The sequence below is a fragment of the Martes martes genome, assembly GCF_963455335.1.
Source record: "Martes martes genome assembly, chromosome: 1".
Classification (NCBI taxonomy): domain Eukaryota; kingdom Metazoa; phylum Chordata; class Mammalia; order Carnivora; family Mustelidae; genus Martes; species Martes martes.
The window spans coordinates 84439147-84511235 of NC_137888.1; the positions used below are offsets into that span (position 1 = coordinate 84439147).

The following is a 72089-nucleotide window of genomic DNA, read 5'->3' on the forward strand; positions in this document are numbered from 1 at the left end:
CCAAAGACAGTGTCACCTGAACAGATCCAGTGGGTTAGAATATTAGTATGTCTACACTGAAAGTACAGAATTGAAGAAATTTCTTGTTATGTTGGGTCTAGGTCAAACGCTTAAGGAAAATCTAAAATAAGCCATTGATTTACACTCTAGCTTTATGTTTATATTTATATATGTTAAAATCCAAATAGCACACACACACACCCCATGTAAAACATCGCTTTAAGTTTTAATGTTTATTTCCCCAAGACAGCCTAGCCTGCATTCTACTTGGATAAATTTTACAAGCTAGTTTTCTGCTGCTTCTAGTTTTAAACTTTAACCATGTTTCTGATGACAAGGAATGCTGCAAAAATACTCTAGTTCAACAAAGAGTTATGATCACAAAATAATTTTTATCCATTCTACAGTGTTTCAGAATTACCAGTTGATTTTAAACACAAAGTAGATATAGATGCTAATGGTGGCTAATCTGGTATGTTTCTTATAGCAAACTGTTGTTCATGCAACACTTGTGCTCAAAGGGGAAGGCACAGGATTTCCTACAATGAGCCACCTTATAAAGAGTTCTTTTTGTACAAATTAATTTATGTCACATTTAATTTAGTGTGCATAACCTCAAAACTGAGGTATTATTCCAATTTATAAAAACCACTTGCATAACTTTTATGCAAGTTTTAAAAATACAAAGTTTTCTCCCTAAAGTGGCTCAAAATAGATTGTTCATGGCTGCCTACATCTAAGATAAAAAGATTCTAAAACAATTGAACAGATTAGGCATATTATTAAAGGTGTTCAAACCATTACTTGATTTGTACATCTACTCAAACCTCTTCATCGGTCTTTATTCAGCAGTACATATGCACCAAATTCCATTTTAGAAGTTTCCATATCATTTTCATAGAAAACAAAGTTTGAAAACAAGTAACATTTAAACACAGCACGGTATTCTACCACAACTGAAACTTTTTTCTTCTTCTTCTTTACAGGACTCAACAAAATCTAAAAATGAACTATGCTGTAGATTTACCTCATGCAAAGATCTTTATGTTATCTCTGAAAATGAAAAGGATGGCTTTTTAAAGCACATTTTACTGTTTTATACTATTATGGCAACTTGTGTACTGCAACACAGTCTATTTTGAGGGAAATTTATGATTTTTTTCATGCAAAAATCTACACAAATTAGTTTTGATGATATGGAAAGCTTTTCATAGCATCAAACATTCATCTGGTGCAAATGCACAGGGAAACCTTCCTGAAAAGTTTTCTGACTTGAAAAGCAACTAAAAAGCCATACTAGGTAAAGTAAATAAAAACTAAAAAGAAAAAAAAAGGAGGGGGGTGGGTAAAGGGAAGAGGGGGAGTAGAAAACACAGGCTGCAGAGTAAACCAATGTCTGCTGCTAAACCGGTCTTTGTTTTCATGTCCAGTGTACATTAACACTTATGATCTCACTTTGATGATTTACTAGGTTTGTTATCAGCCCCCTGAAGGCGAATCAAGCTTGCATGCGTTCACATACAGCACCACAACCATACTCTCGTACACAGTCACTCCAGGACTAGGAGTCTGCTTCATGAGTGAAGAGCCCTAGATTTGAAAGATGAACCTGACTCCCTATCACTGAGCCAGACATTCATTCAACATTGTCCACTCACACACTGCTTCATAGCAAGGCCTGGGCTCGGTTTCCTTTGACTTATATGGGCATCGTATCCTCTTTTATGCTTACAAGGCTTGAAGATGACAGTACTGCACTTTCCCCTCAATTGATACAGAGTAAGTCAATGTTCCTTCTCAGGCACTGAAGATCTGTGACCTGTAGCCCTTTTTACTTTGAACAACCTAAATAAGCATTCATGTAAAGTTTTCGTTACATTTTGCCACTCATTCTCACTCGCACCCACTCGCCATCTTGACCTCATTTGGGCATTTTCTGTGATTCCAAATGAAATCTTCACATTTTCTTTCCCGATTTAATGCAGCAGCAGATCCCATGAGCCAAGCTTGATGGATCAAACCTTTTTATATATATGTATATATATATATATATCTCAGTGCTGCATTGTACCTAACTTCCACAACATCTTTCTAAAACTGGAACCCTTCTGTTGGTACGTTGGCAGATGAATTGAAACCAAATGTTCCACCTTGTATTGCCTCTGGAACAAGGCTAGGATCTTCATCAATCTAAAGGAAAAAAAGAAAAAGTAAGTGATAATTAGTTTTAAAGGTTACATAAATAACATTATAGAAATATTCTCATTTCCATAAAAAACTATGAGAGAGATGATGAGAGCCAACATTGTCTTACCACCTCTTTAGAAACACTTAGTGAAGGCTTTTTCTTGGAGGACACCAAAATGAGAGGAAACTTAAGAGAATATACAAGACAGGTATCTTCCAAAAGAGTGAAATATAAGTAATAAACTGGAGATGGTCCTACACCTCAAATTGAGAGGATACTCTAACATCCCTTTTACCTGGGCAAATAGATAAAAGTTGATGATATTAAAAAACTTAATGCTGTCACTTTTGGAGAGTAAATGTAATCTGTAGTTAATTTTTTACTAGCAACTGGAGACAAATGACATCTGGGCTTAAGACAGTAAAATAATAGCTGCTCTATAATGAGTATAATATATCTATAGGTTCTTTTTTGAAATACCACAAAAATCACTGACATAGTATAGTTCTTATAAATATGCTCATTGTCTGAATTATTCTTTTCACAGTGTTAAGAGATTAACAGAGAACTTCATGTTAAGGTATTAGAAATTGTAATGTCTTGTGTATACCTAACTGCAGATTAGGATTTCCAAAAATCCAACTTTAGAACATGTGATAAAAGCTTCCCTTAATAGAGTATGTTTTTCTGAATTTTATTTCTGATTAATTTAACTAGCATTATATTCTAAATAGGACTTAGGTTGATCATCTATAAGGAAACAGTTCACAGATTTTCTTTTCTAGTATTGTCTCTATGCCAACTTAATGTTTAAATCATATACACTTAAGAAAATATTTAGTAACATTCCACTCTTTTTTGATAATGTGGAAAAGTTTGAGGTATATGAATTATTTTTTGAAAACATGAGAATTATCAAAAATCCACTGGTGGCTATATCTAATCACAATTTTCTAAGGAACAGCTGCTTTTAGATTTATTTTTCCAAAGAAGCAACATTAAAAATAAGCTAATACTTAAATTTCAACTACTATATACTGACAATATGAAGATACTCTTGCATACTACACCTTACATTATATGGTAACTTATCTTTCTTGATGATTTACTGTTTCCATTTTATATACCTCCAAATTTATTTTTGATCATCTAACAAAAATAACAGTGACAGTATCTTCAAATATAGATGAACTATTGTCATTAAGGATTTATTACAGAATATACCAGTATCACTGTTTTGCTTATAAATACGTTATGCTATTAACAATATACAATTTGAGAACTATAAAGACATCAAGTGAAAATAGAGCCTGATTTGCCAAGTGTCGAAAAATTCTTATCATAACTCAACAGCAAAAAACACCACCCAATTAAAAAATGGGCAAAAGACTTGAAGAGACATTTCTCCAAAAGACATACAAAAGGTGAGTAGGTACATGAAAAGATGCTCAATATCACTAGTAATTAGGGCAATGCCAATTAAAACCACAATGAGGTATTACCTGTGAAAACGGCCATCATTAAAAAGACAAGAGTTAACAAATGCTGGTATGGATATAGAGAAAAGGGAAATCTTGTGCATTGTTAGTGGGACTGTAAATTAGTACAGCCACTATGGAAAACAGTATGAAGGATCCACCAAAAAATTAAAAATAGAACTAGCATATGATTATTCAGCAATTCCACTTCTAACAATATATTCAAAGGAAATGAAAACACTAACTTAAAAAGACATCTCTAACCCTATGTTCACGGTGGCATTATTTACAATAGCCAAGGCATGGAAATAACCTAAATGTGCACCAACAGATGAATGGATAAAGCAAATGTGATATGTATACACAGTAGAATATTACAGACTAAAAGGAAACCCTGCCATTTGCAACAACATGTATAAACACTGAGAGCATTTAATGCTAAGTTAAATAAGTCAGACAGAAAGACAAATACTGTATGACCTAACTTATATGTGGAATCCTAAAAAAAAAAAGCTCATAGGAAAGATCAAACTTGTGGTTACCATGGGTAAAGGGTACGAGCAGAGAAAAGTGGAGGAAGGTGGTCAAAAATTATGAACTTCCAATAGTTAAAAAAAAAAAGCTATTTTACAAGCAAACCTTCACCATTCCTGTAAAATAAAAAATCCTCATTCTATTTTTAACTACTGGCAATTTTTAATTTATAATTTTAATTCTATTTTTAACTAATGGCAATAAATCCGTAAAAAGGAAAAAAAAAATCCCTAATCCTTTTTTTGCCCTTAGAACCAGTACTTTTTAATGCCCTGAGGGACTTTAAAATATTATTTCTGAAAGTGACATTATTTTAATTACATTCCAAAAAAGTCTATGTCCTAGCTTATATTATTTCTAGACTTATGTTTGTACATAAAACTATTAAAACCATAAAATTATTAAATACATCATCTGAAGAGAAGAACTGATCAATGATCTCATAGGCCAATTTGTAGATGTCTTCATTTTCATGATTTTGAAGTTGTTCAATTTTCTCCAGTCCTGCAAGAAATTTTATGAAGTGAAACAATGGTAATATTTAAAACTTAAGAACAAAAAATTTATAATAATCTTGGGACCACATAATCCCAATTTTTGGACAGTAAATCTGTGATTTTGGGGACTCTATTCTAAAGGTGAATCTTAAAAATAAAAAGGCTTTATGCACAAAGATATAGCATATTTATCTTAAAAAGTTAACCACCTGAGTGTTTAAATTCGTATGTTTAAGCAAGCAACAGACACCTCTCTATTCAGATTACTATATAACCAATGTTTATAAGGAATAATAATATGGATTACTTTTGTTTGTTACAAGTTAAAAGCAGATTCTTTTTACTTTCTAGCCTCTGCCAAGTTTTTCTAACGATACATGTATAAAAATAATGAAAAAACTGGTGATTAATAAATATGAATCTTAAGACATCTGTTAAGTATTATGGAAAATGATCAAGATCAACCACAGTACTTCAGGGGGAAGGGGAATTTTCCCTATAAACATTAATGAGCTTATTAAATCATAGGCAGAAATATTAAAAAGAATATATAAACTTAACTGATAAGCAAAATACATCTTATTTTGCTTTATAGGAGTAATAATTTTAAGGTTTCCGAAATAAAGTGAAAATTGCCCTTTCATGAGTGTCCTTCTTTATCTATTCCTTACATGGGAGAAGTTGTTTTGGGCTCATTTTTCACTCTACACATTCTTTTCTTTTTTCTTTTTTCACTCTACACATTCTATGTAGTGAGCCTGCCTTAAGTAAAGAATTTAGCTAGGGACGTCTGGCTGGCTTGGTCAGTGGAGTATGCAACTCTTGATCTCGGGGCTGTTTGAGCCCCATGCTGGGTATAGGGTTTGCTTAAAAAGAAAATCTTAAAAAAAAAAAAAAGAAAAAAAAAAAAGAATTTAGCCACTATGACAGGGTGAGGACTTGTTCTTTTCTGGGCTTCAGAAGCAGAAAATTAAAATGCCTGCATGATAATTCCACCAGATGTTTCATGTGTACTTAAAACTCAAAATGTCCAAACACAATTTATTACTTGCCTTTCCTCAATTAAACTATTTGTTCTACTATATCCTTACTTCATGATAATTAATAACTTGAAATTGGAGACAAAGCCTAATAAGCTCCCCTTCCCCTCAATACTCTATCATCAAATATCAAAAACCTCAAAGTCTATCTCTTGAATCCTGGCATCATTTATTGTGGCCCAGACTGCTATATACCTTCCTAACTGGTTTCCTGCCTCTTGTCTCCAAAATTCTCATTTCCCTGATATCCATGCTCCATTTAAAGATACCTATTCCTTAGGTAAAATCTTTCAGTGGCTTGTAATACCCTGGGGCAGAATTCATTGGGGAAGCTTGTATGATATAGATATAGATTCCTGGCCTTACCGCCAGTGATAAGGGCAAGGCTCAGATCTGGATTTTAATTTTAATTTATAAAAATAAAATTTTTAGTAATTAAAATGTTTACATGGGGAATAAATACTAGTAAAAAATTTTAAACTATACTTGTTTTTAATTTTTCTGGTACTCAACTTCCCAATTAGGTTCCCTAACACTATTCTCCACCTCCTGTTCCTAACTTGATAGTTATGTGTTTTCTGTTGCTCTCTATGTCACTTTAGTAACTTTAAAAATACTTCTTTCTTTCAAGCCTCTGAACTCCCTTCACTAAGCAAATTGAGAATATGGTTCTCCTACTCTTATAGTTACTTCTCCTTTCATTTACTTCTCCACATCTGTCAAAAATAACCTTCCTTTTGTGCTTATCTGGGTTGGTCACATTTATATTTTGGTCCACAGCTACAACTGAGTCTTCCACGTTCTATCTACACGGTAATTCTAGGCGCTGAAAGCTAAGCTGTGCTGTTTACCTTCCAGGTGGCTCTGGCACAGAATCAAATTTGGGAACTACTGCCCTACAGAATAAAGAATCTGCTGTGCTACCAAACTTGTAAGACTGCAGGGGCCTGGTTGGTGGCAATATCTCCAGCCTCATCTGTAGGCAGTTTCTACCCCATACTTTGTGATTCAGCAACACTGAACTACTTATAATTTGCTGAATGCTAGGTCTCACCTCAGACTTTGCTCATGGTGTTATCTCTGCCTGGAACACCTCTCATCCCTTTTTACTTTATTAATCCTTATTCATCTCTCAAAATCCAGCTCAGGTGTCACTTCCTGCTTCTTCCAGGTATTTCATTTTGTTGTACATTTCTATTAGGGTAATTAGCACATTAAATCAGTTCATATTTATCTCCATGACTGAGCTACATGCCTTGAGGGCAAGGACTGTGTCTCGTTTACCACTGTTTCCCCAGTACCCTTAGCACAGTGCCTGTTCAATACATGGCAGCAATTCAGTTACCTAAGCATATGCAAGAAGCTGAGCAGGACTGTAAATATAGCATATAGTATTTACTTTATTCTGTTACTTGATAATCTAAGACAGAAAAACACAGAAATGCTACATTAGTCAGAAAATAAATGTAGCTACAAAAAGAACATTCAAGTGTGAAATAACAGCTTATAATAAACTTACCTCCACATTCTTCTATAAGATTGGCTATGGTTTCTGCCTCATCTTCAGCCATTTTTAATATATTACTTAGTCCATCAAGTACTACTTGCACAACTTGTGCATCTTTTACAGTCAGCAAGTTGCAAAAGGGTGGAATAACATTTTGTTGAATTAGATAGGCCACCTGAAGAAAAACACCATGATAAAATAAACATAGGTGAATTTTGTTTGTGTACCATATGATCTCACTGAAATAATTCTGACTTTAAAATTTTGAGTATGGAAACATGTCTCACGTGTTATGTTAGACCATATTAGATTATTTTATTATTTTACTATGAGATTCCTTCTCCTTTTAATGTAGTGCTTTTCTTGAACTTAGGAAAACAATGAAAATGAAGGAATCATTCAACGTCATATGAAACATTTGCCTTAAGGAGTACTTTTTTCAAAGGCCCCTTTCTCCCCTTTAAGTTAAAAAATTATGAAATCTGTACAGAGGCTGGATGATATTTTTTAAAAGCTATAGCTGTTCAATGTTATTGTATCCAATGTGAGAGTGCTGTAACATATATAACACTCAAATACCTGGCCACCCTCAATTCATTGTTTAATTGGTTCTGTAATATTTTTGTAATATTTTCTATCATTTTTATATTTTGTTATATTGTCATTTCCATGTACTATATGTATATTCTGCTCTGTATTCAGATTTAAGTGGATTCATTACTCACCACCAGTCTATAGCTTATCTGTCACAATTCTCAGTTTATTGTTGACCAGCTTTAAGTTCATTCTTTTTACCTATCTGTGAAATTTATCTGGAACCTTTGAAACTCATTTTTTTTTTTGCCGGTTGGCACAATGTTAAGCTTTGTCACCCACACAACTCCAGAATGCGTGCCTCTTTAAACTTTACACCCTAGGCTCCTTATATTCCTTTTCCTTAATTCTCAGACCTAGCTTTCTGGTTTACATTAGTTACTTGCTTTGTTTGCTACTGGTAAATTTTTGTTGCTGTTTGTGTTCTCTTTGGTTATCTTCAATTGTTATGAGAACCTGTGATGTTGTTTCAGTCTGCCCTATTAAGCTAAAAAGTCCTGTTTTTTCCTATTGCTAAACCCAAATAAACCCCGACTACATAGGTTTTGATCTTACCATGACCTACAAAAATTTTGTAGGCCAAGGCGGTATAACACTTCTCATCTATAAAATATAATTAAAGGAAGTCAAGGTGACCCTTTTATATGGGGGGGAAAAGAAATCACAGAATGCCTGTTATCTTGCTACTATTTTATATTATGATTTAATTGAACTCTAAATCTTAGAATTATCTGTACTGTTATTTTACCAGTTTTGAGAAATAAGTAAGAGCTGAACTTACTTGATCTTTTCTCCCACTAATTGTTAAGTTACTTATGGCCCAAGCAGCTTCTTTCTGAGTGCCAAAATCCCCCTGTAAAAGCCAAGGATACAAATTGCAACATAGTTTAAACTGATGAAAAATGTTGTCTGAAATTATATTCAACTGCTTACTTCTCCAGGTTTTTTCTAGCCTTTCTATATGCATACATAATTTTTACGTAAGAGAAGATTTTGAACTCAATTTACCCTAAACCAAACCAAACCAAACCAAACAACACATTTACCCTAAACAAATGCAGACTCCCTTTTGCAAACTCTCCTGGCAACAAACTGACTTGGTATTACTGTTCAATTAAGTCAGATTAAATGAAGTGAGTGATAAAATAAGAAGTCAAAAAAAAAAAAAAAAAAGGAAAACGTACATTTCACTTTAATCAAAGAAATGTCAAGTAATTCTTTTAAACACAAAACAAAGTTTTAAAAATGATGATTTCCACCATTAATGAGACTATGATATAAAAATATTACCCTTCTACATTACCTTTCAAGCACAAATTGAAAAAATATACTTAAAAATCATTTAAAAAGTCATTTTATGATTCAGTAATACATTTAGTAATACATCTAATGACTATCTATATGAGGTTCTCAGAGGTGAGAATCTCTGAGAACTTACCAAGAAATAATTTAAAGCAAAGGAGTATTATGTATCCTTCTAGATATTATTTTAGTAGCACATTAACTAGTCAAAAAGTAAAAGCAACCAGAATTCTCAACAACAGTGGAATAAACAACTACAATAAATCTGCTCAATAGAATAACGACCTGTTGTTAAATATAAAGAAGACTAGCAACCTGGAAAAACGCTTACAATTAAGAAAAAACTTACATAAATATGAGTAACAAAAATTAATTCTGTAGTGGGATATCTATTTTATAGATAGCTAGAAAGAAAGAAAGAAAAAGAAAGAAAGAAAGAAAAAAGATAAAAGATAAAATGCAAATATCTACCAGTGAGGCTGGTAGGATTGTAAAATGGTACAATACTTACAAAAAGGAAATAATATTATACAACAAAATTTACATATATGCCTTTATATATCCAAAAAACCCCAAACAAACAAAAATACTAAAGTAATATCCCTAAATAAGAAACAAACAGAGGGGCGTCTGGGTGGCTCAGTTAAAGCCTCTGCCTTTGGCTCAGGTCATGATCCCAGGGTCCTGGGAGCGAGCCCCACATCGGGCTCTCTGCTCAGCGGGGAGCCTGCTTTCCTTCCTCTCTCTCTGCCTGCCTCTCTGCCTACTTGTGATCTCTGTCTGTCAAATAAATAAATAAAATCTTAAAAAAAAAAAGGAAACAGAAATAAATAATGTAACTGTATACCAAGTTGGTGACTTAATCACATATACAAAAATTATTTCAAGTGACACACCATTTTAAGTATATCACTGATGAATACATCCTAAAAACAAAACCCCTCACGGAAATCTTAACAGTGAAGTAGTCATGTTGTTAGTGGCAATATGATCTTATTTTGATAAATTTTATGTATCTCAATATATATTGTAATATTTTAGAAGGATTTCCAGCATAAGAGATAAAACTACAAATCAAAGAATAAAAAGCTTATCCTAAATACCCAGTGATATCTGAGTTTCTTTTATTCATGATTTGTTTCTTATGAATTCTCATGTTCACAAAATTACTATATATTTTCTACTTGTCTCTTTTTTTTAAAAGTAGGCTTCATGCCCAATGTGGAGCTTGAATCATGACCCTGAAAATCAAGAGTCATATGCTCTACTGACTGACTGAGCCAGACAGGCATCCCTATTTTCTATTTTCTAAAAACAAAAACAAAACCAAACATATTATCACCCATTTTGTTCACTCAGGCCTAGAAACAATGACAACCTTGTAGCAATTATCATCCTTAGGACCTGAACTATGACACTTATATACTACCTGCTACCTAAAAGGACACCCTGGAGAGTCTAGGTCAGAAAATACATAAAAGAAGCTTGAGAACTATGCCATATTCCAAAGGTAGGAAGCTCTCAAAAACTACTAAGGTGATGTAAAAAAGACTCAGGTGCTAAATTTAAGAGGTTCCCATTGGTTAGGGACAATCTTAGTGTTAGAAAAAATAACTACAATGGACAAAAACTTATAAAATGCAGATTAAAAATTCCTAATTTCCTAATAACACTAAGAACTACTCCCTAGTATCCTTTTGAGGTTGTTCAAGAACCATGTTATTCTAAAAACTAAGTGAATAATAGGATGCCTGGGTGGCTCATTCTGTTAGGCATATGATTTTTCATCTCAGCTCAGGTCTTGATCTCAGGGTTGAATGTCCAAGCCCTGCATGGAGCCTACTTATACACACACACCCCCAAAACAACAAAACAAAAACTAAGTGATGAGAATTTATCTTGCTTTTCTTATATGAAACATATTTCAGAGTAAACCAATAGCTGATAAAGAGAAAAGCTTTCTATTGAGAAATCACAGCTAATACATAAAGAATGACAGAATTAGAAAGTCACCATTTTGTGGTTCCTAGTAAAATAAGGGATCCACACACTCATCATTAATCACTACCTGAAAACCACTAGGCAAAGACCAATAGACAGGTTTATAACAATTAGTTGGAGCAGGCTCATGTGCACCTGAGCTTACTCATCAACCTGAAGAGGACAGATGCAGGACATCTGGAGATAAGGTTAAAACAGTATAGGTCTTCTGATGTGAATTATTAGGAAATACAAAGTAATACATTAAGCCTTGCCTAAAAAACTGAACCAGATCTACCAGTTTATAGGAAACTAAGCCTTTACTACCAGTTTGTAGAACACATGGAGGAAAAGAAGATAGAGTTATCTTCTAATTACAGATCAATGTTCAGAAAAAACCCTCATGATGTGACTGTGACATTTTAAATTGTCTCTTTCCCAAACATTAATGTAAGCATGAGAGATGATACAGCATATGATTAAATAGCACACTTACTTACTGTTTGATTTTGGACAATTTGTCTATATCATAGTTTCTTCATCTGTCAAAAAGGGATAATTCTTAAGCTCATGGAGTTGCAGTATTACATGAAGTAATAGATGTGGAGTGATGAGAATAGTATGTAAACATTTACAATCAGCAGTAATAATTATAATTTTGAATATTATCATCAGTAATAATGAGTTTTTTAAAAATAATAATGTATTTTTAATAAATCCCAGAGTAATGGTAATTTTTGGTAAAGGAATGATACAGAAGAAGGGTTTAGGGGTTCCTAAAAAGAAATGTGTTTTTTATATATAAAAACTGCTAGGTTCAAAGTTTTCATGTTACTACTACTTTACTGTAGTATTCATGCCATTGTATAGGTTCTAATTAAACAAACAGAGGCATATATTCACATAATTTGTTAAATTTAAATCCTTTTCCTCTTACTCAGATTATAATACAAAATGATTTTCTTACCTTATCCAAAAGGTGTATTATCATCGGTACAAGATTGGCATCAATTACTGCCTGAACCTGCTGTTGATTTCCTGCGGTGATGTTAGAGAGGAACCACACTGCTTCCTGCAGAACAAGGACCCCTTGAATATTTCTCATTAAAAATTAAAATCTACATCTGAACTAAACTCACTACATTTGTTACAATGTTCAAATGATTTTATTATGGAACAAGTCCTATAATAAAAATTTCAGGAATCTTAACTCCTCTATCCCCCCACCTTCTGTATTTTCTCTGAACAAATTGTTAATGGCCCTATATCAAGTCATAATGAACCAAACCTTCTGAAAATTCTTCAAAGCAATGTTCCCAAACATAAGACTCAAAAGAAGCTTGTCTGAACAAATACTAAGGAATCCATGAGCTGTAATATAGATACAAATCCCAAAATTACTGTACATGAGATTTAGCATCCCCCTCACATAATGTGCTTTATTCTCTATTTTATTGTGATCAAGAATGCTAGTCAAAGTCGGTAAATCTCAATTATCCGTGATAATGGAGACAAGAACATTGAAATAGTGGGATATTTTAGTATACTTATTTGTAAGTCATTCACTGCACCATTTCTCTCAAGAGCTAAAGTGGAACCAGATGTTTGATTGCTTCAATGGTCTACCTTAATGATCTTTTTATGCTACCCTTTACACTTTAGTAGTGCTTACTGCTTTTGACAAGATGATGGCAGTCAAGTGGTTCACAAGTTTCACAGACAACAAATGCACACTAAGACCAGTTAGCATGAAATAAGACAAAATATCAACCTCATATCCTATGTAGGATATTACTGTCATTTACCAGACATAAAATAAATTTATTACATTACTCAACGTAAAAGGAAACATTTTCTCTATTTAAAAAAAATTAGTAAACACATTTTATTCCCTAAAGTGTTAGTATTAGCTAATGTCAAGCAGGCTCTTTGGATCAGATCACAGGACCATGTTTAATGAACCTGTTAGAGATGTTAGGGTGCTAGGCTACTTAGGTGAGCTGTTCTTGGGTTATAATCATCGGCAATGTTGTAATCAACAGCCCGTGTATTTCTACAACAGCCTCAGATGCACTCCAATATCAGCATCACCAATCAGTGCCCCCTTTCAATAGCCTCCATGATCACACACACACACACACACAATTAAGTATCTATAAAATATTAAGCTTAATTACATGACTCACACATTAAAATTTTCCAATCACACAACATTCAACACCCAATTATCTCTATTTCATCATTTCCAAGAGAGCCAAATTTGCATTGTTTACAACTGGTTTTATATACAAAAAAATCACAGATATCCATGTTAGAAAGAATAAAATATTCTAACTTCTCTTGATGTCTAAATGACGGTTTACATTAATAATCATTATAGATACTTCTGAATCCCTAATTTTACAAATGAAAACTGCTGATACTTCATGTGTTATTAGGTAGTATTTAAAAATACTTACTTTATTAATTTTCTCTTTGGGATGTGTCAGAAGTGCTGGGAAGTGTGAAAGAGCATCACAGTTCAAAACTACTTGTGTTTGCTCATCAGTTCCAGTAACAATGTTGCCCACAGCTCGAAGTGCTGCAGTCTGAAACCAAAAGATGTAATGACATGTTCTATTATGAAAGATACGCTCTTTCATTCATGCCAACCTACTGTTTTTGAGCAACTGTCTGATACCAATTTAGGAACAAAGCAGTGAACAGGACAGGGTTATGGAGTTTACATTATTGTGGAAGACAGTCAATAAACAAATAAGGATAATTTTGAGTAGTAATTAGGACAATAAAGACAATAAGTACTTTGGATTTTTGATTGTTTCAATAAATTACAAACAAAAACACAGGGCTCTTCTGAAGGAGGGCAGGAACCTGTATGAGATTTCACTATCATATGAATTTGAATTATCGATTTTTTTTACAGTTGTATTAGGTCATTTTCTCTCAAGTTAGAGCTTTTTGGGGGGGCTAATTTTAACATTTATAAGACAAATGACTCAGTTACCCTCCCAAATTGAAATATAATTTATATAACACGAAATTCACCCTTTCAAAATGCAGAATTCAGTGGTTCTTATACCTCCAAAGTTGTGCAACCATTATATGTAATTCCAGAACATTTTTATCACATCAAAAAGGGGTATCTGTACCCACTAGCAGTCACTCCCATTTCCCTCACTGGGTGGGGGGGGGGGGGTTCCTGACAGTTATGATGCCTGTGGATTTGTCTATTCCAGACATTTCATATAACTGGAGTCAGACAGTAGGTAGCCTTTTTTGTCTGGCTTCCTTCACTTAACATAATGCTTTCAAGGTCCATTCATGTTGTAGCATGTATCGATACTTCATTCCTTTTCACAGACAAATAATAGTCCAGTTATATATAAGTGGAATGTATTTTATTTAACTATTCATTAGTGGATGAACATTTTGTTTTCACTGGCTATTAACAGTAATAGTGCCATAAACATTTGTGTGCCAGTTCTTGTGTGAACATCTGCTTTCAGTTCTCTTGGTAATGTATACACCTAGGAGTGGAAAATGCTGAGTTACACAGTAACTCTGTACCTAACTTTCTGAGGTACTATCACACTGTATGCCAAAGAGGCTGTACCATTTTCATTTCTATAGATGTATAAGGATTCCACTTTCTCTACGTCTTTGCCAAAACTTGTTAACCTCTTTTTGATTATACCATCCTGGTGTTTATGAAGTGGTATTTCATTGCAGCTTTGATTTACATTTCTTTCATGACTAATGATGTTGAACATCTTCTCATGTGCTTACTGACCATTTGAATGTCTTCTCTGGATAAGTGTATTTAAATGTTTTGCCAATTTTTAATGGGATTATTTTTTTACTGTTGTTAAGAATTCTTTATGTATTTTGGACCCAAGTCCCTTTTCAAATACATGATTTGCCAATACTCCTTCCATTCTGTGGGTTTTCTTTTCACTTTCTTGATGGTCTCCTTAGAACCACAAGTTTTTAATTTTGATGAAGTCCAATTGATCTAGTTTTCTCCTTGGTTGCTTGTGCTTATCGTATCATATCTAAAAAATTGCTGTCTAATCCAAAGTCATGAAAATTAATGCTTATGTTTTCATCTAAGAGGTTTACACTTTTAGCTCTTATACTTGGGTGTCTGACCTATTATAGGCTAATTTTTATAAATAGGGGGCTAATTTCATTTGTTTACATGTAGATATTCAGTAGTCTTAGCTTCATTTGTTTAATTACCATTTCTTGAAAAGATTCTTCTTTGCTAATTGAATTTTCTTGGCATCTTTGTTGAAAATCAATTGATCATATGGTTTTATATCTGGAGTCTTTTTTTTTTTTTAAGATTTTATTTATTTATTTGACAGAACGAGCAGAGAGAGAGCAAGAGGGAGAAGGAGAAGCAGAGCAGGGAGACTGACATAGGACAGGGCTCCATCCCAGGACCCTGGGATCATGATCTGAACCAAAAGCAGATACTTAACCCAGTGAGCCACCCAGGTGCCCCAATAGGAACTGCATTTAACCTGTAGGTAAATTTGAGAAGCACTGCCTTCCTAACAACACTGTCTTCTAATCTATGAACATGGATGTTTTTCCATTTATTTAAGTCTTCTTTAATTTCTTTCCCTTTTTTTTTTTTTAAAGATTTTATTTTATTTTTTTGACAGAGAGAGATCACAAGTAGGCAGAGAGGCAAGCAGAGAGAGAGAGAGGAGGAAGCAGGTTCCCTGCTGAGCAGAGAGCCCGATGCGGGACTCGATCCCAAGACCCTGAGATCATGACCTGAGCCCAAGGCAGAGGGCTAACCCACTGAGCCACCCAGGCGCCCTAATTTCTTTTAAAAATGTTTTGTAGTGACCTGGATTCTTTAACAAATAAATTTAAAAGAGCAAAGAAAAATAGAATTGTAGATTAACAGAAACATAAGACAAAGCTACCAAATGCAATATGTTAATCTTGTTTGGAGGCTGATTTGGTCAAACTGTGAAAAAATATGAAGCAATCAGTAAAATCTGGATACTGACTGGGTTTTAATATTAAAATTAAGAAATACTCTAAGAGTACTGTGATATGTAAAAACACATAACCTTATTTTTAAGAGAAGCTGGATGAAATTATATGCTATCTGAGATGTGTCAAAGTAATTTGCCGGGAGGGAGCGAGTAGGGATGTAGAGAAAACCCACATGGTGGTTCATTACAACTATTCTCTTTTCCTAAACGATGGAATTAAAGTTGAAAAAATTTTAAAAATCTCTACTAGGTATCATGTAAAGTAGAGGGGGCATTGAGAGCTGCTAAAGAAAAATTTCAACCCTATTTCTGAATGAAATCCAATATTAAAACTAATGATGCATTCTGAAAAAAACAAAACAAAACAAAAATAACCAAACCAAAACCAAACTAAATACCCATACCAAGACGTAAGTACTACACTTAAGAAATGCAAACTTAATTATAATTATCTAGTATGAATATTTTATTTTTTTAAAAGTTTATTTATTTATTTTTTTTAAAGTAATCTCTACACTTAACACGGGGCTTAAACTTAACTACCCTGAGTTCAAGAGTCGAATGCTCCTCTGACTGAGCCAGTTAGGTGCCCCTATTAAAATATTTTAAATGTGCCACAAATACCCGTAAATGGCAAAGTATTTATTCTATTCCTGAATTCAGCTAAGTGTTCCCTCTTTCCTTAGACTACTTTAAATTTTACGGTTTGTATTCTCCATTCCAATTATACACGAGTATCATCTGAAGAGCTTTTAGAATCCCAGGTTTCTAGGAAATATCTGAGATTTATTAAAACAATCTCTAGGGGTCAAGGGAAATAATTTTTTTTTCTTTAAGCTTCACAGTTTGATTTTAATGTCCACCCAGGGTTGAGAAACAGGGAATTAGGTTAACAGTTTTTCCTTATGCTACTGCGAATAGACTGTTAAGTCATCATATAATTAAAGCTTGCTGTATCTCCCTTTACCACTGCAGTTTGACAGTTACTCCTTATAATATTTGTCTGAACTTCTCACCCTCTCTTTTTGGCTCTTTCTAATGCAGCTTTGGGATAAATATTTATGTGGAAGGATTTAAAAATAAAAGGATAAAACAAAGTTTAAAAAAGATTTATTTATTTAAAAAAGATTTTATTTCTTTATTTGGGGGGAGGGATTTTGGGGGAGGCAGAGGGACAAGCAGACTCCTTACTGAGCAAGGAAATGCCTGGTGGCTTGGTCCCAGGACCCAGAGATCATGACCTGAGATGAAGTCAGATGCTTAAACAACTGAGCCACCCAGGCACCCCATTAAAAAAAGATTTTAAATAACTAAAAGGAAATTTAGGAAGCCCCTGATCAGCATGTTTCAGTATAAAGCCTTTATCACAGTGCCAATGAAACTAAACATTAAGCTTGCCCAGTGCAGTATGGAGAGTTAAGAAAAAGAGGGGAGAAAAAGAAAAGAGTAGGAAAAATGAAGAAAAATAAGAAGCACAGAAAAAAATAAAGTATCAGTACTTGTTTCAGATGCCACCCAAGTTACCATGTGAATTTCCTAGGTCTACCTGAGAAATCAGTAATCTACTAAGGAGATGCCCTGAGTAGGGTTTTGGTAGGGTATAAGAAAAGGGAAGGGGAGGGGGAATGGTTCTTGTTGACCTATAGTGATCTTACAAAATGGGGACTTAATACCTCATTCTTTTCATCAAAGATATGTTCTTGTTTTATTTCAAAAAGATATATGCACCCCTATGTTTTCTGTGGCATTACTTACAATAGCCAAGATATGAAAGCAACCCATGAGTCTATTGACAGATGAATGGGTAAAAATGTGCTGTGTGTGTGTGTATATATATACACACCAATAGAATATTAGCCATAAAGAGAATGAGATCTTGTCATGTACAATACCACATGGATGGACCTAACGAGTATTATGCTAAACAAAGTAAATAAGAGAAAGAAAAATATCATATGATTTCACTTATATGTGGAATCTAAGAAGCAAAAGGAATAAACAAAAAGCAGAAACAGACCCATAAATACAGACAACAAACTGATGTTTGCCAGAGTCGGGGGATGGGCAAAATGGGAAGTGGGAGAGAAAGGCTTCCAGTACTCTGATGAGTAAGTCAAGGGATACACAGTATAGCATAGAGAATATAGTCAGGGGTATTATAATAGCATTATACTGTGAGAGATGGTAGCTACACTTGTGATGAGCACAGCATAACTTACAGAGAAGCTGGATCGCTATGCTAAATACCTGAAACTAATGTAACATTGTGTGTCAACTATACTTCAATAAAAAAGATTAAATAAAATATTTTTTTAAGATTTTATTTATTTATTTGACAGAGATCACAAGTAGGCAGAGGCAGGCAGAGAGAGAGAGAGGGAGAAGCAGGCTCCCTGCTGAGCAGAGAGCCCGATGCGGGGGCTCGATCCCAGGACCCTGAGGTCACGACCTGAGCTGAAGGCAGAGGCTTAACCCACTGAGCCACCCAGGCGCCCCTAAATAAAAGATTTTTTAAAAGATGTGTTATTAGGCTAGAAATATACTTTAAACTAATAAAACTGTCCATTTCTGAATGCCATGCTTAAAGCAAATTAGTGGTAAACAAAGCAAAACACCTTATATTATTATCAACAACAAACTCACCTGAACTTTAACTTCCTGGTGGCTGAGCAGAGGAACCAAGTGAGGGACTATTCCAGAGTCTATTACCATCTGTATCTGTTCATTGCCAGCATCAGTAAGGTAAGAGAGGGCCCACACTGTATCTACCAATATCTAATGGATAAAATGAAAATTCACAGTCTTTGAATATTTTCTCACTTTAATAATTCTTAACTATAGTTAACTTATAGATAACTAATCAATGATTGTTTCACTACCTTTCTTCCTTTCTTGTCTCACCTCAATTCACTGAAATCTTAATCTGCTCTATAATACTAAACATCATCATCTATCTCTGAATGTCTGTGTCAAGTATGCGCATCTTTTAGCCATATTTAGGATGCTTCCGTTAATTATGACCCCAACCACAGATTAGTATCCAGTCTTTTTTTTTTTTTTTTTTTTTTTAGTTTCCAGTCTTAACTCACAAAGAGTTTGATACATCGTTCATGAAATAGGAGAAAAAGACACTGTCCTTCGCAAATGCTCACACTGAGGCATAATAGGTCCAAAGACATTGTAGTAAGTACATATAATTGTAAATACTATATGTATTCAACATACACAGTGATTCAAAACATTGGGGCTAGATGTATACATTCAAGTTGTTTTCTAGTATCATTGGTATAACGTAGGTATGTCTAAAGTATTAGGAGTATTAGTATTATCAGTATTAGGAGTATAGTAGTTTCATGTTTTCCAATCAGTTTGCTTTGCCTTAAAAAACTGGAGGCAACTTCTCATAGTGGAAGCGTCCCACAGTTGCAGATCAAGACATTAAAAGCAACCACAGGTCAATCTGTGTGTCAATAAAAAACATTCTAGTAAAAAAAAGAAAAGGCATAATTTACAGCATCTGCCGAAACTATTTATAAAAAAAAACCTCCTCTGCAATTAAATTAGACTAGAAATTAAACTATCATTTTAAATGTTAGAATTCTTAATGAACCTTACTGTGAAGTTCCGCAGGCCATTGTGTTTCACCTTTCTTTTGTATTAAGTCATAATTAGAAGTTGTATCCAAAAGAAAGTATGACAACTGTTAAAACTGTTGCATAAATAACATAGTTACTGACAAATATACAGGAATAATAACTGTCCCTGGAATTTTACTTCTGAAGCCTTTCTGGAATATGAACTATATGTGTCAAAAGACAAGTCAGAACATTTTGAAACCTTTTAAATTCTAAACTAATGTTATGTTTAAAACATCTGAGAATCTCCTAGAAGAAGAAAACAACACTTTGCCACTGTTTCTTTCAAAAACTCAAGAAAGTTCTTTGGCTATTTTTAATCTAAAAAGAAGACACCAAATCAAAGAATTCACACACATGAAGTGGTTATCAAAATATGTGAAAGAACTAAATTTCAACTTACAAATGTGAATCTTTTTTTCAGAGTACCAACATTATGCCAAAATTTGTTGATAGAGGCAAAAAATTTCAAGTTACTTCTCCATGACTGTATATAAAATCCAGATACAATCTTTTTTAAAGGCCCAACACTAAACATCACGAATATGCTCACATCAAAATCACAATTTAAATAGACTTGACCTCTTATATAATTCTTGTATTGAAGTTAAAAGTCTATGATAAATTTACTAATTATAACTAACTGTAATTTCAGCGTTTCACTTATGATTTGTAGAAGCAATTTTATTTATTTTTTACTTCTTTCATGGTCTGGTTTAAGAATTTGCTACTAAATGTTTACCTAAGTTTCCAATAAACATTTTCAGTAAACATTATTATATAGCAAACTACTCAGTACATATATTGCTACAGAAGAACAATGAGACTGGCTTGAAAAATTCAAGATATATTAAAAGTCAAGAAAACAGAGTTACAATCTCAACTGGATTTGGGGTAAACAGGTGGAAAGAACACAATACAATCTCTGAATAAGGTCAACCAAGATGTCTGGTTTTTGGTACAGGTATAAACTTTGAGATTAATCATCTTTGGAACTCATTTAAAAGTAAAATATTAAAATTTCTGGTTTAATAAAAATACTTGGCACTAAGGAGCAAACCCCCCAAATAGCTTTTATATATATATATATTTTAAGGATTCTGGACTAACGGGATCTAAAACCAATTATCTTTAGAGCAAGGATCATGTTCACCTAATGAATTTTATACATTTTATCACTGCATGATGTAGTGGAATTCTAACTTTAATTTGTTCCATATGCTTTAGAGAGATCCTGGAAAAATGTATTACCCAGAAACTGAAAAGGAATGAAGCAGCTTATCAAACACTGGTCACCACCCCAAGCTGCTTCTAAGAAACCAAAGTTCCTGAATGTTGCTATGCACTGTATTCCTGTGATTTTTTTTTTTTTTTACCTGTCATATTCCTAGCTTTTCTAACACAATGACGGCAAAGCTGGTTTTATAAGCAGTCAGTTTCCCACCTCATTCATACTTTCTGAGGTGCTTTTTCCTTTGCCATCTGTGTTGGTTAGAATGAATAAGGTATATTTATTATGCTTAAAATCTAGTCTGCACAAATTTTTTTCTTGTTTGGATATTTATGAGTTCTCTCTACAACATGTGAAACCACTATCACAGTCACTATAGATGGAAAAATACAGTAAAAATAAATTCAAGACCAACTGATATTCTTGGATTGGTGTATGCATATGAACACAAACCCATGCATAAGGCACAAGTATTTTTTTAATCTTTCAAAAATATGAAATATTATTAGGCCTATATATTCTCTCAAACACTGGCCAGGCCATCAAAATGAGCTTCCATAAAATGCTCTTGACCAATCAAAGATATATTTTTAGTGAGATGGATCACTAACTGGCAACTTTAACTTCCAAAATGAGTTTTTAACTGCCCCAACTCTCCACATACGTTATTGCCCAGACCAAAATATAGTTGGGCTTGATTTCTTCACTGTAAATTATATTTTGTGATACAGGTAAAGACAAAGTAAATGTAATAATAGTAAGCTATGTTATTACAACTCTTGAAATGGAAAAATCTAATCGAGTACATGAACATTATGTCCAGTATAACATTTTCCTCCCTGTGTCATAGGGGCAACCCTAGACATACATATTATACACATAAAAAATACTCACATTTACGTCCGTGTGATGAATTAAGACACAAAGAGCTGGAAGAATCTGAAGAGAGAAATATATAGATTTAAAAACATACATAATGGTATCCAGTTTAGTTAAAAAACAAAAAGACAAAACACAAAACATCTGTTTACCTCCTGAATGGTTTCCATTGGGGGTGGTGGATCTTTATGGCGACATAAGTTGACCATTACCCAAGTAACATTTCTTAAGAATGTTATAGGAATAGATGGACTTATGAAGGAAAGTAAAGGTTTCACAACTCCAAGACTTATGACATAATCTCTACACTGTGGTCCATCACCTGTAGGAAGGAGTGATTAATTCAATAAAATACACTGACAATAAGGAATTAAGAAAACATAAAGCACTGGGCTGAATATGTTGCTTTCCGTATTTTAACCAGACACACTATTTAGTTTTATATAGAAGTTTTAGACAACAATAACCAAGTTCTCATTTTAGGTCTCTGAGACAAGAGAAGCAACATAAAGTAGTAAGATATTTTTTGCACATTACTCACTTACTCAGGTTTATAAATTGTTCACCTTTGTTTTTGTGCCATTAAAAATTAGAAGCCTAAGGATCCTTTAGAGTACTTTGTGAGCAGAGGACTGTTGCTTTTATTTTCTCTCAATGGTACTCTCAGTTTAACAAACTTTTATGTAATTAAAAAAAAGTATGCATATATATCAAAATATTACTAGAAAAAAGTTGTAGAATTTATACTTATGATCCAATATCAGAGTACCAAAAGTACTAACTATAAATTACTCTACACATTTAAAAAACTACGCCCAAAATAAAATTCAGAAATAAAAAACTATGTCAAAAGAAGGAGGGGATGAATCAGTATCACTAGAACCGTGGGTTCCCACAGTAATTTTTGGCCCTATCCAAATCTGTTAAACAAGCTCTGTGGATCCAGAATTGGGGGTTTTAATAAGCTCTTTCATATGATTCTGAAAATAGGCTAAAGTTTGAGAATCGCTGCCTTAGTGAACTGTCAAATGTAATTTCTGTATCTATAGCATCACTGTAATTTCTAGCATTAAAACCACATTAAGTATTACATTCTATAAATGAAAACCCTTTTCCTTGCACTGTAATATTTCGAGATAAAAATGCCTATTCTTTTGGCATCCATGTATCCTAATTATTTTACAATGTCACTGGAATTAAAAACCAAAGATCAAGATGTTGCATCAATAGTCACAAATCTAAAGTTGGTATAAAAGCAAAGGGGTGAAGGAATCTGGATACACAAATGATAGCATTCCTAATAGCAATATACCATATGTGAAGAACAGTTTATAGAGAAATTCTCCCATTTTAATTATGGAACGCTAACCACCCCCTGCATTCTATCTTTGCCCCCAAACAGTAATATAGAAGAGGTACATGAAAGTAATATTGACTACTTCCATGCAAGAACAATAAACTTTAACATCAAGGGACATAATACAGTTCAGACCCCAGATTTTTTCTATTCTCTACTCACTGAAGGATAGTTCTTCAAATTTTTGAGTTTGGGTAAAGTCTGTTTATAGTTTAAAAACGTATCTTGAAATATTAGAATTGTCTTTAATTATTCTTCTTACAATTATGTCAGAAAAAACCTGAGAGGTACAGTAATCATGGTATTTAACATTTAATGACCCTGTCTATAAAGCTACAAATACCTCCTGTATGATGACCTCATGATGATAATGGATAACATTACTGTATTTTAATGTACTAAAATTCAGGAAAGACAGTAAAAATTTCAATTAAGACTCTTTCTAGAACTGTCATTACGGAGAAAAAGTGTTGGTTTACGTTGTGCATATTCCTTTTTAATAGTTTCTATGACAGTGGAGAAAGTTAAGGAATAAAATAGATCCATCAACATAATAAAAGAGGGAGAGATCTATTATCACATACATATTTCATAATTACTGAAATAATTAAGAGTTGACTATATACTTAAAAAAGAGTTGACTATATACAAAAAGATACTATGGTATCATAAGCAACAAAAATGTTCATTCTGCTTATTATAGGTTTATACTTAAAACAGCTATAATTTCTATAAATTATTTCACAAAAACCAGTACTTAAAAGACACACTGTTTTTCTTTTTCAACTACTAGCAGTCATTTTTATTATACAGTATCTGATAACAACAATTGTTGGACTAGTATTACAAGTTTTATACAAACCTATGATATTTCCCAGTGCCCACACTGCTTGCTCACAGACATTTTGATGGGGTGAATGTAGAAGCCTCAGGAAAAGTGGCACGGCATCTGAAGGAGGAAAACATAAATTAACATTTAAGGTTAAAGACAGTCTTAGAGGCCAATTACATCTCATAATATTGGGGGGAAAAAAAAGGATTGAAGATGATAATACTCTAAACCAAAAGTCAATCTTTTCTTTGCTGAATCTAAGAAGAAAGGAACCTATCAAAAATATATTTAACATATGTATCTATTAAATGATTTTCTCTAGAATAACAGTAGTGGGAAACTTTTGATTAACAAACGACTTATCCAGCATCAAAATGACAGTTTTAAGATACAAATATCAAATCAAGCTGGTAAATGTTCATTTATAATTAAACCTGAATAAAATTCCAAATTAAAAATCAATTCCTAAAAATAAAGTAGATTAATTCATTCCTTATAGATTCAAGCATTATTCTCAAACTCAGAGAAAAAAAGGGACTCCAACTGTTGAAGTACCTTTTGAATACAGAAATTTAAAATAACAGGAGGGTGCAGTTCAAGATGGTAGCTGACCTCACCTTCTACCATGGACACCAAATCTATAGCTACATATACAATAATGCCTTCATAGAACCAGCCCTCCACAACAAAGGATAAAAAAGTCACACTGAGATGGACAGTAGAGGCAGAGACTAAGGTCCTAACAAAGCTATGTCCTACAACCTAGCAGTGACCCACAAGCAGAGAGCTTTCATAAATACGGAGCATATCCCTGAAGAGTGAGAGGTTAGAGCACCAAAACAGGCACCTGAACCCTTGGGACCTACACTAGAGACAAACTCCCAACAAAACGGCTGGCTTTGAAAACCAACAGGGCTATCATCTAAGAGCCCCAAAGGGCCGTGGAAAACCAGGACTATGCTCTTAAGAGACCACCTGCCCACATGCTCCAGGCTCCAGCACAAAAGCAGTGGGCTGAAAAGTGCCTAGAGCATAGGTAAAGGAGGTTCCCTGGCTAAGTTTAAAGCAACTGCCTAAGGAATGAGGGTCTGCTGGAACTTCCTCCAGGGCCGGAGGTGCTGACAGGTGCCATTTTTTACACACTCTACCTTGCTAGTGATACTTGCACCACCCCTGCACCTCTAGCGCAGAGCACTGCTACAGTCCCTCCCCACCAAACCCAGTGGGATAGTTCATCCTGGCCTGGCATGTCCCTGTGACCCTGCCAAAGCTTGCAGAAGCACAAAGTCCACATAAGGGACACCCCTTGAATGCCTGGCATTGGTAGCTGGGAGTAGGAGGGTATTCTGCATTTCTGGGCTCCACAGGAGTGTAACAATCTCTGGCAGGCTACCACCCCCAAAGGATAGCACAGACAGCTGACTGAAACACATGCTTCCAGTGACCATTCCTTCAAGACTGGGAGAGGTAGCTGTTTCTACTAATACATAAAAACAAACACAGAAAGTCAAGTTACATAAGTAAACTGAAGAATAGAATGAAATAAAACCCCAGAAAAACACTTTACTGAAATGGAGAAAGTTTACCTGATAAAGAGTTCAAAACAATGGTAATAAAGATGCTCCCGAATCTCGGGAGAACACAGAAAAAATATCAGCAGACAGAAAATACAAGAAAGTACCAAACAAAAGTCACAGAGCTGAAGAACACAATAACTGAACCGAAAGACAGAGTAGAGGCATTCAACAACAGATAAGGATAAAGCAGAAGGAAGGATCAGTGACCTGGAAGATAAGGCAGTGGAACTCACCTAAACAGAGCACCAAAACAAAAAAGAATTTTATTTTTATTTTGTTTAAAAGATTTTATTTATTGGGGCGCCTGGGTGGCTCAGTGGGTTAAGCCTCTGCCTTCGGCTCAGGTCATGATCTCAGGGTCCTGGGATCGAGCCCCACATCGGGCTCTCTGCTCAGTGGGGAGCCTGCTTCCTCCTCTCTCTCTGCCTACTTGTGATCTCTCTCTCTCTCTGTCAAATAAATAAATAAATAAATCTTTTTTTAAAAAAAAGATTTTATTTATTTATTTGACAGAGAGAAAGACAGCTAGAGAGGGAACACAAGCAGGGGGAGTGGGAGAGGGAGAAGCAGGCTTCCCGCAAAGCAGGGAGCCAGACGCGGAGCTCGATCCCAGGACCCTGGGATCATGACCTCAGCTGAAGGCAGATGCTTAATGACTGACCCACCCAGGCACCAAAAAAGAATTTAAAAAAGTGAAGATATCTTAAGGGACCTGTAGTACAATAGCAAGTGGAACAACGTTCCCACAATGGGGTCCCAAAAGGAGAAGAGAGAAAGAAAGATACAGAAAACTTGTGAAGAAACAATGGCTAAAAACTTTCTTTACTTGGGGAAGGAAAGAGATATCCAGATCTGGGAAGCCAGGAAAATTACAAATAAAATGAACCCAAAAAGAGCCATACCAACACACATTATAGTTAAAATGGCAAGAGCTTATCTAAAGATAAAGAGAGTATCTTAAAAGTGGCAACAGAACAACTTGTTGCATACAAGAAAAGTCCCATAAGACTATCAGAGATTTTTTAGAATCAAGTTTACAGGCCAGAAAGGAGTGGTATGATATATTCAAAGTACTGAAAGCACTGGCATGACCAACAGACATATGAAAAGATGCTCAACATCACTGATCATCAGGGAAATGCAAATCAAAACCATGAGATACCACCTCACACCGTCAGAATGGCTAGAATCAAAAAGACAAGAAATAACAAGTGTTAGGATGTAGAAAAAAGGGAACCCTCGTGCACTGCCTGTAGGCATAGAAATTGGAGCAGCCTCTATGGAAAACAGTATGGAGGCTAATAAAAGAACTAAAAATAGAAGAAACTAGTACAGAAACTAGAAATACAGGATCTAGCATTTCCACTTCTAGGTATTTATCTGAAGCAAATGACAATAAATTTAAGAACAGTGCCCAGTATTTTCACCATAAGCATCTTTGCCACAAACATCTTTACCCTATAACTAATTGGCCATATGAAAATTATGCCATAAAAGATAAAATCACAAAAATAAAAGAAGGATATCCATTTAAAAGGACATAATGAAACATGAAAAATGCACTGACAAAATTAACAAGACTCTAGTGCAAAATATAAAACATTTGAATACATTTAAAATGTGTGTAGATTCATGCAATTCTATGCAAATAATTGATTTTATTTTGCAGACTGTACCTAAGCACTTGTCCTCAAAGTTTTCCTTTCATAATATTATACATTTATTTTTCTTGTTGATTCATCTCTTCATCTGGCATCACATTTTCATTTTTTCCTAAAATTTCTTTCTTCCTTAAGAGAGGTATCAGTTTCTAAATACAAGGATGCATATTTGTAACAGCTTTGCATTACACTGTGAAAGTCTTCTACACTGTTCTTTGTTCTTAGCATATTACCACATGTTTATTGACAGATGTTCCAAAGTTCTATGAGAAATGTGGGTTCAAAATTCTATGGCACTGTACAGACTATTACGAGGGCTAAGATTTACTTACTATAAAAATGGGAGTGCTGTGTCAATGCAGAAATGAAAGTAAACTGTCAACTAGCTGACGAAATCAACAAACCATCAAATCAAACTGTCAACCAGTTATTCTTGTATCTTTAATGGTGAAATTGCCTTGTGGCCAATTAGTTAAGTGGGGAAAATGTTTTCAGCAAATATGCTTATGGTGAAACCACTCAGAACCTCTGAAAATATATATGCACCTCTACGTTCATTACCACATTATTCACAATAGCCAATATATGGAAACAACCAAAGTGTCCAATGATGGATGGATGGATAAGATGTGTGTACGTACACAAACACACACACAATGGAATACTACTTAGCTACTACCAAAAAAATGAAATAGTTGTATATAGGACATCAACGGACCTTAAGATACGAAGTGAAATAAGTCAGAAAAAAGAAAGACAAATAATGCATGATTTCACTTACATATGGAATCTAAAAAACAGAACAAATGAACAAACAAAACAAAAACTCATAGATCCAGAGAACAGTGATGGTTGACAGGGTAGGGCCTTTGGGAGATGAGTGAAGTACAAGGGAGTCCAGACATACAAACATCCAATCATAAACAAGTCAGTCATGGGAATTAAGTGTATAGCATGGTAACTGTAGTCAGTAATACTGTACTGCGTATCATAAAATTTGATATGATAGGGGAAACTAGACTTATTGTGATCATGTCTTGATGTATATACTTTGAGTCATTGTCGTATGCCTAGAACTAATTTAATGCTATATAAGTCAATTACACCTCAATTAAAAAAATAACGTCACATAGATCTTTAGGCAGGCCAGTGATACTTGTATACCACATAAGACCTCCTGAATCAGAAAGTGGTTCTGCTGCTTTACAACCCCCTTTCTTTATAACAAGGATGGGAAACACAGAGAAAGGTCTGTATCTGAACAGAATATTACTGCACTGAACAAATGATTCTTCTATTTTTACTTTCTTCTGATAGTACTTAGAAAAATGCTATTTCCGTACATGTAGGTCATGCTTTACTCAAAAAATCATTCATTCATTTATTATATCTGGTAAAATAAGACAGATTGGCAGCGTTAAATTCTAAGGCTCCTTCTAATCCTGAAAAAGCACATGAAACAGAAAGGAGAAAGAGTGAGAGCTTAAAATATTGTCTTGAGATTATAAAATTTACTAAACAGTCAATTATACAAAATAAAACCAAAACCAAAGTCTATTTAAACCCCAAATTAAGCCAGTTTTATAATGATTTAAGATAATATTAATATTCTATATAATATTACAACAGAAATGTCTACATAATTAAATGTTTACTTGGATAATACCTTTGTTCCTCTTTAAAATCATGTAGAAATTAGTGCTTAAGATTTTAAGCTTGCACAAGTAAACTGTTTACAACTCTGTGAAGAGCACTTTAAAAGTACCTTCTTTAAATTATTAATTTCTTTGATAGAAGAATTAAACAGTATTTATGAAAACAATACATTCAGGTTATTACCTCCAATAATAATTTCCCACTTATATCTCTTGGAACATAAAAGAAAAGCAATCCTGTAATAGTAACAATGAAAAAATTTCAAGCCATTTTTCAACAGGACTACTTTATACAAAATTTCTCTGACCCATATGATGAAAATCTCATTAAGAGAGGCCAAGAGGGTAGTATGACAATGGGAAAAACACCTTTATTTCTATGATGCCCTATAAGTAAAATGTAACTACAATAATGTAATCTGCTACTATAATTAGAAAGTGTTCTCAGATTTAGCAACAAATGAATTTTTGAAAATAGAAAATGTCAGTCACTGGAATAATATGATCAAAGTAACACATTTTAGTTGGCCTATTTCAACTACCCTGTAATTGGATAGCTATTATTTTTTAATAAAAATAGCTTTATTCTTTTAAGAGAATCACTATTTTTTTTACTAACTTCTTTTTTAGAAATCACAATTTTATCTGTTAATCACCAACTTACTGGACTGAACTACTGCTTGAGTCTGTTCCGAGGTTCCAGATGCAATGTTTGTCAGAGCCCATGCAGCTTCAAACTGTAAAGAAGGACTACAAAGAACAAATGATGTTGAACAGTAGGGATTTCTACATCGGCCCAAATCTAATCAACCATTCCTCCCTTCAAGCATTTTTTAAAGTATTATTTTGTTTGAAAGTTATCGATCTATGCATCCAGCACTTTTTAAAAACCTCCAATGACTATTTACAGTATCTCTTCAGTATAAAAAGCATACAATTTCCTCAGGTGTTCCATCTATTTTTAGTAAAAACTATTTCTTTTTATAAAATTTTATTTCTTCATTTGAGAGAGAGAACTAGCACACAAGAACACAAACTGAACGGGGCTAAGGGGAGGGGCAAAAGGAGAGGGAGAAGCAGGCTCCCTGCTCAGCAGCGAGCTCCACCCCAGGATCAAGGGATCATGACCTGAACAGAAGGCAGATGCTTTACTGACTGAGCCATCCAGGCATCCAAAAACTCTTTATTTAGATAGCTGCATATGACTACCCAAACAGTTTTCTCAAGCACTTAACAGCCAAACTAGTTTTTGCGAATTTTCAAAGCTTAAAAGTTCAATGTATCATTCTCAAGTTCCTCTTTGGCCTTTATGTTCACCTCCTGGTGTAAACACACCTTGCACTGTTTTTCACTGGCTTTTCAACTCCATCATTATAGCCCTTTTCTTTTTTCTTTAAAAATCGAACTACCAGAAAATCTTTTCTTGTGCAAAGGATACATTCTAAAATACTTCTTAATATACTTACTTGTCATCTCTTTCAAGACAATGGACTAAAATAGGCAATATTCCAGATTTTATTAAGTCATCAATTGGTGGATTTCGATCACTGGACAAAAGCTTCCTATAAGAGATACATACCCTTGTGAAATTTAATGATATATAATTAAATTCAAATTCATACTTGACATAAAGATTACACAAATCCTCACCCATCTGAGTACCCTACAGAGCAATGTTTATGAAAGCTTAATCAGATCATTCTCCTACATAAACCAAGCAGCAGAATATGGCTGCGTATTTACTACCCAATAAATGTAACCTTCTTGCCCTAGCTTAAACCCTCCACAAGTTGGCTCCGTCTCACCTAACTAATGCATCTTATTCTCTGTAATGCAACAATAAATCAGTTGTCTCACTATTTCAATCTAATTTCCAGGCTCTTCACATCCTATTTCCCACACTTGGAATGTCCTCTTTTCTGTCTATTCAAGCTCCATCTATTCAAAGTCCATTTCAATTTGTATGTTTTCACAATATCCTCTCTGAATTCCAAGAACATTTATACAGCATATGCTTACATTTGCTGTTGAGTATCACCCTAATTTTAATATACCCTTGCCTTCCCTATTAGATTCTAAAGTTCTTATAGAGCAAGAATTACACATGCTTTTTCACAGTATTTTACACAGCACATGGCACAATTCTTAGTACAAAGTGGGAAATAACCCAGTCTTTATTAACCTAGGTTCCAGATTTAATAAAAGAACTTTCTTCTACTACTTCATTGAGGACATTCTTCAAGATTTAGAAATGGCCTTTCTTTTGAGTGCACAATGGTGCCTACAATATCTACAAAATATAATATAAAACTAGTTTGGTGACACTTTCTAATTGATTTGCACTAAGGTACCAGCAATTCTAGTCACAGTTACTTTTCCAACATCAATGTAAATTCATAACACGCTAAAAAAAGGCAAACAAAGTCTTAGTATTATTGTGAAAATGAGTTTGATCTTGTGTACTTATAAAGTTGTCTCAGGTTCTCCTAGGGATCCAAAGACCATAATTCGAGAATATTGGCCTTAGGGGCCTTACGGCTTTCATTAGAACGCCTACTGAGAAAAGCTGGTCCAAAATTCAAATAATCAACTCTGAAAATGGTGAGAATAATGTATCAAAATTTCTTAATCATCCTATCTGTAAACATTAATTTGCCATTTTGAGATGTCAGTACTTCTATGATTTTCTTCCAATATAACCAAGTCCTCTCTAAGAAGTTCTTTTACCTATAGTTGGCAATACTGTTAATTCTGTAATTTTCCTATCTGTTCTAGGTTATTTAAAATGAATACACAAAAGTAGGGAAACTAATAAATTTTTTTAATAAAAGATTTGTATACTGGTTAAGATACTGGATGGACCAGTGAAATCTTCTCCCACTATGAAATTCTATGAGTAGGATCAATTACTTAAGTGTGTCTGTCCTACTAATAATAACACAGAGCATTATTCTTATATTTATAAATAGAGAAAGGAAAGACTGTATTATACTATGAGACAACGATGTCTTCTCCGACCTACTCATTAATACAAAAGTCTCAGAAGTTTCTCTGGTCGCCCCTTAAAATATAGGAGCATACACCTCTAGAACATAGATTTCATAGCAGAAATATGCAAAATAAGTTAATATTCCTACCTGGAAGTACACTGGCAAACTTTAGAGCCCTAAATCTTAATGTCTACTTGCCTGTACATTGCTACAGTAAGCTTGTAACTCAACTTATTATTTGATTAAAATAGGGATTGTGAAAAGAATTAGCTACCTGGGAAGGAGATGAAACATCTTTTTATAAAATTAAACCTGTTAATAAAAAGTAAAATTTTATAAATAATGTTTTTCTATTAGTTGACAGCAATAACCTGTCAACACAACTCTTCCCTAGCATCTGTATGTACTATGCAAGCTGAAACTTAAGTTTATTTATTTGTGAGTTTAGAAAACTGCTACCAATTTTAATACTCCAGATCACAGAAAAAATTTTTGAAGTAAATGTAGTTGGTCTACGGACTATTCGTTATTGCTTGTCATCAAAGTTAAATATGAGTGACAGTACTACTGTACACTGAAAACTCAAACAGAACTCCTGGGTAAGTTATAAAATTAAAATATGTCCCCAAAACTTAACTTACCTAGCAGCTTGAACTGCACTTAATTGAATTCCTTGGTTATCACTTGAAGCATTCTATAAAAAATTAAAACAATTTTTGATATAGATACATAATAATTAGAAATACAAATGAAGACAGGGGAAAAACTCAACTTACTTGAACAATAGCTTCTAGAGAGGTATTTTGCTGTGAAAAAAATTAAAGAAGAAACTAAGTTAAAAAGTCACCTTAAAATTCTATATTTATGTAAAATTTTTCACTGGCAGTTTTGAAGTTACCAGAATAACAATAACTTACCACTCTATAATCGCCATCTATATCAGAATCTTCACAGATATCTTCATGTGGTACATTTCTTCTCTTTAAGAGATGCTCATCTCTTTTATTCTTAAAAAAAAAAAAAGGATATATATCAAAAAAAGAACTTTAGTTAAAAAAGCTAAATACTTTCATACCAAAAGGTTAGGCAATCCTGTGCCTACAAACTGAAATGGGAAGTGCCTTTTAAAAGTAAAATGCAAATGCAGAAAATTAAACCAAACTGTGATTCAAATATTTAAGCAACACAAAATCTGAGTCCCAAGCCCCAAATATTACATTTTTAATGAACCGTGAACTATGTAAAAAGAAAATAAAAAACCAAAATTGATTAAAAAAGACTGTATAGTTTAAGCCAGAACCAAACATATATGTATTTATTTAAAAGTACTAAACCATTTTATACATCATCTGGGAGCTTCTCTTTATCACCTAAAAACAAAGTCAAAGCAAAAGTTGGGCAGTTCAAAATCAGACTAAAATCAACAATGCCTTACAAAAATCAAGGCCCACTCAAATTTCACCAAAAAATGTGTGGGACAAATTTAAAGATATACTCCCAACTATAACTTTCTTTTTTTTACACACATGAAATATAACCTATTTTAATACTTGAAAAGTTGATGAAATTTGTATATGGAACAAGTTCTTTTCAGAACTTCTGTATAACTACACCTGTAACCAGCTGAACTATTTAGTATAACTGTATAGACAAGACTTTCACTTTCTATAAATTATTAAAGATTACAGAAGAAAAACCCCATATAACTTGTTTATCTCTATTCTTGGAGAGTGGCCAAGCTGTATTTTGCCAACTTCAATAACTTGGTTAAGTTTAGTTAAAATCCTTCAGTTTTCAAAAGAAAAAGAAAAGGCAAACACTTGGGATTACTATACATTTAGTATCTTCTATATATATTGTTAGAATTATGCTTGGAAGTACTCAATATTACTCAGACTCACCTTCCTTAATTCAACTACAACTTCATTTCGTTGTCTTCTCATAGTCTACAAGAAATTAAAGAAAAATATTTTTTAAAAACGATCCCAATTTCCATCACCCAGGAAAACCACTATTAACATTTCAATGTATATCCCATAATCTTTTCTTCTAGCCATACGTAAATAAAGTCATGTTTTACTCATAATAAAGATCGTATTATAGACATGACTTTCTATATTAGATATAAAAATTTAAAACTATAATATATAAGAATACAAAGATACAAAGAATGAAAGAATCAACCCATAAGCTCACCTCACATATGAATCATGGCACTTAAAGAAGTAATACATGTACAAGGCTAGTAAATTCAGCAGCTTAAAAGGAGGGAAGGTATCTTCCTATCCATCCAGTCTCTTTCTCTAAAGGTAAACACTGTTAAATTTACTGTGATTCTGACACAGTTATCTACTTATTCTGTCTTTACCTTATTTTTGTTTACTTAATTGATAGATTTTAGAGCCCTTCCATGGTGGTATTAATACAGTAAATCTTTTTCATTATTTCTAATGACCACAAAATGTTTCTATCACATACTGTAACCATTCTCTTACTTCTTAACATGCGTTTTGCTCATTTTAAACCTCCCTAGTACATGGATACATGCTTGCTATAAAACATTCAAACCTTCAGAAACAATACAAGTTTAAGCTCTAAGTATAAGTTCTCCTCATTCTTTCTAGTGACTGCATATGCCAGGGCATATTAAGTAGAAACAGCAAGTCACAAAGTAATACTCATATATGTGATTAAAGACTTCAAACTTATATCCAAAACCAAACTTTAAGTTTTTAACAAACATACATAACTCTATCTCATCTCACATGATTCATATGGGAGGTGAGACTGAGAATTCTTTTATCCTTTGTATCTTTATTTTTATAAGGCTTATGTTACTGTTTAAAAAATTTATGACGGGGCACTTGGGTGGCTCAGTCAGTTAAGTGTCCAACTCTTGATCTCAGGGTCATGAAATCAAGCCCTGTGACAGGCTCTGTACTCAGTGGGGAGTCTGCTTGAGATTCTCTCCTTCTCCCCCCACTCATGGGCTCTCTTAAATAAATCTTTAAAAAAAAATTATGATATATTCAGCATTATCAATCTATTGATCATTTTAAAGGGATTTTTTAGCAAATGGCAGCTCTATCCTTCCAGATGCACAGACCAAAAACTTTATAGCCATCCTTGATTCTTCTTTTTCTCTCATGTTACACATTCGATTGTACCAAATCCTCCCACTGGTTCAACCTTCAAAACTTATTCAAAATCCAATTACATATACCTTCTCTGCCACTACTCTGCTCCAACTCACCATAACGCTCACCTAGATTATTGCAAAAGTCTATGAACTTGTACCCCTCTTCCTGTTCTTGCCCTCCTCTGTATTCGTTGTTACCACAATAACCAAAGCAATCCTCACAGGTAATCTTAATTTTTGAGTTCCACAGTCTCCTTTGACAATCTGGTGAAATCAATGAACACCTTCCATATAGTGTTATTTATTACTTATTTTTTTAAAGATTTATTTATTGAGAGAGCACAAACAGAGGAAGGGTCTGCAGAGGGAGAGAAAGAATCTCCAGTGGACTCCTTGCTGAGTGCTGGGCCCAACACGGGGCTTGATCCCACAACATATCTGAAAATCAAGAGTCAGTAGCTTAAACCAACTGAACCACCCAGGCGCCCCCAAATACTTTTTAAATAGAGATAAGAAACAGACAAGATTACAAAGAAAAACAATTATATTGATATATAATTGTAAAAAATATATAAATATGAAAAGACAAACTATAATATATATGATATGCTTCATTATCACATTAAGTGGGATCTAACAATGAGTCTAGTAAGTACTATAATTCCAAAGTAATGCTGACCTTAAATGATTTAAGAGATCCTGCAACAATAATGTTTTACTGGTGGTGACAAAACTAAGTACTATAATTCCAAAGTAATGTTGACCTTAAATGATTTAAGAGATCCTGCAACAATAATGTTTTACTGGTGGTGACAAAAAGTCACTGGTAACTTTAATAACTACTGTTTACTGGCTATATTACTAAATGAAGGAAAGTTAGAAGAACTGTTAAAAGTTAGTGAAAATAAAGAAGTAATTTTTTCTAAGTCTCCAGGTCCTCCTGAATTCTACCCATAGTCTCTGAGGAAGGACTTAGTAAAGAACCACTTTTTAAGAAGTCAGTCAGATCATGTCACCTGCCCGTTCAAATTCATCAAAGGTGCTCCACTTTGGAGTAAAAGCCCAGTAACAAAAATGCTTTAAGTCCACTCAAATCTTCCTATGTTATTCCTTCTCCAATAACCACCTTTCAGACCTCAGCTCCTATCATTCTCTTGATTCATTCTGCAGTATCTGCACTAACTTTGCTATTCCTCTAACATTCTGGAAATTCTCTCTCTTCAAGGCCTTCACTAATACACTATGCAGCAACTCCCAAGGATGGACTCTAGAGCCAAACTGCTTGGGTTCAATTTTCAGCCATATTACTTACCAGCTCTCTCAATGCCTTTTGTTATCTATAAAATGAGATAGTAAAAATACCTATTTCACAGGATACTATAAAGATTAAGTAAGTTAATATATGTAAAGGAGTTAAGTAGCTCCTGGCACATAACAGTGTTATATGTTAGCTATCATTATTATTGCTACTGCTAATTCCTCAGGCTGTTATGCTCTTTCCTCACTATCTGCAATGCTCACTCTCATCTTTCAAATGTCACCTCCATGGTAAGGTCTTTCCCTTCCTACCCAACCAGCTACTCTCCCGCTGGGTACTCTCTATTCCTCTTCTATTTTTCTCCATACTACTTATCACATGCCAATATGCTATATAAAACTTTGTTAACCTCTCCCAACTAGAACGTAAGTTCACTATATAAGGAACAACATAAGGAATAAATATTATTCCTTCTTAAAATGTACTGGGTAATCTTTTATGTCCAGAAATCTTTACTTCAATTTTTGACCAAACCAATTTATTCAATCTCTGTTTAAGTGAATTTCTGATGATCATTTCAGTTTTGGTACAGATATGTATTTTAAAAATACCCAAAGAATGAAAGCAGACCACTGTCTTACACCATACACAAAAATAAATTCAAATTGGGTTAAAGACCTAAATATGAGATCTGAAACCATAAAACTCTAGAAAGAAAACATAGGCAGTAATTTCTTTGACATCAGCCATAGAAACGTTTTACTAGATGTGTCCCCTCTGGCATGGGAAGCAAAAGCAAAATTAAACTACTGGGACCTACACCAAAATAAAAAGGTTTTGCACAGCAAAGGAAATCATCAACAAAACAAAAAGGCAACCTACTACACAGGAGAAGATAAAATGACATATCCAATAAGGTGTTAATATCCAAAATACATTAAAAAAAATCTACAACTCAACACTAAAAAAGAACAAATAATCCAATTAAAAAATGGGCAGGGGAACTGAATGAACATTTTCCCAAAAACATCCAGATGGCCAAGAGACACATGAGAAGATGCTCAACATCACTAATCATCAGGGAAATGAAAATTAAAACTACAATGAGATACCACTTTACACCTGTCAGAATGGCTAAAATTGAAACCACAAGAAATAACAAAGTGTTGGTGAGGATGTGGAAAAAGGGGACCCATGTGTACTGTTGGTGGGAATGCAAACTGGTGCAGCCACTGCGGAAAACAGTATGGAGGTTCCTCAAAACCTGAAAATGGCAGTATCATACAACCCAGGAGTATCATATAGTATCATACAATCCAGGCAGTATCCTACAATCCAGTAGTGGACTACTGGATATTTACCCCTCAAAACACAAAACACTAATTCAAAGGGATCCAGGCACCCCTATGTTTACTGGAGCATTACTTTCCAAAAGCTAAATTATGAAAACAGCCCAAGTGCCCGTCAATCAATGAACAGATAAAGAAGATATGAGATACATACACACAATGTTATTTGGCCATAAAAAAGAAATGAAATTTTGTTATTTGCAATGACATGGATGAAGCTAGAGAGTATAATGCTAAGCGAAGTCAGTCAGAGAAAGACAAATACATTATTTCACTCATACGCAGAATTTAAGAAGCAAACCAAATGAACAAAGAACAACAACAAAAATACAGAAAACAAACTGCTGGTGGCCAGAGGGAGTTAGGTGAGAGATGGGTGAAACAGGTGAAGGGGATTAAGAGTACACATACCATGATGAGTAGAGAATTGTTCAATCATTATATTGTACACCTGAAGCTAATATAACATTGTATGTTGATTATATTTGAGTAAAAAAATACACAAAACTCAAAACCCCTGCAAACTGTTTTCCAAATTGGTTGTATAATTGTCCATCCCAATTAACAGTACCTGAGAGTTCTAGTCCTTCACATTCTTATCAAAATTTGAAATGGTCAATCTTTTTCATGTAGTCATTTTAATAGATACGTGGTGGTTTTCATTTCCCTAATGATTAATGATACTGAACAACTTTTCATGTGTTTTTTCTTTTCATTGTTTATTTAAAGTAGGCTCCATGCCAACGCAAGGCTTGAACCCACAACCCTAAGATCAAAACCTGAGCCAAGATCAAGAGTTGGACACTCAATCTACTGAGCCACCAAGGTGCCCCTCCTGTATTTATTTTCTATCTTACATTTTCTTTCATAAAGTCTTTTGGAATCCTTTGCCTCAAAAAAAAAAAAAAAAACTCAATAAAAAAATACCAACAAGACAGGTTGCAAAATGAATAAAAAAACTTAGCCAAGTACTACAATAAAAATTTCAACATTCACTATCCTTTAACTATTACAGCCTTAAAAGGTTAAAAAAATTTTGTTTTGTTTTGTTTTTTAATAAATAAGGAAACTAAGGCATAGACAAGTTAAATTACCTGGCTAAGATCACACAGCTAGAACTGGGATAGCTAGGATCAGAACTCAGATGGTCTCCTACAAAGCCAATTAACCAATAAGCAACACTGCCTCCCCTAAGTCTTGAAGTTTAAGCCAATCTTGGAGCCTATGGTTCATAGTAAAGAAAAAGATATTATCAAGACAATGGGCTTTGTACTGTATCATAGTACAAAAACACTGAACTTCAGTAAACAACAACAAAAAATTAGGTCCTATGTCTCACACACAGAAAATAAAACTTGTAAAATGTACTACTTCAAAGATTGTTCAGTAAAAGGTAGACTTTTGAGGGATAGATAGCTGAAGTCAAAAAAAGTTCTATGAGTAACTCTTCTACCTAAAGAAGCAGAATTAAGTCATAGTGGGCTTTAATTTCTTTTCAATGAAGTAAAATGTTACATAAATTAATAAAATATTGGGGCACCTGGGCATCGGGTGGCTGTCTGCCTTTGGCTCAGGTCATGATCTCAGGGTCCTGGGATCACGCCCCTCAACTGGAGCCTGCTTCTCTCTCTACCTGCTGCTCCCCCGTTCTTGTGCTCTCTATCAAATAAAATCTTTAATTAATAAGATATTAAATATTAAATATCACATTTATATAAATATCTTATTTACACCCAAAGAATTTTTTACCACTACAGTATATCTTACTTATTAAATCTGGAGTTTCTGATAATTTGGAACTATTAATAAAGGATTTATCAAACCAATTTAACATGGTAGTAGTGACATATGCCTCAGGCTATTCCTACCCACAGAAATTTACTTGCAAAGTAAAAGATTTGACAATCTCTTTATTACAGAGCAAGAAAGCAAGAAAAGAATTCTCTTCTCTTGAGAAAAAGCTATTACCTTCAAGGTAAAGAGAAGACTGAATTAACTAGCAGAAAGACACCCTATGCAGCAGCCTGGCAGCATTTATTTTGCCAAGTCTTTAAAGTGATATTAGATTTTTAGACATTTACCAAATCACAAGTCCAACTCAAATAAAGGACTATCTCTCTGGGGTCCCATGAAAGGGGTATATAGGGCTTATTTTTCTAAGTCTTAACTCAAAAAGCAGAGGTTTTATATACTATATACAAATGTAATAGTTGTGAATTCACATGACTTACACGGATGCAGTGAGCTGTCAATTAGAATTCCAAAAGGCTGCCAAACTGGCCAGACTTATTTATAGGCCAAAGAGCTATCTAAAGGACAAAGGCTGTAAATGGGGGGATGGGGGAGAGGCAGAGAAAGAGACTGAGTAAGGGGTAGAGTTTAGGCAGATCATCCAGTATTTTTCTATTTCTTTGCTTATAATAAATACAGATACAAAATCCTAAATTCAGGCAAAAGGGGACAAGAAATTGTCAAAAAACTCAAACAAGTGAATATTACAGAATATAGTTTTTTAATTTAACAAATGATTACTGTGTCTATCACTATCCTAAATTCTAGGGATTAAACACTTTCGTCCACTGAGGACAGGGTTCAGTCCTTCCTTTTCCTATTTATGGCTATTTTCTAACTAGTGGCTACTTAATTTCTAAGTCATTTTTTACCCATGTATAGTTTCTCTTAAAAACTCTAAAAACTAGGGGTGCCTGGGTGGCTCAAGTGTTAAGCATGTGCCCTCAGCTCAGGTCATGATCCCTGGGTCCTGGGATCAAGCCCCACATTGGGCTCCCTGCTCGGCGGGAAGCCTGCTTCTCCCTCTCCCACTCCCCTTGGTTGTGTTCCCTCTCTCGCTGTGTTTCTCTCTGTCCAATAAATAAAAATCTTAAAAAAAAAACAAACCTCTACAATATACTAGTTTAAGTTATGATGATGTAATAACATACTGTACGAAATCTGAATATTTTTAAATTTTTTGAGTAAAATGTGAGAGTTTAGCTGACCCAATCTCACTAGAGAAAATTTTAAAAGTTAGTCATACAGAAGATAAGGAATGTAATACTTTGATTTTACTTCATCCAGCCCATCTCCATCCCCTAGGAATGTTAATATTTAGGTAACAGCACAAAAAAACAAAAGAAGATAAAAATGTAAAAGACTATCAGGCACGAGATATTTTGGGGGGTGATGGCATATATTCTAAAAATGGATTGTAGCAACGGTTGCATAACTGAAAATTTACTAAAAAAAATCACTGAATTGTACACTTTAAATGGGTTTTATGTAAGATAAATTGTATCTCAATAAAACAATTTTTTAAAAACATTATATATACACACAAACATACATAACCTTCCCCTCCCCACAACATGGATTACCTCTGTATTATTATTTAGAGCCTGCTGGGAAGCATTTACTCAATCAAATATTTATTAATCACCTATTTGTTAAGCACCAGAAATACAAAGATGGACCAGACACAGGAAATCCTTGGCTTTAAGGAGGTAGTATTTATGACAGAGAAATATAACAAGTTAATAATAAAGCCTAATATTTAGTAAACATTTGGTGCCAAACACCATTTATAACACATTACTTGATTTTACTCATCTAATAAATGTAATGTGTTATAACATGCATATACTGCTCTTGACAGTAGAAAGTTTGAAGTAAAAATGAATGTAAGCCTAATCTTGCCCGCGGGGAGTCTGCTTGAGATTCTCTCTCTCCCTCTCCCTTTGTTCCTCCATCCTACTTGCACGTTTGCTCACTCTCTCTCTCAAATAAATCTTTAAAAAAAAAAAAAAAAGTGCTCATTTTCCCATTCCTTTCCTACCTTTCCCTCCTTTCATTTCCACTTGCTGATCCCTCCAGCAGCAGCCATCGTGGTGCTTATTCACGCATTTGCCAAGTATCACGTATGCTGGCAAACTGCTTGTGATTAGCAGATAAATTCCAACTTTATTTATGACCTTTCCCATTTATGACAATAAAAGGGAAATTTTAAACGCTTAATGTTAAATGCTTACTCAAACTGTGATTTCTCAAGATAGTATTTAATAGTAGTAGCTGTATGCATTATTAGTGATGGGCAAGTCTTTATAAGCCAAATCAAATTTCTATCTCTAATAAGTAAAAAGCTTAATCAAGATTGAGTAATAGAGAAGTTTGAAAGTAAATTAAACAGGAGGCCAGATTTAACCTTGGCAAGTTACTGAACAATTTAAAGTAATTCTACCAGAAATAGTAATACTTTAAAATGATCCACATCTAAATTATAAGCATTGAAACAATTAGTACATAAATATAATTTAAAAATCACCAAAAAATGTGAGAAATTGTTAACTGTTAACTCCAGGGGCACCTGGGTGGCTCACTCTGTTAAGCGTCTGCCTTTAGCTAAGGTCATGATCTCAGGGTTCTGGAATTGAGCCCTACATTAGGCTCCCTGCTCATTGGGAATTTGCTTCTCCCTCTCCCTCTGCCCTTCCACCTGCTCATGTGCATGCTCTCTTTCCCTCTCATAAATAAAATCTTAAGGGGGAAAAAAACAGTTGTTAACTCCAAGGAATGGGATTACAGTAGAGTTTTACTACCAAGTATTTGAACAACAGAGAAATGTATTAAATTCAGAAATTATACTTACCTCTTTGGAAAAGTTAGAAAATAAATGTAGGAAAAGAAAGAAGTTCAATTTCCAGTTTTTTGTTTGTCTGTCTTGTACAACACACACACACACACACACACACACACACACACACACACACACACACATATCTTTAGTGTCATATCCAAGAAATCCCTGCCCAATCTAATGTCATGAAATTTCTGTCCTATTCTTTCTCCTAAGAGCTTTGTTTTAGGTCTTACATTTAGGTACTTGATCCATTTTGAGTTAATTTTTAGTATACGGTGTTAAGGGTTCAATTTCATTCTTTTACTTGTGGCTATCAAATTTTCCCAGCCCCATTTTTTTGAAGACTGCTCTTTACCACTGAATGAACTTGGTGCTCTTGTCAAAAATCTTTGAATATACATGCAAGAGTTTATTTCTAGACTCCCTATTCTATTCTGTAGGTCTATGTTTGACTTTACGTCAATACCACACTGTTTTGATTACTGTAACCTTCAAGTTAAATTAGGAAGTGTGAGACCTCCAACTTTCTCTTCTTTTTCTGGATTGTTTTGGCTATTCAGGGTCCCTTGAGATTCCATATGGACTTTTCCATTAAATCTGTAGATCACTTTAGGCAGTACTAACATTTAATAATAGGTCTTCCAACTCATGAACATGGGATGCCTTTCCATTTATTTTTGCTCTCCTTTATTTCTCTTAGCAACATTTTTCAGTTTTCAGTGTGAAAGTCTTTTACCTCATTAGTTAGGTTTTTCCTAAGTATTTTATGCCTTTTGATCCTTTTGTAACTCAATGTTTCTCAATTTCCTTCTCAAATTGTTCCTTATGAGTGAATGCTGATTTTAAATCCTGTAACTTTGTTGAATCATTTATTACTTCTAACATTTTTTTAGGAGGATCATTAGGGTTTTCTACATATAAGTTCAAACCATCTACAGAGAATTTTACTTCCTCCTTTCCAGTGTGGATACCTTTTATTTCTTTTTATTGCCTAACTGCTCTGGCTAGGACTTTTAGTACCATGCTGAATAGTACTGGTGAAAGTGGACATCCTTCTCTTCTTATTCTTCCAAGGAAAGTTTTCAATCTTTTGCCACTGAGTGTCATTTGCTAGGGCTTTTCATATTTGGTCTTTATTATATTGAGGTTGTTTCCTTCTATTCTTAGTTATGAGTGTTTTTATCATGAAAGGGTATTGAATTTTGTCAAATGCTTTTTTGTGTATTTTTGCCCTTCATTTTGTTAATTTGGTACAATACATTGATTTTCATATATTGAACCACTCTTTACATTCCAGGATTAAATCCACTTGGTCAGGGTATATAATCCTTTTAAGATGCTGTTTAATTCAGTCTGCTAGTATTCTGAAAATTTCTACAACACCGTTCATCAAGGATATTGTTCTGCAGTTTTCTTGTAGTGTCTCTGGCTTTGGTACCAGAGTAATGCTGGCCTCACAGAATAGATGTGAACATACTCCCTCATCTTCAGTTTTTTGGAAGAGTTTAAATGGGACTTTAAAAAGGTGTTAATTCTTTAAATATTTGGTAGAATTCACCAGTGAAGCCATCTGGTTCTGAGCTTTTCTCTGTTGGGAGATTTTTGATTATTGATTCAATCTCTTTAATAGTTATAGATCTGTTTAGATTTTGTTTCTTCAGGATCCAGTCTTGGTAGGTTGCGTGTTTCTAGAAATTTATCCATTTCATCTAGGTTATCCAATTTGTTGATGTATAAGTCATACATATCCTTTTGCAATACTCTTTTCTACAAAACACATGACAAGTAAAAACATTTATCTTATACAAAGAAACACTAAAATATGGGTACATTAATTAAATTCCAATGGTTCTTCGTCTGGGGTGACTTTTGTCATTCAGAGAACATCTGGCAATTTCTGGAGATAATTCTGGCTTTTACAACTGGGACGGAGCATGGTACTGGCATCTACTGCCAGAGACAAGGGAAGTTGCTAAAACATTCTACAATGCACAGGATGGTTCTCCACAACAAAAAATTATTTGGTTCAAAGTATCAAAAGTGTTAAGGTGGAGAAACTTGGCTGCATTCTATTGTGAGTTATTCTAATAAGAACCCAAATTAAGTTCAAATATATTTGGAAAAATGTACACAAGAAAAAGTAAACATTCTAAAAACATTTAATAGTAGTAAGATTATACAGGATTACTTTATTTTCCCATTTTTCTAAAAAATTTCTACAATTACCATGCCCTTACCATTTCAAGAGACAAAAAATTACCTTGTTTTAAAAAAATTTGATTTGAGTCACTACTTCTATTTTTTTTTAAGATTTTATTTATTTATTTGAGAGAGAGTGAAAGTGAGAAAGATCACAGAGGGAGAGGGAAAAGCAGACTCACTGCTGAGTAGAGAGCCTGATGTGGGGCCTGATCCCAGGACCCCAAGATCATGACCCAAGCCGAAGGAAGACACCCAACTGACTGAGCCACCCAGGTGCCCCTCGTCACTAATTCTAATCAGAGCGCACACACATATTTTTTTAAAGTTTCTTTAATTCGCTGCCACTGATATGCCAGTCTCTGTAATGAAAATTAAGAAAAGACTGGTACACATAATAGACCAGGTCTATACTCTCAGGGAGCTTCTAGTCTGATGGGAGAAATTAACACTGAGTGACTATGCTAACAAATTATCATCAGTGTTCTTAAGGAAAACAACAAGGAGGGTGGGGTGGAAGGATGGCATCTCTAAGTAAATAACACTGAAGACTCAAAGGATGAGAAATAACCAAGCAGTGAAGGAAAGGGGACGAAGGTTCAAAAAAAAAGGGGGTGGAAAAAGCATTCAGACAGAACAGTATGTGTAATGGGCCTAAAGAGGAAAGAGCTATCGAAGTGTTAAAACAACGAAAAGAACATGAGAATATAAGTAAAGGAGATAATAAAGTGACAGAGGTAGGAGAAAAAGGGACCAGAGCTGGCAAGGCCTTGAAGGTCTCAGTAAAGAGTCCGGAAGCTAAGTGTGCTAGGAACCTACTGAAACTGGGGCATGATTTCATTTTTTAAAAGAGCCATGCTAGTTGTTTTATGAACCGGAGAAGAGCAAAAGCAGAAATAAGGCAATCACTATGGAGATGAGATTAATACTGAGGTTATAATGATGTGCCTCAGATTTTAATAGTGAGTAGAAAGTTAACAGAAAAGTAAGAATGGAGTGACATTATCTAAATAATGTCATACTTACAAACTTGTCTAAAAGAAACTTCTCTTTCCAGGGATGCTGCTGCAGAAGCAGGCAAAGGCTGTTCTTTATCAGTGACATCCTCACTTCCACACCACTGCTGACTGGGTAAGGGGTGAAGGGGAAAGCCTGACTCAGGAAAAGCCAATCCATAAGCAGACCAGCAGTAAAAAACAATCTGTTTCACCTTGGGCAGAACTTTATTGGCTCAGTCAGATTCTCTCAGTAACTGAACCCAAAATTACATAAAGACTAATACAGTATCTGGGGCGGGGAATCTAGTACTGGGTTAGTGGCTGGCAGAGCAGTAAAAAAAGGATCCATGAACTCCTACCACCAAGACACTCTTACCTCAAGTATCCTGAATAATGTGAGAATGGTTCTTTAATTTTCCTAACACCCCACACTCTTATTTGACCTAGTCTGGATAAAGGTGTTCCTTGCACTCTTAAAAGCTTAATTAAAGCTAGTACCCATTAGGTGGGATTTTAATTTTACAGAAATTGAAGTTACAAAAAATGATTAAGCTTTCCTAATGGCATATATCTATTGAAATGTAATCCTAGGAGCTCCCACTCTAAAAATCGGGCTTTTACATGAATCTCATGGGAAGAGTTACTGGACAGTAAAACATTTAGGATGTCCTTTCCCTTCATGTTTGAGGTATATTACTTATTGTAAATTTGAGTTTACGAAAGGAAGATAAAAGATCTACTACAACACTAGCTCACAGTGGTTGAGTATCTTCACAGGGTCAGTTTAGAGCAGGGATCTGAGAGATCTTGACCTGCTAGATGTACACTCCATGAGAATTTAGCCTGTGTTATTCACTGTTCTATCCTCACTGCTTACAACCGAAGTTCAGACATAGAAACTGAGTATTTACTGAACAAATGAATTCAGTAATAGGGAAGGGTAGACGGAGAAGTCAGTAAAAAAAGAGGTAACAAGAGGTCACCTAAGACCCTTAGGTAGTGGAGAGTTGTCATGGTCCCTTTTTATTTCTATTGAGCTTCTTTAAAAAAAATTCACACACCATACAATTCACCCACTTAAAGTGTACAATTCAGTGGTTTTTAGTATAAAGTTGCACATAAATCACCACCATCTAATTACAGATCATTGTCTTCACCATAAAAAGCCTATACCCATGAGCAGTCATTCCCCAAGGCCTGGGCAACTACTAATCAACTTTCTGTCTCTAGGAATTTACTTATCCCAGACATTTCACATAATTGAAATTATAGAATATGTCATCTCCTCTGACTGGCTTCTTTCAGGCAGCAAAATATTTTCAAAGTTCATCATGCTGTAGCATGCATTAGTACTTCATTCCTTTTTACGGCAGAATAGCATTCCATTATATGTATAGACCACATTTTGTTTATCCATTCATCAGTTGATGGACAATGGGTTGTCTGGTTTGGCTACTATGGTTAATGCTGCTATAAACATTCATGTATAAATTTCTGTGCGAACACTTACTTTTAATTCTCTTGGGTTTATACCTAGCGGTGGAAATTGCTGGGTCACATGTTCTAACTTTGAGGAACTGCCAAACTACATTCCAAGGTGGAATGCACCATTTTACATTCCCATCAGCCATGTAGGAGGGTTGCACTTTCTCTACATCCTTACCAACACTTGTTACTATCTTTTTGTTTACTTATGTTTGTTTCCATACTTACTGAAGAACCTATCCTAGTAGGCTAAAGTGGTATCTCATTACGGTTTTGATATGCATTTCCCTAATGACTAATAATGTTGGTCATATTTTTTATTTGTTTATTGGTCCTAATTAAGCTTTTTCATCACTTGAGGATAATACTGTTACTACTTTTAAAGCTGGAGAAGAAAAGGAAACTGGGAAAAATTATTTAAGACATTAACAGAAAAAAACGTGAACATTCTGATATAAGAGCCAAAACATACTCGGTTTCACAGTTACTGAAGAACCAAGAATAATGTAACAATGATTTGAAAATATTAAGACTATATTTTGCTTGCTTTTTGAATGAGCAAGCAGCTGAAAGTGACCAGAGGACCAGGGTAAAGAAACAGGATGGGTGGCAAACAGGACAGGGTCACTTAATATAAAGTAATAGACACTACTTGTAGAGCTATCAAGATACAACTACGATTAACTAAACAAATTTATGTTTAGGAATCACAAAGACATGCTATAAAAACTAAAATATTAAGAGTAGATACTGAGCAACTTAAGTTTCCACAGAAGAATAGGAAACTGATTTGCTTTCTAATATGAAAAAATATGTCTACCACCAAATTATGAAACCCCACATTATCTTGGGATTCTGACTTTTGTTAATAAAAATGTAATAAATTCCCAGGTTTTTCAGAACACATTATTAAAAATGTAATTTATGTTAGGTTTAATGTAAATTAAATTTAGGGTAAAAGTGACAGCTAATAAAATTTTGGTCTAATAGTAAGTAAACAGTAATAGAAAAACCTTAGGTTTTAAGTAAAGCCAGCATGTCTATGACCTTAACTCATTTTTCATCATAGGTACTCAACAGTGTGAATCAAAACTACTTTGGTTAAATTTACAATCTTGTGGAAAACAGTTACAAACTACATAAAATATCTACTAACCTACTTACAACCAGGATTAGAGAAATGAAGTCAGAAACTAGTAATTTTGCCACAATTTGGTTGAAGCACATACAAGAAAGGCTTTTATTTGAGTGCTAATGGACAGAAAAGGAAGCCTTCCCCAATTCATGTGATGTGATTTGAATTATGGTACACAGCGGTACAAAAGGAACTGCAAACAAAATGTTATTCTGACAGGGATCACAAGGGGTTATTTGGATATAATGAACGATGAAGCAAGCTGGAAGAAATAAAAAGACCCTCCATTCACTCTGTATATACTATATGCCAGGCATTATTAAGCATTTAAATGGTTCAGAGAGACTTAAAAAATAAAAATAAAAAATAAATGGTTTAGTGAGATTACCTTCCACAACTATTAAATGGAGGAACCAGGATTCAAATCCAGGTGTAACTGACTCAATAGTCCATTTTTTTTACATGTGATACTATAAATCCTTTTAAGGGCTTTTATTAATTAAAAGTGAAGGTCACCTCTTATAGAAGCAACAATAATAAACAAAGACAGAGGTTCTCAAAGTGCGATCAATAGGTCCCTGTGGGGATGCTGAAACCTTTTCAGAGGGTCCACAGATCAAAACTATTTTCATGTTACTACTACTATTTATGATGCTAATATCTGTACAGCAATGCAATGCAGTGGGTAAAACCACTGGTGCTTCAGTATGAATTAAAGCAATGTCATCATGCTGTACGAGTAATTACTGTATTTCAGTTAAAAAAAAAGGCAACAAAAAAAGGCTGGTTCACTTAATGTCCTTGATGAAACAGTAAAAAATTACCTTTATTAAAAACCTGCCTTTTCTAAAATTTTGTGACAAAATGGGGATTACATACAAACTACTTCTGCAGCATACCCACTTCTGCACTATGATGACTGTCTCAAGAAAAGTTTTTTATGACTGAGTTGCAAATTGAACTACCATTTTTCATGGAACACCATTTTTACTTGAAAGAATGACTGACAGACAAATTATGGCTATTCAGACAGTGTCTGGCAGATGTTTTCACAAAAATAAGCAAAGTGAGCTTATGGCTTCAAGGAAAAAAACTTATAGTGTTTCTTGCTAATGATAAAATCAAAGCTTTCAAGTGAAAATAAGAATTCTGGAAAACCTGTATCTACCACTGTGAGCTTCACCAATTTCCAACATTTAACATTTTTCTGATGAACTATTTGGTGACACTAATTGACAATAATTGTGAATTTTCACTGTACAATAAAACGTGTCAGCATTTGGAAGATCTGCACAACTCTGTGAACTAATATTTTCCAAATGACCAATACATGCTGTCACAAAATCAGGCAATGATAAAAGATTCCAAGCGTAAGACAAACCTATAAATTTTAACATAACAGAGTATGAAAGGCTCACTGATATGGCTTAAGATTCCATATTAAAACTAAACTTTGAGAAACTACTATTTCGTGAAGTTATAATACAGTATCAAACAAAAATTTCCATAATTATCTGAAAAGGCTATTTACTCTCACCCTAAATACCCTCCCTTTCCAACTGCCTATGTGAATTTGGGTATTTTTCATATATTTCAACCAAAACAGCATTATCACAAAAGACTGAATTCAGAAACAGGTATGACAATCCAACTATCTTTTCTTGGCCAAACATAAAAGAGACCTTAAAAAAATGTTAAACATGTTCCTTCTTTTCACCAAAGTTTTTGAAAAAACGTCTCACCAAAGTTTTAGGTTATTTTTCATTACAAATTTATGTATATATAAAATAGCTTCATTATTTTTCATGAGTTAGTATTTCTTAAATCATTAGCTTTCATTTCTGAAATGGTGTTTTCTTTTGAAATGATAAATACTGACAGAAACCTACAAACAAAGCTCTTTGAGGGTCCCTAATTTTTAACATGCATAAACAGGTCTTCTGCCCCCAAAGCTTTGAAAACTTCCAAATTAAGGCCATTAGAAGCAAATATACATTTTTCTTATTTAGTAGATGCCATATAAAGATTGTTCTCACATTAATTATAAAAAAAAAAAGAGGAGGGGCGCCTGGGTGGCTCAGTGGGTTAAAGCCTCTGCCTTCGGCTCAGGTCATGATCCCAGGGTCCTGGGAGCGAGCCCCGCATCGGGCTCTCTGCTCCGCGGAGAGCCTGCTTTCTCCTCTCTCTCTGCCTGCCTCTCTGCCTACTTGTGATCTCTGTCTGTCAAATAAATAAATAAATAAAATCTTTAAGGAAAAAAAAAAAAAGAGGAGTCTCCCCTAACCCTGTCTTTTACTAAATCTAAATGGAAAGCCTATAAATGTGTTCTCTAGAGTTTAAAGTCCACAAAAGATACACAATTTCCAAAAATCTCTGGGAGAAAAAGGAAACACTTACTGAATACCTACTATACCCTATGGACTATGCATTCGCTATAATCTTTTTTTTTTTTTTTAAGATTTTATTTATTTATTTGACTGACAGAGATCACAAACAGGCAGAGAGGCAGGCAGGGGGCGGGAAGCGGGCTCCCTGCTGAGCAGAGAGCCCCATGTGGGGCTCGATCCCAAAACCCTGGGATCATGACCTGAGCCGAAGGCAGAGGCTTTAACCCACTGAGCCACCCAGGCGCCCCTCACTATAATCTTTTAACCAACTTTGAGACCTGTGTCAAGGCTGAAAGAAGTTAAGAATAGGTAATATGGTATGGTATAAACATACAGACTTTACTTTGACACATACCTGAATTAAAATCATTCCCTTAAATGTGATGCTATAAAGTCACTTAACTAGAGATTTTTCCTCTATAAAAGGAATCATTCCTATTATTACACTGAGAGAAATGAGAACACAATTAAAAGCATATACAGTATGTGTTTCAATCATACTTCTCTGTTCCAAACTAAACCAGCAAGTACCAAAATCATCATTCAAGATTAGACTTGACAACAAACTCTCATTTTATCACTACAGTCCTTAAGTAGATAAATGCTGCTCCAGAAAACATTTAAAAATATTTTGAGGACCCGGGGTGCCTGGGTGGCTCAGTTGTTAAGCAACTGCCTTCGGCACAGGTCATGATCCAGGGTCCTGGGATCAAGCCCTGCATGGGGCTCTCTGCTCCACAGGAGCCTGTTCTCCCTCTCCCACTCCCTCTCACTTATGTTCCCTCTCTTGCTATGTCTCTCTCTATCAAAATATAAATAAAATATTTTAAAAACGTGTATTTTTTTTAAAGATTTTATTTACCTACTTGACAGACACAGATCACAACTAGGCAGAGAGGCAGGCAGAGAGAGGAAGGGAAGCAGGCTCCCTGCTGAGCAGAGAGCCTGATGCTGGGCTCAATGCAGGGCTTGATCCCAGGACCCTGGGATCATGACCCGAACCAGAGGCAGAGGCCTCAACCCACTGAGACACCCAGGTGCCCCCCAAAATATGTATTTTTTGAGGACCCACATTAACTATCAGATATTAGAGATCAATGCTTTAAAACTACATACACATTTTTCCTAAAGTACTTTCATTGTTTTAAAGCTCAATCACTCCTACAACTCTTCCCATCTTGTATATATATTCCTTTGACATACTAGAGACTATGAAAAATGGAGATATTTTGATATTACAAAGAAAATTATCAATGAAGAAATTCTGAAACTGACTGCTTTATAAAACCAGGAAAGCTGGCAGGGAAGCACAAAAACAATTATTTCATTCCTAACTATACTTCTATCAGATATTTCATATTGTCACATGCTTGGACCATTATACGAAAAATTAGACTGTAGTTATTTTAAGTATAGCAAATATGTTCCAAGATTTGTGATGAGAGAGGTCAGTGTCTAAAAGTTAACAAGACTTAATAGCTTAACAATGCCTTTCACTCCGTATAAACTACCAAAGCCATTTAACAACAACATATTAGCTGATAAATTTATTAAACTCTTACCAACCAATCAAAGTTCAAGCTCACTGCATATTTTATGTTGTGTGGACAATCACAAGTTTCCAGTCATTTATTATTTTATTATTCTTTTATTTTTAAGGTAAGTTTTTTCCTTAAAGTTGTGTTTTAGATGATCTAATTATTTTCCAACAATTTATGCTCCATTAGAACTTGGATACTCTTAGAACTTCTATAAAAATCACACAGATTTATTGGAAAGCCTACAAAAGAATCCCCCTTCTAGTTTTAAAACATAAACTAGATGAGCTCTATTTGTCCTATTCTGACAACTATTTTATTTGAAGTTTGATCACTACCCATTTCCTGTGCAGAGTTCAGTGTATTCTGTCTACAGTTACTTTTCTCAAACTAATAATAATGATCCTCTACTACACTGCAAGAAAGCTGCCTAGCTTTGAGTATCATCTAAGAATTCCCATAAATTATTTTACATGGATACTGACATAATGCCTAATTCTTTAATGCTTTTATGTTTCAAAAACTTAGCATGACCACATTTTGGAAAGGTACCTTACTGAAACATAAGAATGAGTATCATTTTGGGGGCGCCTGGGTGGCTCAGTGGGTTAAGCCTCTGCCTTCGGCTCAGGTTATGATCCCAGGATCCCGGGATCAGGCCCCGCATCGGGCTCTCTGCTCAGCAGGGAACCTGCTTCCTCCTCTCTCTCTGCCTGCCTCTCTTGTCTACTTGTGATCTCTGTCTGTCAAATAAAAAAATAAAATCTTTAAAAAAAAAAAAAAAGAATGAGTATCATTTTGAAAGCTCTGAATCAGTTTCAACTTCTAACACTTAGAAATTGTGACTTTAGAAGGGTCGACAATTCCCTGTGGTCAAACTGCCCTTCAATGAGTAATTACAGAGCTCTACGTTAAAAACTTTCCCCTTTAATTATAAATTCAATGTAACTTAAATTCTGTATGGACACAGAGAAAAAACGAAGAGCCAATTGCAAACAAGGGAGTAAAAGAATCAATTGCAATGAATCCTATTAAATCACCCTAACCCCCAAGCAGAAAATCTAAAAGTGATAAAATGCTCAGACAACTGCTAGGCCTCCTCCTAACATTAACCTATTAATTTTCACAACACTAATAAAGCAGATGTCAAGTACCTCTATTTTAACGGATTAAAGAATCCTAAGACTGACGGACTCTCTCAAGGTCACCCACAAAGTTAGAGATCAGCAGATTACACGAAACTCTCGGACTCTGTACTCTATTTCAAACCAAACAATGTTAGATCAAACTAAAAAATGATACAATTACCTCATTCTATGTTGTTCTATATCTGTGCTGCCCAGTAAGAGAGCCAATAGCTTCATGTGGCTATTAAGCAGCCAAAATGTAGCTAGTACAAACTGAGATACACTTTAAATGTAAAATACAAACTGGATTTTGAAGACTTACTATGAAAAGAATATAAAATATCCCAATATTTGTTTACATTGCTGATGTTATATTGGTATCTTGGATGTACTGGATTAAATACAATTCACTGGACAGCGATGGTCCATACTTTTTTTTTTTTTTAAGATTTTACTTATTTATTTATTTGAGAAGAGACAGCAACAGAGAAAACTTGTGGAGAGGAGAGAGAGGAGAAGGCTCCCCACTGAGCAGAGCCTGACATGGGCCAGAGCTCCAACCCAGGGATCATGACCTGAGCTGAAGGCAGACGCTTAACCAGGCACCCCAGGTCCATACTCCTTTACAAAAACCCCCCAATGAAACAGATGTCATCATTAAGACCTAAACCAAAAGCAGTATTTTCTTAGAATCTGTTGTGGCAAAACATAGTAACCATATTTGGAGGGGACGGTTATGGGCATAGTAAGTATTCTGAGGAACACAGACATATATATAATTAATAAATACAAAAAATAGACCATTCTAGTGTTCTGTAAGAATGATAAAAGAAGTTGCTATTTCATTACAGGTATATGTGACTTTAACTAAGTGAGGAGAAAGTATAACTTCCATTAGAGTCAAGTCATTTCCTTAAGTGAAAAGATCCCTATTCCTTTTGTACACACAGGGTTATCAATTCATCAGGGATGCCCATAGGCACTATAAACTTCTCAAAAAAATCTAGTTAATGTGTATTTATAGTTATTTTTTTAAATTACCTATAATATTGTTTTAACAGAGTCAGCACAATCTTATTTTGACTAAAGTAATGAGAAATTCACAGTAAGAGGAAACATCAATTTACAAAACAAAACAAAAACAAACAAAAAGGACCACTGTAACAGTCTGGCAATCCCAAAATAGGCTACACATAAAGTTACCATATGACCCACTAATTCTACTCAGTGGTATATGACCAAAGGACTTGAAAACAAGTCCACACGAAAATGTGTACACAAATGTTCATAGCAGCATTTCACATAATAGCTAGAGTGGAAACAATGCAAATGTCCATCAACTGATGAATGGATAAACAAAATGTGGTATATCCATAGGCTAGAATATTATTCAGCATATTTCTCATCCACAAAAAGGAAGGATGCATTGTTATATTTTTGTTACATGTGTGAACCCTGAAAGCATTATGCTACCTAAAAGAAGTCAGTCACAAAAGATCATACATTGTATAACTCCATTTATAGGAAATATCTGGAACAAGCAAATCTAGATAGACAAGAGAGTAATGGGCCATAGAGATTACCCACGAGTTAGGATTTCTTTTTGGAATGATAAAGATGTCCTGAGTTGATTGTGCTAATGGTTGCACAATTATGTGAAAACACCAAAAGCCACTTTAAATAGGTGAATTGTTCGGTATATGAATTACAGTTCAATGAAGCTGTTTAAAAAAAAAAAAAAATTTACAGCCAGAAATGTACATGGGGGAAAGGATTAGAACCTGTCAGACATCTAATAGCTGTTTTTTGGGATTTCATAACTTGTGGTATTTATGTTTTTAAATTTTGTAATTCCTTTCATTCTAAATATTGATATTAGCAAAAAAGTTTCATTACATCATTACACAACTAGGTAAATTTAATGAAAAAAAAAATAAATTGTACATTTAAAGTAGTAAGGATGGCATGTGAATTACCTCAATAAAAATGTTTAAATTTTTTCACTAAAAAAAGGATCACAGGATGTCTCAGATTAACCTTAAAACAATCACAGAACTACAGCCACAGCCCCAGATATTTAATAGATCCTCAAACTACAAAACCCACTAAAAACAACACAAACTACCTTAGAGATTGAATGGCTTTGTGAAAAGCTCAAAAAATAATTACTATCTCAGTGAAGCAAATGCTCAAAGTTCAGAAACAGGTGATGGGAATTTCAAGATTTTAGTATAAAAAAGGACACACGGACAATATAAAAAATACAACTTGACCACTAATCTTTTATAAGCTAAACTCCTGATTCAGATACAGGATGCAAGCATTAAAAAAAAAAAGATTTACCTAGACTCTTAAAACTAAAGGGAAGAAGTCTTCTATCAAAATTCTGTGATTTGTGTGTGTATGTGTTTTACCCACACACCTCATGTAGCCTAACAACCTCGGGAAAAGCTGTATCGAAGAAACTGTGAAGGGTTTTTTTTTCACCTTTTTAAAATAATAAAACGTGATGGTGCCATTCCATAGCCCACCCCATCCCCCACTACCACCACCAGCAGGTGGAGGGAAAGGATACTGTAGACTAGAGGATGACAGCTTTGTATAACCCTGTGGACTTTATATGTAAGAATGCAGCTGGTGGTCTCTCAGGAGGGGATAAAGAGATTTGTGAGCAAGCTGAAATAAGGGGTATTCTTTGCCTGGAAGAGGGCACACCGTGAGCCACATCTTCAATCAGCTATATCCAGAGTAAAACACAGGCCGCTGGAAGGCACTGTTAGCATCATCAGGATGGCCTCTCACGCCGGGGGTGTTTTTTTCAACGGAGAAGTTGACTCCTGTAGTTTGGATATTGGGGGGAGGCAGGGGTAAAGCGGGAGTCGGGAAGACCAGAAAAAATGCCTTTAAGTGGAGACGACTCGGACCCCGCAGGGGAAGTTCCGAGCCCCACTCGGTCGCCACACACTCGTCCCCCCCCACCTCCCACCGCCCTCCTCGCGGCGCCAGACGTCGCGGCCCGGGAGAAAGCCGGAATCGCCGCCGCTGCCGGGGCTGGGGCCGCAGCCCGGCCGGGGCAGCGCGGCACACGCACGCCTCCTCCGCACTCGCCGCGCCCGGCCTCCCCGCCGCGCGGCCCAGCCCCTCGCACCCGCGCCGGGCCGGCTCCCCGGGGCAGGCCTAGGCCGCGTCGGCCGTACCCCAGCACCTCGCTCCCGGGCGGAGGTGGACCAGGCCCGACACAAACTTCCCGGCGCGTTCGCAGAGGCGTCACGGACTGGCCGGCCCCCAGCGCCATTCCCCCGCGGCCCGGCGGCGGCACCCGCCCCTACTCCCCACACTCGGGGGTCCCGGCGGAGATCGGCCCGAGGCCCACAGCCCCCACCCCTCCGGCGCCCCCGAGTTTACCTCCAAGTCGCGGCCTTTGTTCTTGAAATTCTTGAGCCGTTGGTTGTCCAGTTTCTCGTTGTCCGCCATGGCCGGGCCGGTGACTCCTTCCCCCGCCCGGGCCCCGCGGGATCCGCCCCAACCACCACGCCGCACCGACACTCCCAGGAACCGGGCCGCCGCCTGAGCTGCAATGCCCGCCGGGCCGCCGCTTCCTTCCTCCTCTCACCTGCCTCCGCCGCGGCCTTCTCCTCCTCTCCCCGCCCGCCCCCCCCGCCCTAACCCCACCGCGACCGCAGCTCCGGCGAAGACAACTGCGGGGCCGGGCGGCGGCAACGGCGGCGGAATGTGCTGCCGGCTGAGAAGGGGGAGGCAGCCTCGATCTGAGGGCCCCGGAGCCGCGGCCACGCCCATCACCGCCAGCCCAGTTCGCCGATTGGCCAACCAGGCTCCGGTGCGCTCAACCAATCAAAAGGGACGATGGAGAGCGGGGGCGGAAGAGAAAACGGAAAGGGGAAGAGAGCAGCGTTGGGAGGAAGGGCCGGAGGACTGGAAGGCTAGGAGGGGCGCGGCGGGGGCAGGGCGGGGAGCGACCACGTGCCTCCGGAGCTACCGGGAGGAAGCGAAAAGAGAATTGGACCACTTGTGGGGAGGCGGGGAAGGCGAAGGAGAGAAACCGGGAGCGAGTTGGTTTGCTCTTGTCCGGCCGCCCCAGAACTCTGTGTTCCCGGTTTGAAGCGGAGTTAAAGTTTTGTGTTTTTTTGTTTTTTTTTTCCGGTGCGCCTTCTCTTTCAGGGCATTGCTTATGCGCTCCGTTGACTTTACAGGAAGTAGAAGATGCACGTTGGCTCAGCCCGGCCGGGGCACGCCCTCCCCCCACTCCCCAAGGTCCATTCCCAGGCTGGGGGTCCCCGCCGTTTGAGGGCAGGGCCATGGAGTTTGGACCGGCTGGGGTGACGTGCGTTCGGAGTCGCGGCGGAAAGCGAGAGGGACAGTGGGTGGAAAAGGGAAAGGACGCAGTAGGCAAATCTGATTCATCCTTTCAGACCACGTCCCCGCAACAGGTAGGACCTTGGGAAGCGCTGACGATCCGGTGATGATACCGCCCTTAGGTATTTCGTTTTAGAAAGTTAAAAGAAGTTACTTGGCCAGAAAGTACTAACTTCTGTAAGGCGGTGACTGTGGCACCTGACATAATAATGTAGTATTGTAACTGTTGAGGAAGAAAATGAATTCCCAAGGATATACATTTGTATCAGAATATTATTACTGGACGCAGAAATAACACAAGCTACGAAGGAACGTGTTCAAATATTTCAGAAAAGGGGGGGAAGGAATGGTTTAAAAATATATTTACCAATTAATAGCTCTTCAAATATGCAGGAAACGAAGTAGGCAGCAAGAAACTCGGGTCGTAAGGAAAGGGGGCGGTGTAGGAGTATTGGGTGTGTTTAAATTTGGCGAGGTATGGGGATTTCTTTCGGGAACTTTTACTCCTCGCCCGCCCCTTCCCTCCCACTTCCTTACTGATCTGAATACCTTCAAAAGTATACTTTCAACCGCCTAGCGGAACAAAAGCTGTACCTGGAAATAATTCACACTGAAGGTTAACCTGAATGTAAATTCATTGCAGGTCTTAAAATATAAATGAAGTTTATTATAGATACTATTCTCCAAAGAATAATTTAATTGAAGTACCATTGCACACTGGAGCACTGATGTTTTCAAAAAAAGTTTAGGATAAGAAAGTTCAGTTGAAAAGATGGAGTGTGTGTGTGTGTGTGTGTGTGTGCGCGCGCCACCATTATGGATTTTTGTTATGAACCGAATTCTATAAAACAAATTACTGGTTGAATTCCCACCCTATAAATATAAGTTATCCTGTCAACATGCATATATAAACGAATATTTTGTACTTCTTGGTATAAATTCCGTGGTGGCTTTCATGATGAAGTTTATCAAATTGTCTATCATCCTATGTCTTTTTCTCCTAGCTACAACTGATTGGTAATTAAACAAAAACTTGAGTTTCTCTGCAGAATACCCCTAAAGAGAAGGGTGTGATCACAGTTACCCACTGAGAGGGACGCAGTACAAACAGGAAATACCACAAAATGACATATTTTCTTTTATTATTATTATTTAATGTCTTTCTAAGGTCTTTCTTCCGCTCTGAACGGCAACTTCTCTGAAGTCAAGGAACATACTTGTTTTGTTCCCTATCATGTATGTATTCGGCACCTAGTAGTACTTAGCATATGGTATGCCCTCAGTGACTATTTGTCAAACACAGGACCTGAATCTCAGCTTTTTTGAATGTATGTTCCATAAGTTAAAAAACAAGCCATCACTTTTTGATTAAGAATGTGGATTAAGTTGTTAGTGCTTTTAAATATATATATTTGTTAAGATTTTATTTTTATTTATTTGTCAGAGAGAGAGCGCGCACGCACAGGCAGGCAGAGTGGCAGGCAGAGGCAGAGGGAGAAGCCAGCTTCCTGCGGAGCAAGGAGCCGGATGTGGGACTCGATCCCAGAACACTGAGATCATGACCCGAGCTGAAGGCAGTGGCTTAACCGACTGAGCCATTCAAGCGTCCCAAGTTGTTACTGCTTTTAATTTACACTGGGTCCCTTCTAAGAATTCTTAATTTTGTGTCATGCTTAGTCCAGGGACAAAGTTCAGGGAGTAGATCAAACATAGGCTTCAGGGCAGACCCCCCTATATGTTTAAAAATAATTGTGACACACTTTGCAGAGTGGAACAATTATCCTTAATTATAATGCTTAGGTTTGCTGGCCTAAGTTTTTCATTTGAAATTATAACTGTCTGTTCTGTACTTTCAGTTCTTCCCAGATAGAACATACCTAGTTTATCAGAAGGGTAAAGAAGTTCTTCCAGGAGTTGGTAATAGCTCTAAATGCATATTGGCAACCTAACTGGCAAGATATGGTAGCTCTAACTGTAGTTAGGAGATTTCAGAAATTGAACTTGCTGAACTAAGGAAGTAAATGCAGCCATCAATACCATTTCAACAGACTTTTTTGTGTATATGAAATATAGTAATAATCAAACCATAAAACCTATATATAACACCTGTTTTCAAATAGGATATTCAAGGTTAGGTAACATCATATCCTGACTTATTACTACTTTAGTATAAGAAGTCTAAAATTATTATGGAGATACTTGCTTTCAATGAATGTGTCATGAAATTCTCCTCTTGGTCACTTTTGGAATAGAGAAATTTTCTTTGCAGCAGAGATTTGTGAAAGGATTTTGAAGGTTTACACAGGTTTTAGTTGATCAAATGTAATTTCAAAAAGAATTATAATTGATAATTCATTCAAGCAATTTGGAGTATTCTCATGATATATACATTAAATTAAAGACTGTGGAGTGTTTCTTTAATCTATAATATGGATCTTATAGTTTCAGTTTCTGTTTGGGGAATTATGTATGATTTCTTGAGCAGAACTGGGTAGTATATGCTGAAACAGGAAGCAATTTTATCTGTTGCTAAATCTTAACTAAAATTTAATTTTGGGGATGCCTGCGTGGCTCAGTTGGTTAAGCGTCTGCCTTTGGCTCAGGTCATGATCCCAGGGTCCTGGGATCAAGTCCTGCAGTGGGCTCCTTGCTCAGCAGGGAGCCTGCTTCTCTCTCTTCCTGCTGCTCCTCCTGCTTATGCTTTCTCCCTCTGTATCCCTCTCTGTGTCTCTGACAAATAAATAAATAAAATCTTTTTTAAAAATGTGATTTGTGGGGCGCCTGGGTGGGTCAGTGGGTTAAAGCCTCTGCCTTCAGCTCAGGTCATGATCCCAGGGTCCTGGGATCGAGCCCCACATCGGGCTCTCTGCTCAGCAGGAAGCCTCCTTCCTCCTCTCTCTCTGCCTGCCTCTCTGCCTCCTTGTGATCTCTCTCTGTCAAATAAATAAATAAAATCTTAAAAAAAAAATGTGACTTGTGTTTTTTATAGTTGGACTGGTTCATTTTTTGAGAGAAAAACATTGGACCTTTGGTAATACACCTTATTTCCTTAGGAAAACATACCTGGTCAGGAATGGGGGGCTTCATTTATTCCTGTTTATTGCCAGGATTTTTCTGACTTACAACTTGAGAACTCTGGAAAAAACTACTTCTTTACTCTGAGTGAAGTTCCTGGATGGTAAAAGATGATGAATTAGAAAGCTACCTGTGGGTATTAATTTGATTGAGAGAGATGAGCCACACAGTTTTTCTTTAACTTAGTTTTTTTTTTTTTTTTTTAAGTTCAGTTTTGACTAATTAATGGGAGAAAACTTAAAATTCTTGGGTACAAATCATTGATGACTGATTGATATCTATTTGTATTGCTACCTGGCAGACAGCCTAGTAGATTTTCTAAAGCTGTTTTAACTTGCTTTTTATTTGGCCTAAAATAATGCTTTTAATTTTTAAAAACAAATACTACAGAAGGAGCCATCTAAAAGCCAAATGGTCAAGAAGATTGATCATGTGACTTAGAGCAGTTTCTCTCAGAGAGTTCCTCAGAACTTACCAGTATTAGTAAATGTTTGTTGAAAAAAAAAAGGTTTCTTGGTCTAACAATTTTAGGGACTTATAGGTGGGTGGTAGTGGGAACTTTAAGACATTAGTGTTAGGCAGAACACTATTTGGAAACTTGAAATCAGTGAGCCTAGAATGATCACTATCACTCCTCAAACATTTTTGTGTTAATAGCAGCAACTATGTATAATGACTTACAAATTGCTAGTATTTCAGAAGTTTTCTTGGAGATTAGTTCTTTGAAATATATTCATAGGAACACGGTCATGATTAGTGGATAGGTGTTCAGGTTAGCCTACAAAGACTTATTTAATCTATAAAGGACTTCCATGAACATCACAGAGCCTAATCACATTATGCGGCAGTATTTCTATGAGGAAAATATTTGGATTTGCAATTTTTTTTTTAAAGATTTTATTTATTTGACAGACAGAGATCACAAGTAGGCAGAGAGGCAGGCAGAGAGAGGAGGAAGCAGGTTCCCCACAGAGAGCCCGATTCGGGGCTCGATCCCAGGACCCTGGGATCATGACCTGAGAGAAGGCAGAGGCTTTAACCCACTGAGCCACCCAGGTGCCCCTGAATTTGCAATTTTGATAAGGAAGAGCACATCTCTTATCTTTACCTTTATGCACCAGGAACTGTCTAGGTACTGAAGTTATAAGGATTATGATGTTCCTTACATTAGAATTCCATGCATCAGACATTCTGCAAGTTCATACCTTACCTGGTGCCTGGCCTAGCCTCTTACCATTCAGATTCCCGTCATTTCCAGTAGCTTGTGCTAGTAAAGAGGAAGCTTAGGATTCTAGGAGCTGGTAAATAAAGAACTGGGGGTGGATAAGGTATGGGTTCAACCTCTTGCCCCAATACTTCTCACTTCAGGTAAGCTCCCTATCCTATACATATATTTTTTTTCCTTTTTATTTCTAAATAATTTCAGATTCATAGGAGTTAAAATATACAAAGAGGCCCTACATAACTCTCACTCAGGCACCTCCAATGGTAGCATCTTGTATAACTATAGTACACTATCCAAACCAGGATATTGCTATTATTGTAATACACAGAGCTTATTCAGAGGGGATGGAAGACATTAGAATGTAAAGACCATATGAAAGTATCAGGGGGTGCCTATATACTGGAACCTCTTATAACCCTGTGCTTTATGAGAAAGAATTTTGTAATGACAGTAATTATATTGAGTACCTACCATATTCTAGGTGTTTTATGTACATGAGATATTATTATCATGTTTTTATTTGTATTCCTACTATTATAAACATTATTGTTGAGCAATTTTGTGTCAGGCAGTCTTCTAAGCAACTAATATATATTAAGTCATTAAACCCTCCAAACAACACTATAAGGCAAGTATGTTATTACTATACAGATGAGAAAACTGAAGAACAGAGAGGATTGGTGACTTGTCCAAGGTCACTGAATAAGCAGAAAACCTGGCATTTGAACTGGGGTGGACACCAGAGCCAGCACTTCTGATTACCATATAGGCACGTAAACATCACAGTTCACGGTTAACTTTTTAAGGTAGGCATTATTACTTCCACTTTTTAAATAAGGAACCCAAAGTTCAGATAGGCTGAGCAACTTGCTCAAGACCCTATACAACTAATAAGTGCTGGAGCCCCAGTTTGATTTCAGGTCTGACTAGCTGCTAAACTCCCACTGTTTCTAGTTGACCGTTACTATGGGCTGCAGGCTTGTGTCCTAAAATCCATGTGTTGAAACCTCATCCCCAATGTGATGGTGTTTGGAGGTGGGGCCTTTGGGAAGTAATTAGGTCATGAGGGTAAAACCCTCATTAATGGGATTAATACCCTTAGAAAAGGGGCCCTTCAGAGATCTTTCTGCCAAGTGAGGTTAGTGAGAAGATGGGGGTCTATGAGGGAATGTGTTCTCATCAAATTGGCTACTGCCTTGATCTTGGACTTTCCAGCCTGCAGAACTGTGAGAAATAAATTTCTGGGGGCACCTGGCTGGCTCAGTTGGAAGAGCACGTGACTCCTGATCTTGATGTTGTGAGTTCCAGTACCACACTGAGTGGTGAAGAGATTACTTGAAAATAAAATCTTAAAAGAAAAAGTAAATTTTTGTTGTTTATAAGCACCGGTCTGTGGTACTTTGTTAGAGCAGCTTGACCAGACAAAACCACCATGCTGCCTCCCTGGCCTATAACACAGATCTCCTCTGGGCCTCTATGATATTGTGGTTTATATTAAGAAATATATATTTGGTCTTCCTCCATAGTTCCTGGCATCTAACTCCTAAAACCTGTGTAATTTCCTAAATGGTAACAGTTATAGGGGTATCTTTCCTTCTCAGCTTCTGAAATAGCTCCACAATGAAATGGGTGTCTTTTGTTATTCATAACAAGCCCCTTTCACATCTGAGTTTAAGTTAATGCAGTGACTTTCGGGAAGTCCCTAAGGACACTGGGGGCTGGTTGCCAGGGGAACCAACTATGTGATTAGAGGGTTCAAAATTTCAGCCCAACCCCTGCCTCTGACCTCTGGGGAGGGGAGAGGGACTGGCCAATGATTTAATCAATCAAGCATACTTAATGAAGCCTCCATAAAAACCCAAAAAGGATGGATTGGGAGAGCTTTCGGGTTGGTGGACTCGTGGAGGTGCTCCAGAGAGATCTGGAAGCTCTGTGCCCCTTTCCCCATACTTTGCGCTGTGCATCTCTTCCATTTGACTGTTCTTAAGTTATATCCTTTTATAATAAACTGGTAATCCAATACTTAAAACTGTTTTCCTTGGTTCTATGAGCTGCTCTAGCAAATTAATCAACCCCCACTCCAGGGGGGTTGGTATATAAATCTCCGATTTATAGCTGGCTGGTCAGATGTACAGGTGACAGCCCGAACTTGTGATGATGTCTTAAGTTGGGAGGAGGGTGGGCAGTGCTCAGTCTTGTGGGGCTGAGCCCTTAACCTGTGGGATCTGTAGGACACCCAGCTGGTGTCACAGAATTGTTTGGGGCAGGAAAAAACTACCACACATTGGTAATCAGAAATGAGAATAGTAATGGAAATAGACAGAAAACAGAAACTTTTTCACCCCCCTAAACAGACTCCAAAGAGGTCTGGTTCTGAAATGTCTAAGGCAGTGGTTCTCAAACTTTAAGGTGCTTTAGAACCAGCTGGAAGACTGAAAACCCAAATTGGTTATAGACTTACTAAAAAAAAATGTACTAAATAATGTTTCAAGGACAGAATTTAGCCAATTTCATTTCACTTTTTAAATAGATTTATGCAATATTTTCCTGGGTTCCTTTCTGTTCTCTAGCTTTTCTCTTGAGTTTTCTCAAATGCCATTTTCTTGATGACATTTTTCTTAAAAGACTGACTCCACTGAGCCTATGAAGTCTAGTCCAAATTCCTTGCTGTTAGTTAAATCTCATATCCTCTGCTGCTGCCTTTCCTCATTCCTTGAAGGCTCAGGCTTGTGTCTCCCTTCTTGAGTCACTTCCCAAAGAGGCAAAACTTGTCTCTTAACTGTTCTTCTTCTGCTCAATTGCAGTCCATTTGCCAGGCATTCTGGTTTCCCTCTACTAGCTTCCACCTTAGGGCCATGCCCTCACAGTCAGGAATGGAGTCCCCTGCCACATCTGCACTGATCTCCAGGAACAATCTCTGATACCAACAAGCAAGCAAATCCCAGTATCTCCATGGTTTAGTCTCCCTGTTCAGCATGGATTCCTTAAAAAAAAAAAAAAAAAGAAAGAAAGAAAAACCTAATGGCACTAATCTACATGTAGTTTCTTTCTTTCTTTTCCTTCTTTAAGATTTTATTTATTTACTTGAGACAAAAAGAGAGCATAAGCCAGGAGGAGGATCAGAGAGAGAGGGAGAAGCAGGCTTCCAGCTGAACAGGGAGCCTGACGTGGGGCTCCATTACAGGACCCTGAGATCATGACCTGAGCCAAAGGCAGATGCTTAACTGACTGAGCCGCCCAGGCGCCCCTATATGTAGTTTCTTAAACTGAAAATATTAAGTGTTTTTCATCTTTTATTCTTTTCTCCTGGGTTCCATGTTCAAACAGTGGCAACTTGTATTGAATAAATAGAATATCTTTATGGTGTTTCTCTCATTTGCCTTCTCTCCATTCTCTGCTACCATCCTCTGTTTTGTTCAAGAAAGGTAAGAAGTGTTTCATGTTCATGATGTCTTAGAGTTAGAAGAGAGCATACATGTTATCTACACCAACCACCTCATTTGTGCTTGAATTCTGACTTCAGTGGTTTCATCATGGGCAACACATTCATTAACAGGGAGCTCAATATTTCTTGAATCATAACCCATTCAATCTTCAGAGAATATCATTACAAAGTTCTTCATATTAAATAAGTGTATATATAATATTACCTAAAAAGTCATTGTGATACTTAAGGTTGAACCAAAGGCATCTATGGAGAATACAAAGGGCAAGGGCATTAAATAGGGCTATTTTTTGCATTTGTGAAAAATGATAGATTTCTACCAACTATAATATATTACATCTATGTTTTGGGTCCTGTTTTTAATTTTTTTTAATTTTTTTTATAAACATATAATGTATTATTAGCCCCAGGGGTACAGGTCTATGAATCACCAGGTTTACACACTTCACAGCACTCACCATAGCACATACCCTCCCCAGTGTCCATAACCCCACCACCCCCATTTTGAATTTTGAGAGAATAGTAGTACTAGTCAGACTGATGAAAATCCTCATGAATGTGAACGATTTTAATAACTTGAATAAAGACAGAACTGATGCCATAAAAGAGGCAACTACCTTGGATTATCACATATGAGGAGGACTCCGATGTATTTATTAGTTGTTTTTTATTTATTACTGAGTAGAGATTATATGTGGCATATGGTACCATGTATACACCTATAATTCAGGAAGATGAACTACAAAACTATACAAGATAGAAGACTTTTAAGTACAGAAGTTAGTCCTGAAATTCACAATACCTCATAGAATTTATCAGCTTTCTATTTATAGTTCTGTCACTATCTTATACAAAACCCTGAAGTCTCTTGGAGAACTCAAATAGCTTCAGCAGATTCTCCAGATGCCTGTGAAGTCAAAGGTCTGTAGCTCCTGGAGTATTATTTAGACTTTGACCACTGATTACCTTGTGATGGACTGCAGAAAAGTATTTAACAACAAATCTTTTAATGTTTTTCTCACCCTTCCCATTTGGTTGAATCCTGGAAACCTTTGTCCTTTCATTTAGTGCTTATCCCAACATCATTAGGCCCTGTTAAAAGCTTTTGTCTTTATAACTAATGAAAATCAGAGCCCAGTAGGTGTTAACCCACCTTATTTAGAGCCCATTAGATATTAAAATGTCTTGTTTTCTTGCCTTTTGGCTTCAACCCTAAGATCTGCCTAATCAAACCTTGAAGTTCTACACGGCAGAACATAAGCTACCATACTGATCCCAAATTAGACCTCCTAGGTTTTTAGTTCTATTTATAAATAGAAGCATCAGAGGAAGCATTTAACTTGTAGACAGATCAAGTCAACTAATAACAAGTAATATTATTTGGTTAATTCAAGGATATCACAGAACCATTTAGAGCAGTAGAAAAACATTCATGCATGGGTGGCCTAGGAGACCTATTTAATTTCTAGAAATAGGAAATTCCTTTATAGTTTTTGTTCTTGTTTTTTTCTTTTATTTCTACTTGTCATATGAAAAGATGGAAAAATTACCCATCATTTGTCTATCCTGATAGTCATTATCATAGAACCTCATTAAAAGTAATTAAAATTTGCCACAGAAATCTTTTTGAGTGCTGCACATCTTTGTCTCATTGAATCTCTGCTAGTCCTCTTGGAGGCACTCTTGTGGCATGCAAAGAGTTCCAAAGGTACATCAGCAAATTGTTAATCTCAGCACCCTTAATGTGCTAGCTTCTTTTAGGAATAATTTAAACACACTTTGGACTGTCCTTATCACAAAGTACTGCTCTTATTATAATACCCAACATAACAACAGGAGTGGGGTGGGGCAGAGATAGATAACACATATATCTCTAACCACTTGTTCGTATGTTACCACTAGTGTAGTGTGTGTCTCAGTGTATACGGTACAGTGTAATGTATGGTACAGTGTAGCATATACCTAAGTATAAAGCAGAGTGTATAGCCATGGTCATCTTCAAGGGCATGCAGCTTATAGAGTCTCACAGGGCCCTGCACTGAGAAGGGCCCCACATTTGGTTTAATGCTCAGTTGTCACTATCTTGAAAGTTTTGATTTTTTACAAGGGGTTCCACATTTTCATTTTCTACTGGTCCTTGCAAATTATGTAGTCTGCCCTGGATAATGCAGTGTATATTCTCCTAAATACCTTCCTACCCACAACTCTTTTTAGCATGTATTCCTTCAATCTAAAAAAAAAAAAAAAAAAAGACTGTAAAATATTCCTATTTCAAATGTAAATAAGTAATGTAAATATTATAGGATCATATTATATATACTAGCTTTGTTTTTTCATTTAATACATTAAGGATATACTGAAGAATACTCTCTTGTATGGATAAACCATAATTTATTTAACTACCTACTGATGGACACGTATGTCTTCTGTTCTTTGCTGTGATGGTGAACATCTTTCAATATTCATCTTTGTTCACTTGCCCCACTATTTATTTCCCTAGGATAAATTTCTAAAAGTAGAATTGCTGAGTCAAAGGGTATGGACATTTAAAATGTGACACATACAACCTGACTGTTCCTCAAAAGATTACATTAGGTTATATCAATCTAAATCCCACCAACAGATTATAGGCACCATGGTTGCCCTGCATTGTTGCCCCCCATGCTAGCATAATAACTCACTTTCACCTCTGCTGATGTGATATTGCTGGTATTTCTAATGGCATTAACCTGAGTTATTAGATCACTGGGATATCATTGATTCTGCTAATATGGAATGGGAGTTTATTGAATCAAACATCAGTGCACCTATTAAAGTGAGTACCTTTAGGGAGAGATTTTGTAGAGGTCTCCTGAGCCAATTATTTGAGGCAGTCTAAGTTCCCACGTTTTCTTTCAAAATAAGGGTTTTGTGTTCCATGTGTAACATTAACATGTGTAACAAGGATATTGTAAGTGCTCAAATAAACCCTCAGGACATTGGCCTTGCTATTTTTCTGCTCTTAACCTCCCAAACTTTTAAAACATTTTTTTAAATTTTGAAACCATTTCAGATTTTTGCTGAAGTTGTGAGACACCAATACACAGAATTTTCATATACCCTTCACCCAGATTCCCCAAATGTTAACATTTTACCACATTTGCTTTGACATCTTGCTCTTTCTCTGAACTCTTTTAAAATAAGTTACATGCATGATGACTCTTTACCCCAAATGTTTTAGGTTCATTCTCTTATAGAATCACAGTGTATTTATCTAAATCAGGAAAATTAATTCAAAATTGTTATTTGTACACATTATTTAAATTTCATTAATTTCCCCAATAATTTTCTTTATAGAAAAAAAAGAAAAAATTTTTTCTGGCTCAAGATTCATACCAAGATCACACATTACATTTAGTTGTCATGAGCCCCTAACCATGCATACTTTTTTCGTTGGTCATATTTTCCTTGATAAATACTAGGCTGATGAAAAAAAAAATACTTTTTGGCAACCTGAATTTCAAAAACCTGGTTGGTTAGTTGTTGTTGTTTTGTATTTAGATGTTTTAAAGTAAAGTTGCTAAAAAAGGAAAAATAAGATCCAAAAGTTAAAGAGGTAGGATACTGACAATAAATAATAGAAATCTGCAGCAGTAAATCATTAACTGTAAAAAATGAAAATTTCAAAATGCTTTCATTAATGCCGTAGGTTTTTGTTTTTGGTTTGTTGTTTTTTTTTTTAAGATTTTATTTATTCATTTGACAGAGGGAGAGAGATAACAAGTAGGCAGAGAGGCAGGCAGAGAAAGGGGGGAAGCAGGCTCCCAGCTGAGCAGAGAGCCTGATGTGGGGCTTGATTCCAGGATCCTGAGATCATGACCTGAGCCAAAAGCAGAGGCTTAACCCACTGAGCCACCCAGGTGTCCCAATGCCCTAGGTTTTTAAGGAAAGTCTTCTCAGGGCCTTTCTAAAAAGATTGCCACACATTTGCTAATAGTACCAGGTATTGAGAAGTCCTATTTGATTGTATCCACATAAAATGACCTCTTAGTTCCTAGAGAGTCTAGGGAGCAACAAAAGTGAAGTAGATACAATGAGAAATGACTAACCTCTGGAGACAAGGGCATTTTTGTTCTCAGTAGGAAGACACTAAGCAGCTTTCTTTTCTTTTGATTTTTTTTTTTTATTAAAACCAAAATAATATGAGGTATGTTGACTGAGTAAATCAAAGCCTTAACTATGGTTATCACATGAACAGACTTCCTGAGGCACCGAGGATTTGGGATAATTGCCATCAATTGACCTGAGAGCTTCTACAACTTAAATGTGAGTTCATAAAGAAGGTGCAAATGGGTATTTTATTTATTAAACATTCAAAAAGTGATCACTGCTAGTCAAACGGTATTTTAACCACCTTGAATGAAAACTCCTTAGGCTATTACTTTTTCCATTTTTCAAATAGAGGCACAGGAAGATATAGCAATTTGTCCAAGGTCACACAGCTAGTGGGTGGCTATGACACTGAGGATCTCAAGGGAAGGCCTATAGGGACCAGGGTGGTTTAAAGCCACGAACTCCCCAAACTGACCCATTTGTTTCATCTGGAGGCTAGGGTCTCACGGCGAAGAAAAATGGCTAGGCACACAATGAAAATTCAGCAGGATAGGAACAGCGAAGGAGGAAAGAGAAGGTCCAGACCAATGTAGGAGAGGGAAATACTCAGGAAACCTCGAAAAGCAAACTGCCCTATTTTTAACAACCGCAGTTATAAATACTATCTGAACCAGCCTTCCTTCTTCATGTTCAAGAAACCTAAATTCACATAAAAATGAGCAGTAGAAAGAAATCAAGGTCTGACGGCATTTGAAGTTATAAGAAAAAGAATAAGGTGTATAATGACATCCATACAGATAATAAAAGCATACCCAAAAGACATGTTCGGGAAAGCAGGTCCAAAGCACTATATTAGCTCAAAATGAGGTTGAAATGCATGAAGAAAATAATATAAGAAATGAAAGACCAAAATAAATTAGAATTCATAAAGGAAGTAAGAAACCTCAAGAAAGAATTCAAAATTAAAGTAGCAGAGTTCAAGTGGGCCTCCTCAAGAGCCTGGCTACAAGGCTTCTGCGCTCTGGACCCAGCACAGACCTCCTGGGGCAGCTGCCTCTGGGTTTATTAATAAAGGTCCTAAATCTCTTTACTTTTAAAAGTGGCCTTAAAATATTTTTAAATAATAAATGTTGTGGAGTAATTTTAGTAAGGATGCTTATTTTAAATAAAATACGAACATTTTGTTTTATTCCATGGCTGCATCAGTAGAGAATTATAATTTTAATCTTAGGCCCTGTCATTGCTGTCCAAAGACAACTGGTGCCTTCCTATGCCAAATGCAATTTTGTGAAAAGTGAGTCAATTTTTTGGAAGCCAGAACCATAAAAGTAGCAGCAATGTCAATCAGTAAATGGTGGCAAATTCCACAATATATTATGGAGACATTATACTTATGTAGAAACTCACTCAAAATGTATTTGAGCAATCTTCTGTAATGTCATATTACATCATTATGAACTGGAATTTTGCCATCATGAATGTGTGAGGAATATCTTTAGGAAAACGATGCTGTTAGCAGAAGAACTGAATAGAAAACTTAGAACAGTGGTTCTCAGGGTGGGAGACCATGTGCAATTTTAAGAATATGACTACTGTTTTCCTAACATAATAGTTTTGTTTTTAAGATTTTTATTTATTTATTTGAGAGAGACTGAGAACCAGAGAGATCAGAGAGGGAGATGTAGACTCACTGCTGAGTGGGGAGCCCAATGTGGGGCTTGATCCCTGGACTCCAAGATCATGACCCGATCTGCAGGCATATGCAGTTGGTTAACTGAGCCACACAGTCACCCTTGTTTTCCTAATATAACCCAAGAAAAATAAGCTTGATAAAATCCATTCAGTTGGTGGATGCCTTGTCTACTATGAGAAGGCACTATAATGGAATAGAGTAAAATCTGACATAATGATATAGACCCAGATATGTGTGTGTGTGTGTGTGTGTGTGTGTATCAAGTGTACACCAGGGGTGGGCAGGTGCAGACCTACTATATTCAAATCACCGTGGGAGATTTTCCAAACTAAGAGTACACAGGTCAAGCCCATCCCATCCTAACTGAAAACCACAAATATGAAATATTAAGGGGAATTGGAGAGATATCTGGACTATGTGCAGAGGTTACGTATTCTAGTATAGATTATCCTGGGAAATTTTCCAACGCCTGAATTTTGTTACACAAAATATCAAGTTAAATGCATGTTGAAAAGTCTTAAAGGAAAACCAATGGCTTTGTCAGCAGGCTGTTTTTAAGTTCCCCATAACTGGTTCCATTTCTCTGAACCAACATCGAACTGAAGGACAAAGAAAATGCTTTTACTGGATTTTGATGAACGTAGAGATCTGAGACTCTGATCTGGACTTCTCCAGAAAAATTTCAGAGCCAGTCTTTGGATCCCTGAGTGGGCCTTCCTCACCAAGAAAGGAATGAAGGTGAACTATATCTCTTTGCCCACTATTCAAAATAAGTTAATTTACCAGTACAATTGAGCCACACATGAGTACAGATAACATTAGTCAATTTATCTGGGTTTCACTTCCAGGTCAAATTTGGACGCTGGTGAGTTGTGCCTGCTTTGTTTCCTAGCACCTTAACCTCAGAGCCTAAACACAGCCAATTCTTTCTCACCCAGTGGCTGAATCCCTCTAATACTTGTCCAGCTCTCTGCTCTTTTTCTAA

At 35.9% G+C, this 72089-nt stretch overlaps 1 protein-coding gene across 2 annotated transcripts; it reads right to left on the minus strand.

The window, feature by feature from the left end:
- Positions 1 to 208: 208 nt before the first annotated feature.
- On the minus strand, positions 209 to 56986 carry KPNA4 (karyopherin subunit alpha 4). Of its 2 annotated transcripts, none has more exons than XM_080828145.1 (17): positions 56606 to 56986; positions 33854 to 33898; positions 32870 to 32959; positions 32729 to 32758; positions 32594 to 32646; positions 30429 to 30524; positions 29627 to 29712; positions 24100 to 24186; positions 22033 to 22202; positions 21896 to 21940; positions 18779 to 18910; positions 13580 to 13708; positions 12088 to 12192; positions 8620 to 8691; positions 7257 to 7419; positions 4610 to 4704; positions 209 to 2190 (listed from the first exon to the last, which is right to left on the minus strand). In XM_080828145.1, exons 1-17 carry the CDS (start codon positions 56672 to 56674, stop codon positions 2092 to 2094), a joined length of 1566 nt encoding a protein of 521 aa, XP_080684271.1. In that variant the 5' UTR covers positions 56675 to 56986; the 3' UTR covers positions 209 to 2091. The 2 variants fall into 2 exon arrangements, with proteins under 2 accessions (XP_080684271.1, XP_080684272.1); XM_080828146.1 differs by lacking the exon at positions 56606 to 56986 and adding an exon at positions 56349 to 56416.
- Positions 56987 to 72089: the final 15103 nt, after the last annotated feature.

What these genes read in the sequence shown, in the direction of transcription:
- KPNA4 (XM_080828145.1), bottom strand. Translation starts at nt 56,674, where the DNA reads ATGGCGGACAACGAGAAACTGGACAACCAACGGCTCAAGAATTTCAAG. An exon ending in CAATGGAAACCATTCAGGAG is followed by an intron (nt 21,941 to 22,032) that starts GTAAACAGATGT and finishes TTCTCTCTTCAG; the next exon opens with ATTCTTCCAGCTCTTTGTGT. An exon ending in TTAGTGGGAGAAAAGATCAA is followed by an intron (nt 7,420 to 8,619) that starts GTAAGTTCAGCT and finishes GTTTTTCTTCAG; the next exon opens with GTGGCCTATCTAATTCAACA.